The sequence below is a fragment of the Xiphias gladius genome, chromosome 11 (genome assembly GCF_016859285.1).
Source record: "Xiphias gladius isolate SHS-SW01 ecotype Sanya breed wild chromosome 11, ASM1685928v1, whole genome shotgun sequence".
Classification (NCBI taxonomy): Eukaryota; Metazoa; Chordata; class Actinopteri; order Istiophoriformes; family Xiphiidae; genus Xiphias; species Xiphias gladius.
The window spans coordinates 18,704,524-18,776,612 of NC_053410.1; the positions used below are offsets into that span (position 1 = coordinate 18,704,524).

Sequence of the window (72,089 nt, forward strand, 5' to 3'; positions counted from 1 at the left end):
TGTCTACCTCTTCCCATGCCTATTTCTTACAAGACAGCAATATTCTGCAAAGAGCTTTTTTCCTCCTGCTTTTTTCCTGCACAATGCGGCAGTGCTGATGCGTGGTTTCCTCACCCTCCCTCTGGGAGGTGTGAACCAAGGGAAGGGAAGGGTAGAGACAGGAAAGAGGAAAGAGGAGGCGGAGAACACAGAACCTGGTAAACTTCAATAAGCACAATGTCCTGATCTTCTTGTTCTTGGGATCAGAGTTTCCAGTTTTTGTAGAGGAAATGAAGCATTAAGAATCCAATACCCATGAAGTTCTGAATAGTATTTCTGATAAGTTGATTCGATGATGGAGTTATCATGCAGAGCTGCGCGCTGTGGTTATAGCAGGACCTCCACATAGACTCATTAAACCTGCTGATTTTGTTTGAGGAATCAAAGCAAACTGTGTCTCCAGGGCTATTTTATGCGAAAAGATAAACATCGGTAGACTGAGTCTGTTGGACATTGTGGAGAGTAGGAAAAAGAAGACTGGTGCATCCTAGAATAATTAAATACGTGAATATATTTACAATACATTATCTTTACTCAGTCCTCGTCAGAATGGCAGCGCTGCTGAGAATCCTACTGGCACACAGTCCTACCCTGGGGCTTGGGGATTACATGTGCTGCGAACACGTTAAAGCCTCTAAACCCTCGCCTCCGCAGAGCTGATCTGACTGCAAAATCATCCCCCTCATTCGCAGCTCCACTCCACCGGCCATGGGCCTCCTTTCTCCCAGGATGCCGGCTGTTTACTTCCAGATCAGCAGAGCTCTGCAGTGCCCGCAAAGGTTGGACCATTACTAAATTTGTCAGCTTGCCTCTGTGTACACAGGATCACCTGGGAGTTGACCCTCTAGCTCCCCATCAGTTCATGGAGTCAGGCATTCTGACTGGAGTGAGGATTTTTCAAAATAAATGTATCTGTCAGTTTATTTTTAGATGAAAAACAGGTCAGAAGAACAGTTGGAGTTAGTGTTTTGCTCATTGAACTTCCACATACTTAGATTGGCACACAATGCAAACATACTGTACATTTATTTGTACTACAATCACACGTCTGCACAAAAGCACACACACACACACACACACACACACACACACACACACACACACACACACACACACACACACACACACACACACACACACACACACACACACACACACACACACATAACACATCTGCAATTTCAAGGAGTGAATTGAGGTCCTAGAGCCAAGGAATACCATGCAGGGCAGAGTGTATTCAATTAGCCAGTAGCAGTTCTTCACCCTCACCTATCGTCATTGCATCACATTTCAATATTGCACAGAAATGTGCTGCCAACGCACTGCTGACACATCAAAGGGCTGCGGCAAATTCACACTCCTCCTCTGAGCCTTACAGCCATGTCAGTGCCGTTCTAGGGGTAGGCCAGCAAGGTGCAGGGAGAGGCCAGGCATGACTAAAGACCTTAGCAAACATATTAAAAAATGGATTCTCTATTTCCCACTTCGATGAGTTAAAGTTCTCAGGCCAGCCTGTGGGAAGAACTTGATGGTTTCTTGGTTCGGCATGGCATGGTAAACACGGAGGGTTAAGGAGAGAGATGATCTGGATCATAAGATGTGCATGACAGGATAGATGTAATGAATGAATTTTAAGTGCAACACTTAAAATCCCCCCCCACCCTTTTTTTTTTTGCCTAAGAAAAAGCTAACTTAATCATGAAAAAGTCTACTTAAATGTGTTCTCTGCCTATGAAGTCTGTATCCAAGTTCACCAGAACAGGCCTGGTACACAGCAAGTAGTCCATCCATGCAGCACTGTAATGACACTTAAGACCAAGAGCAAGATCAGGAAATTAATAATGATATCCCCTCAGTCTGTCTTTCATCGGGCTGGTGTAGATGGAGGTGATATCTGCAACAAAGGTTTACTGAGATCTTCATCAGGATATAGTAGATACAAATTTATTTGGAGGAGGAGCAGTAACACGCCAAGTTAAAGTAAAAAAGGTCAAGTCAATTTAAGTCAGTTTTAGTTATATATTAACAAATCATAACAGAAATTATCTCAGGGCACTTCTCATATAGAGCAGGTCTAGACTATTCTTTACAACAAACAGTGTGCTCATTCGTTGCCTCTGGGTTTGCCTCCTTACCTCTACACTGTCACTTCCCCTCTCTCTTCCCCTTTGCTGTTGGCCAAATGAGTTAGGGCTCTAAATTGAATTCCATCTTCATGTATTTCTTCCAGAGGGTTCGCTAATTAAGAATTTAATTATGGCTGAGAGCAAAACACAGGCAACAAAACCCGCTCATGTTTAAAACATCTTTGGACTTCCCATCTCTCTCTCTCACTTTCTCTCCCCCTCTTTGTCTTTCTCTCTCTGCCTGCTTCCATTAGTGTGTTTTCTGAAAGTTTTGAGGTGAACTGAGGGTGAAACATACACTAAGATGGTAATCAGAAAGGACTATACCGCAAATTCTCAAGAGTGAGTATGCAATGCATGCATGATCAAGGAGAGTCAGGTGGTTGGACCATAGAAAAGATATTCAACGCTTGTTGATGCTTATAACAATTGAACAAAAAGTACAACTTTATTAGCACCCTGCATTTTACTTTTTACTTTGACTCTCTCTGAGATCTGATCAGTGCGATATTCCACAATTATGACATTGTCTCCTTTCAGGTAATGCTTTGCACAGGGGCTGCCTGAAGGATCGTTCCCCTGCCGGGGGATTTCCACTCAGTAGGCTTGTACTTGTCACATACTGTACCTTTTCTCCCAGTCTCCATTACACAGACGCTCTAGTGTTGTCTCCATGAGCCAACCTTCCAGTAGCTATTTGTCAACAGCAGATGTTTCAGAGAACCATGACCTCCAAGTGCGGTTGCTGGGTAATGGGAGTTTGGCACCGGTTCTGATTGGAAACCTGCTGAGCACAGGGGGCATGGACAAGGTGTGTAATACTAGCTCCTCACAGGTCCTGAGGTCAGCCAATCTCCCATGGCAATCAGGAAGGCAATAGAACGAGTGCGACGTCCCTGAGTGGGGCTGTCGAGGCCCTGACATAGCAGTGATGGGGCCAGACTGTGACCGACTTTCAGGGACAGTATTTGATGTCTACTCTCAAACTATCCCACACACACTTTTTATGGGATAAGTTGTTATGTCTACAGGGTAGCATCAAATGTGGATCCAGAAGTCTCCTAATTTGGTAAAAATATAAAGATGCATGTCATTGTGGCCATAGCACATATGGTTAAATTTGAGCCTACACTAGTTACACCTATTATGTATTACCGATGGCTTCGTTAATTGAAATACAGACGTCTGTAGGCAAACAACAATATTCTTGCATCAAAAGCATGCTGGTTTCTGTTTGGGGATCAGGTAGCACTAATGAGCAACAACTTAGCAGGAATGGGAGTTAAAATATGCAGGCAAACTGTCCTTGTCGAGAGGGACGTGAACAAAGGAACAACCTGATGAAATATCTTTTGAACCCTAAAACAACTTCTAGGTGTTCAAATGGGAAAGGATGGAGTTTTGGTTGGATACAAAAGATGTAGATGGGTGACAAATTAAAACAGATAAAACATAAAATGTTTTTGTAAGGTGTTGGGCCACCATGAGAAACCAAAGCAGCTTAAAAGAAGTTTTTTCAAAAGATATCCCCTCATTTGGTGTTTTGACGATGATGGGGGGGGCTCCAAGATCAAATGTTCAATTGGGTTGAGATCTCTTGGACATAACACATGATTCGCATCATTTTCATTCTCATCAAACCATTCAATGACTGCTAGTGCTGTGTATGGAAGAATATACATTCATCATGTTACTCCACTTTTTTATTCCTAAATTTTCCTGTAATTTGTATACGTATACATCAGATGCTATTAGTTATCCCCCTAGAAGCTAATCTAACTTTAGCTAATTTAATTTTGAGGCTGTAGAGCAGTGTATTATAACCATTTATTGTTTGTATTATGTCCTCTACCAGTGTGTTTACATGAAGGCATGTGCACACTATAATCATGGGATGATATGATGCACATTTCTGCCAGCTGCAAAGGGTGTTAACAGTTGGTGGCAGTAATTTGGGCTAAAAGTAGCAATACGCAGATAAAAGTGAAGAGGACCTCAAGCAAGTGTAAACGGTGCAGAGTTTAGAGCATTCAAAAACAAAGGCTTTGCTTTATGAGGTAGGAAATGCCTTCAATGTGTTTGTTGCACGCATGCATTTTTGTGAGAAATGTTAAATCAGAACAAAACCATGGCTGTTTATAATTAAATCTCCACATGGTGCCATCAAAATGACAATCTCTCTTTCTTTTTTTTCTGCCCTGCATTCCCTCTCTCTCACACACAAACACACACAGCAAACACATGCTGATTTGGCTACAGATGGCCGTCCTTGGAGAGGGTTTGTGCTGTCACCTCACACCTTGCAGGTCATGTGTTATTACAGCCCATTGTTGTGTTCCCATAGCCACAAGTGAAATGATTTCCCACTGGCCTGTTGCATATAATTTTGCTGAAATTGGAGAGAGGTAGAAAAAGACAGGAAAGATATGGTGAAGTGTTATGAACCACGTGACCGTTGTACAGTACATAATGAGACACATTCAAGCCAGTGTTGCCTGTGCGCGGTAGGCGTCTTATTCCACGGATTTAATATGTACACCGGCAGAGTACTTGTAATAAATCTTCTTTGTACATAGTGAAACTGTGTTTGTTTCCAATTAAACCTACATAGTGTACCTGGAAAATTACTGAGTGGTCATATTGTAATTTAATAGAGCAAAAACACAAGGCTAAAAGTGTAACTGCATTGAAGATACATTAAGAATCAGATCACACATACAAAACATCCAGGGATCCCACCAGGTAGCAGATACTAATGAACTGCCATAGATACTTATGTAGGGGAAGCAAATGAGACAAAGTAGTGCAAAGGATTACGTATTATAGAAGAAAGAGTGCAAGACTAAATGTGTTCTGGTGTTAGAAGGGGAATTTTCAGCATGTGTTAAACAGATACTCTGTTTTTTGGGTCTAAATATGACTCAGTGGCAGAATGTAATGTTAATTTTAATTGCAGAGTTAAAGGGCTGAGTTAAATATATGACTCCATTCACCATTTTAGCCAAAAAAAAAAATACATTTAAAGAATTTCACTTATGCAGAGAAACTTTATTAAGTTTAATTATCCATGCTTTATTAGTTGCTATGTGTTATGTAGTAACAACATTATAGTTACTGGACAGATCTATTTTGCATCTCAAATCATTTTTATTTCCGTCATGTCTTCTTTTAACCATATATGAGCCATAATATATTTAATAGTACTTGTCTCCATTACACACCTTTTACATCAACTTTGTGGTAATAATAATCACAGCGAGCAGCCTGAGAATAGGATGCTCAGATAAACTGCAGTAAGCATAAGAGACATATGACAAGAAATCCTTTGATATCTTATTAGAAATAGAGGTAATAGCGATATGATCATGACGACAGACAGTGAAGTTGCTTAGTGTACAAGCTTCATATGACTAAAACATAACTGCCTGTCTCCTCATTAGTAAACTACTGCCGCGTCTGTGGCTAAAGCAATGTCATTTGCAATCTCAAAGAGGCAAGAGGGAGCGTGGTATGACAAATTCCCCAAATGATATGATATACATTCTGTAATTCATTAAAGGATGCGTTTGCAGAATAATATTCTAACTTCCATAATGAAAATAATAAAGAGCACTCATCCCTTTCTCCTCGAATTACTGCACACACATAGACTGTAGTTGTATAATGAATATGTTCTGAAATCAGTAATTAATAGAGAGGTTGGTATGCACATAATTGTGTGATTTAATCTATTAAGCCTTGGATTTCAGACTCAAATCACTCTGCTGTGAAACCACTTTGAATTTTAATTTGTCCTTTCATGAGCTGTTGTTAGCGTTTACATTTACCCTTCTCCCTCACTTCGTCTATCTCACTTTGGCTAGGGTTTTAATGAAGATTTCGAGGCTGGAGCTGATGACGAGTCTATTTCCCTGGACTTGATTCAGCTGTTTCTCCATCTGGCATTAGAGCACCTGGGGTAAGCCTTCCACTGTAAACTCGCCTTTCCAACGTCTCCCTCTTTTGTATGCTTTGGTTTTCTTCCATTTTTCTCCTGCTTATCCACTATCTTCTAGTCCCCAACCCTTCTGAGTCGATGTCAACCAAACTATTAACACATTTAAAAAAAATAAAAACTACCAACCAACAAACTAACAAACAAACAAGAAAACATGAGCACTCTGGTGTACTTTAGCATCAGCACTTACCTATTTCTGAATAGGTTCAACAGAAATCTTGCATTCAGGAAAGTCTGAATAGCACAATATCTTACATCTAAAAGCATTTACATGTACATTATATTTGCTTTTCTAAAACTACTCTAAAGGTCTATTTAACCTAAATGTTTGATTTTCTCAACATGAATGTGAGTGCTGATATGACGACCGGAATTGGAACTTGCAGAATGAGCAGCCTGAGAGGCCAGATTTGATAACACAGTGTAGCACAGAGCTCCTCAGTTCTAATGAACACTAAAGATGTGTCAAGCAGGGGAGGAGGGGTACGCCAATGGCAATGTAAGCAGCAGTCAGTTAACTGCCTGGATGACGATTCTTTACTCCTGCATAGGGCATACACGTGAAGAGGCCAGTGCATCTGCTGTGAGTCCTAGAACCAGTGTAATACACACACCAGTATCAACCACTGAACTGCCGTTAGATATGCTGCATCTCAGGCATGTGGTCCTTCATTGTTACTCTTATCAGCATGTATAATTCAGCAGGTTCTGGAAAAAATATAAATATGATCCATATGTGCCGTATTGGTTTAACATTGTATGTTGTACTGTATATATATTTAAAAATACTTAATAAGGGTAAATGTAAGATTGTATAAGTAATGCGTGACATTGAGAACAGCATACTCCATAAGTGCAATGGTAATCTGAGAAGCAGACATTTAGTGGGTAGTTAGATTATTTGGCATCATTATTAAGCAAGAAAGACAAAGCAGGATATGAACAGCAGTCAAGAGTCAAACAGGGAGAAGTAGAGAGCGAGAGAAAGACTTGCCATCTGGATGTTTGCTTATCTCAGCCTCAGGCAAGATTGGGTGATGTGAAGGGCTGCCCTGCTGTAATCTAGATGCTGTACATTTTGGTTTTGTTCTTTATGTAAGAGTTATACAACAGATGCGCACAAGATATTTTTTGCTTCCACATATCGGAAACTTCTGTTTTAATGTATTCACACCATTTAGGAGAAGTTCCTTTTCCTAAACATACAGTCTAGACTCTAAATATTTGGACAGTTACACATTTTTTGTCCTTCTAAATCTCAGCTTTGGTTTGACTAGGTTTACTTTAAATCAAAACTCAGTGGGAGATAAAGCCATTTTTACCCCCAGTGCCTAAATTATGGGGGGTTCAGACGTAGGATAGATACACAAGTCAAACAAAATCATCATATTTAATATTTTGTGGAGAATCTGCAGTCAATGACTGTCTGAAGTCTTTAACTCACAGACATCAGCAGACACTTTGTATCTTCCCTGGTGATGCTCTCCCAGAGCTTCACTGCAGCCTCATTCGGCTCTTGCTTGTTGTGGGGTCTCTCTGCCTTTAGTTTGGTCATCTGCAAGTGGACTGCTGCTCAGTCTGAGTGAGATCAGGTGATTGACTCGGCCAGTTGAAGATATTCCACCTCTTCACTCTGAAAAGCTCTTTGGTCGTTTTGCCCATATCTTTAGGATCGTTGTCCTGCTGAATGATGCAGTGTCAATGAGTTTTGAAGCATTTGACTGAATCTGAGCTCACAGAATGCTCCTGTATACTTCTGCATTCATCCTGTTGCTAGCATCAGCAGTGAAATCACCAATAAATGCCAGTGTGCCAGTTCCATTGGAGCCATACAAGCCTGTGCCTTAAGAGAACCACCCCCATGTTTGACAGATGAGGTGATGGCTTTGGTCATGAGCTGTTCCTTTTTTCCCCCCCAAACTTTCCTCTTTCCATCCTTTTGATAGAGGTTGATTTTTGTGTCATTGGTCCAAAGAACTTTGTTCCAGAACTCCATGGGTTTCTTTTTTTGTGTTTTTGTGAACTGCAGCCTGGCCTTTATATTTTTGAGGTTTAAAAGGGATTTGCATCTTGATGAATCCTCAGAGGTTATGGTGATGACGTCTTCCCTTGATCAAGGGAACATGTATGCCTACAGTCCTGGTTGAAATTATTGGCACCCCTGAATTTTAAGTATATAATTTAGAATATCTTCTGAAATCAATGCAAATTAAGCAATTTTGTTTAGTCAAAACATTTGAATAAAATGTCCAAGTTTTCTAAAAAAGTAAAATAAAAATAAAAAACAAACAAAAATTTACCCCAGACACAATTATTGGCACTCTTTCCTAATATTTGGTTCCAGAACCTTTGGCAACGATAGCAGCTTCTAAACATTTCTTCTAGGCATCTGGAAGCTTATTGCATCTGTCTGCTGGTAGTTTCTGACACTTTTCCAATGCTATTTGTTCAAACTCTTAAATTTGCGGGAGTCCAATTTGCAATGGCATATTTAAGCTGTCCCCAACGGTTTCATTGTGATTTAGGTCAGAACTCATTGCTGGCCAGTTTAACATAAGTCGATCTTTGCCTTTTCAACCATTCTTTTGTGCTGCTGGATGTGTGCTTTGGGTCATTGTCCTGCTGAAAGACCAAAGAACTTCGCCTCAGACCTAGTTTTCTGACACAGGGTAACACATTTCTCTTTAAAATGCCTTGCCAATCTACTGATTTCATCATTCCTTTGATACATTCAGTGCCTCCAGTACCAGAGGCAGCAAAGCAGCCCCACACCATGATAGAACCTCCACCATGTTTTACTGTACGTAGGGTGATCTTTTCCTTATGGGCTTCTTTTGCTGCCTATAAATGAAGTGATGCACTCCATTCCCAAAAAGCTCTACTTTGGTTTCCTCTGTCCGTAGAAGATTAATCCCAGATGGCGTATGGTATTATTCTGAAACCACCACTCCAGGTCAGCCTGAGCCACTTGCGTGGTGTTTTTTCCACAATCGGCATCAACCTTCACAGACTTCACAGACTTCTCACCACGTCCTTGAAGCGTCTTAACAGTTTTATGACTGAAATTTATTGATAACATTATGAACTGTTGAAACAGGGATTTCAAGATCTTTGGTGATTGCCTTGTAGTCTTTTGAATTGTTTTTTTTTTTTTTGATGACAGCTCAGACAGCTCTCTTGTCTTCACCATTTTGAAAAAGAAACTGAAAACAATCAGCTCCTTTTTATGCAGTAAAACCACCATTCATTGGTTGATTTAGGTCATGTGAACACGGAATATCTAGTAAGGGTGAGCTTTATTTGTTTTTTCCTTCGTTTGAGGAAGTAATTTAAATTCAGAAAAGGGTTTCAATAATTTTCTCAAGCATACATTGTATGTCTGTATTTTTTATTTCACTATATGAAATCATATTTTTTGTTTTTGTTATTCGTTAACTTTGCACATTTTATCAATATTCTGACTCGATAAAATTGGTTAATTTGCATTGATTTCTGGAGATATTCTGAATTCTGTACTTAAAATTCAGAGGTCCCAATAATTTCAACCACGACTCTACATCCTGGAAAGTGTTCTTGACTTGCTCTGTAGTCTTAAAAGGGTTTTTCTTCGCCATGCAAAAGATGTTCCTTTCTTCCACAAAACTTCTCCTCCTTGGTCTATGTTGTTTGCTATTTTCAAGTTTTCCTGCACTCTTTTCCTTTTTTAGAATTGTACCCAACCATGGATTTGGCAAACCCACTAGCTTTGATATCTCTCTGATAGATTTTTTGCTCTTTTTTGGTTTCATTATCATCTTCTTCAGTCTTAATCTGAATTGCAACTCTCATCTCTCAATAGACTTTGAGCCACGTGTCAGCTCTTTTGTGCAAGAAATAATGCTCTTCAGAGTCTGAAGATCAAGAAATGTGTAACTGTCCAAATATTTAAGGTATGGACTTTACCTCCGAAAAGTAAGCTCTTCTGCACCAAATCATGTTCTTAGTAAGTCAGATTTGGCAAGCTCATGTTGCTTGCTTTGATGACATGGTAATGCATGCACCTTTTTCTAGGCCACGTTTATTTGGTCCCTTGGCTCTTGCAACGATTGCATTTTAATCACTCAAGTCTTTGATGAAGTAATTTCCTGAAAAAGGAAACGAAAATAATGCGCACTCACTGAAGAGAAAGAAGCTAACATTTAAAAATGAATGATGGAACCAAATGATAACTTGTTGATAAATAATCAAGAGTTAATATATTCAGGTCTCAACATTTTGATGCTACTGCAGGGCAATACTATGTGTTCAGAGGAAAGATGTTCCAACAAGACTGAAGTCAGGCTCAGTTCCATTGTTACAGTTATGATATAATGTAATGTATATAATGATATAATGTTATAAACAGTACATTCATATACATCTTACCCCCAGGTGCTAGCCTTTATCTCTGTTATCCTCTCAAAATAGCTCCATATACATGTACATATGAAAAGAATCAAACTGAACAAACCTTGATCACATGAGATGAAGAAGCAGAGATGAATGAATTCAAGTGGCAGGCACACTGTGCCTGTTTTCCAGCATGTAGTCATGTAGGGGTAGCAATAGATGGGCATTTAAAAGTGCCTGAAAGGCAGCATAGCTTTCATTTGGTGTGGTCAGACAGTAATGCATGATGACAGGTCTTGACTGAGGGTAGCTCATTATACTGCACTATAAAATAAAAGAAATCAATGTTAGTTACGCCTGGCTTCCCACCAAAAGGGATACAGTGCTGCAGCAGTCTGCTCACTTTCACGTCCACAATTCAATATATTTAAAAATAAAGAATGTGGCTGTTTTTATTAAGAGATATTGCTGATACATGCTCCTGAATTGAGTAAATATGAACATCCTTATCAGAGTGGGCAGGGTGTTTGCAGAGACTCATCTCTTTGAATTCAGTGAGCTGTAAAAGTGGTATTCCTTCCCGCAAGTGGAAGTGGAGCTAGTCAGCATGCTGTTGAGAGATATACTGTGGGACAGCTACAATATCACTGACAGAAGGAACATGCCACTCTGGAGCTCATAATCATGTTGCACTGTGGAATATGGCGATTCTGATATGATGTAAGTCTGTTTTGTGGTCCTAGGGAGAACACAGGCACCATTGTCTCAGGGGCTTCTGAAGGCAGTCATACTTTATGATGCAGAAAGCCTAAATCTCATTACCTTTAAGTGCTATAATGCTGACATGCAAGCCGGCAGTGCCTCTGCTGTGTGTGAAGCACAACGCACCCAGATCTAAAGTGGCTTGACTTTATTCTGCCAGGACAAAAGCCAGAGCCCATCTAGGCCTCCCAGGGGTTTAAATTAGTCACACCTCTGTCTCTCTGTGGCCTCTGACGCCCCCTCACTTCTACTGCGTAGGGTTACACCATGTCTCTAGTGGCAGGGCTTACTTAAAGCCCCACCCATATGCTGTACCAAGACATGGGCTGTCTTTGAAAATAACCTTGAGAAACTAGGGCTGTATGGGGAGGGTTTTGGTACACTTGATTTGTCTCCTCTATAATAAGACTACATGCTTTTGCCTCTCCAGAGAGCCTTTCACAGCGCAGTCAATGCTGCCCTCTAAAACTATTGAAAGCCCAACAATGCATTTAATGGTTTTGCTTAATGCGGTGCAGTTATGTAAGCTCTGTCTTAAAAGAAAATGAAAATGTGTGGGTGACAAAGAAACAGTACATAACCAGGCACCTTATTAACCAGATAAATAAGGCATATATTTGTGTTATACAATGTTTAAAATTTATTCTCTGCTTCAAGAGGAGGAATGTTTTCAAGAGAAGCTCTTTAATAGGCATAAGGGGGAAATTTTTGTATTTCAGTAAGCCAGGAAAGAAACTAAGTTGTCTGAGATTTTGTGCACTACTGTATATTAGATAGTTTAATGTGTCTATCTATACTTTATATGGTGAGCACATTTGTGCCCACTGTATATGCTACAGATTCATCCCTATGAATGCTAATGCCCCCCCAACACCCTGCTGTAAACACTTTCTTCTGTCTATCAGAGCTGCCCTGTGGCTGGCAATACTGTCAGCTCTGTGACACCTGGCATGAAATATTCACCATACCATGAGTCATATTTAGACTAGGTCCAACTTCAGAAGGAGAGCTGTGCTTGACCATCCTGTTCCCAGATCAGACCTGGCTAAGAAGAGTTGCTGTTCGCTTTGATCCCCTGCCTGGGCCTCCTGACTAAAAGCTGTCTCTCCCCATGCCAAGCCAGTTCCATGTACACTGCTCTTTTTCTGTCATACTGTGCTGGCCTTTGGTATTTCTATCTTACATCAACACTGATTAGTTCTTACCTTGTGTCAGATAAGTCAAAAATGGGTGAAGGAAATGATAGTGTAGATAGATAGATAAAGAGATATCAGGAGGACAGAATAACAGCTTCAAGCACCTGTACTTTCATGCAGGGAATAGTGTATTAGCCCTGATATCTTGTTTATGTACAACTCATCTTGTTGTCGCTATGAATATTTGCTAAAGAGGTGCCTAAGGAGCTGTTGATGATTAGTGGCGGAGTACGTACAGTATGTGAGAGGCATGGTGTTGGTTCAGGGTCTTGGTTGTAATGAGACCATAAATTAATAGAAACAAAGAATATTTTCCCCCTCAGCAGCAGTGATTAATCTCACTTTAGGCTTTTAACTCTGGAGCCAGATAGTAGCATGTTCCTATGACAGGCTGCATTTGCCTTGCCATTTATTCAATATATATATATGTATATATATATACATATATATATATAAACATCCATGGAAACCTCAATTGCTGCTGAAAAAAAATGTCTGTTATGTTTTCCTGCTCATTAAATCCAGTAGCAAATGGCAATTCAGTTGTATCATGTATTTCGCTTAGACAAACAAAAGCTGTTTTTGATGGACAGTGTGGTTTGATTTTCTTTTCAGTGGTAGGTCATAAATCTCAAAGATTCTAAGTCCCTTATACTCACTGCACACCCTTGAGCCTCTACAGCAACAGTTCATTTGCTTCAATTGTCCTAAAAGGCATTTATCTGCTTACCTGCAGAGGGTATGAAGCGCTCTCTCTTTCTATTCAGTCACTACAACTGTGTAGTTGGGCTTTACACATCTGCTCTTTTACCCATTATGTCCAAGCTATGTCCTGCTTTCTCAGAGAAAAAAGTGTTCTTAAATGGTTTAGATCTATGAGGCTTATCTCAAAACTGGGAGCCAACTGTCAAAAAAGCCATGCTTTGATTTTGTCCCACGTCAAGCCAGTGTGGTCATTAGTCCGTATGGCCTGCTTTGTGTATTAATGGGCCACAGTCCCTCCCTCCTAACTAATAGTTTTCAATGTGTCGTACTTTAAAAACATTGTGAAGAGAAAGTCCTCCAAGGACAGACAGGGCCCCCCAGAGGCATCACAGACAGTACATTTGTTGTCCAAAATAGTGGCCTATGAAGGCCAGTAGATGTAAGTGTCCTTCAGTGTCTGATACGAAAACATGTCCACTGCCTTGTCAGTCCCCATTGGTGAACTGGTTGAGGTCTCCAAACTGATCAATAGAATTACAGAGTCTGTCAAAGGACAAGCAGCTGTGTGAGTAGGTATACTTTCTCACTTGGAAACACTAATCTGTCAGTCTCTGCTTGTTATTTCTGTAGTTGCCGAGCGCCATGAAACTGACATTTCTTTTGAAAGTACTGGTATTTTCTGTTTTTCAGAGAAAAGCTTTTGTAGAAATTACAAGAACTGTTCAGCTGCCTCAAAAAGCAAAACATTTTGTCCTTGTTTTTTTTTTTTTTTTTTTTACCCACTAGACCTGTTCTGTACTTGTGACTGAGAGAATAAGTGGCTGATATTGACTTTGGAACAAAAATGTCAATGAAGACTGAAAGACAATGCTTTGCATACTTGTGACAAGCAAAAAGACACTCTGGCTATGAGAGCAGGGGGTGGTTATTGAACCTGGCACTCATCTCACCAGAGAATTGAGTTGTTAGTGCATGTCATTAACAGACCTCCTAATCAATGATGGACAAACACCACGGATTCTCAGCAGGGACTTTGCTGTGCCTCAGAAAAGGACCGAGCAAGAAAATCCTGTGGTCTCTCTCTGAGCAGAAACAAAAGATACAAATGACATTTTAAAGCACATTGATGATTAAAAAGCAAAACTGCTCCTTTGTCATTTAAAGGACAAGTTAAATCTTCTCCCAGCATGTGAGTACAATTAAAACTCTATAATGGCAGTAAGTTTCATTTGGTCTTTTTAAACTAATCTCGAATTTGGTTGAGTTCCTTAATAGAACATTATTATATAGGTGTCCTTGTATTTGAATTGCCGTAATTGTAGAATTGAGAATTGAGTGTAATTTGGAGCAGCCCTCCTAGCATTAAGAGGCTGAAGTGTTTTTCTTTCGACACCTGGTGCCCTTGGGAGAAACAGGAAGCCCTTTCAACAAAAAGTGTACTAATAGAACCAATTAACCAGTCTGACAAATTCCCATAGTAATCACCAGTAGATTGGGTAACACTTAAGGCCAATCAAAGAGACGGGCAATCAGAAATTAAAAGACTATTAAGTTTTAGCTTTTACTTGGACTCATGGCAATTACAGAGGGGATATGAGAGAGATTTAATGTCTGCCATTGAGGCAGAGTTTTTATGTTATAAAGAATGTTTTAGTCAGGTTTCCAGCTCAACAGTAAGAGTACTTTTTAATCTCTGTGACAGAGTAATTGGTGATTGGAAATATATGTACCATATTAACATGTTTTATATATGTGGCAAACAAATTGATGTGTGCATACCACCATATACATGGTAGAGGCCCTCTAGTACCAAAAATAAGGCAGCCAAAGAGTTAAAATGAGGACAGATTACTTTTTTTTTTTTACAAAACATGAAAAAAAGCACAGAACAAGAAATGTTAGGAATGCTCTAATTGAAGGAGAAATAGATAATGAGGCAGAAAATTGTCCTGATTTGGAGGCAATTGGAAGTAAAATCTAATCAAAAAGTTCCGGTCTGACTCACCAGATGTGGACAACTGTAAAAAGCTTTCCTTCTCTGTCTATTGCATTCTGTTACCTTACACCCTCCCTTCTGATCTTCTTGTGTTGCCACTTGTGAAATTTCACTATCTATGGGTTGTTTTAAAGATATTCAGGCAATACCTATATGACTTTTCCTTGAATAGTTGACGCCAATATTTGATTCATATTTTATATGATGTATAAAACAACACAATTGATATTTCCCTCATGGATACAAATGTTGCATGGCGATAGGTCAGACAGGAAGCAGGAGGAGAGACATAAAGTAGTAGAACAGTCAACAATTCCTCATGATTTTAGTGGCATGAAAAAACATTTATAGCATATCTGCTGACATAGTAGAAATGTAATTTGTATTGATTTTTATGAAATAAGGTACAAATAAAGCAGGAGTGGTCACACAATGAAAGGACTATGGCAGAGAGATCAGTATAGAAGAAAGACAGTTACAGGGAGAAAAATGCTCCTTAAAAACATTTTCATGATATAAAGTACTGAAGGAAAACTCCAGGAAAATTCATGGTGTTCATGCTTCTTTTGACTAGCATGCAGTCTCAGCAGAGTATCACAGTTACTGTGATCAAGGTCAGCTCTCATCCTCCAGACCTGATTTTCCTTGTCGGTATTCCAAGCACCCCAGAAGACGCTGGCAACAGTTTTTACTTGGCATATACCTCCCCGACCCGATAGGGCACATGGAAGAGACGCTCTCTGAATAGTCGATTCTTCCAACCTGTGGTCAGCATTCCACATGCGTCCCTTGGAGCTAAATGCTCTTCCTCTGCTCTCCTTTTAAGCCCTCTGACAGGAAGGATGCGATATTGCACCTGGCCTCTTTCAGGGCTCCCTCCCCCCTTCGCCTCTTCCTCGTCGTGGAACTGTTCCACCACTCCAGACTAATTGTTCATTCCTTCTCTCCCTCTTATTCCGCTCTGACACCTCCTCCCTGTAGAGCTCCAGTGCTCACGGCTTGAGAAAAGAGGGCAAGTCGTTATTCAAACTGTTAAACAGATGAGTTCATAAGCAAGAACAGCTCTACACTGCAGGATACAGAAACAGTGACACCCACTATAAATCCGTTTTGATCTGGGCAGAGTTTCAGCACAGCAGAGCCTTCTGATGCCAGAATATCAACATAACATCCTCCTGCTGAGCCTCAATAAGTCTGTGTTGTTTAAAGAAGCCCAATCAGCATGAACAATCTGGCAAAAGATTTCAATCAAACTTGATCTTATCTAATGACTCCCTTTGGGACCTCCAGGTTCTGGCCTGATGCACCTCAAAGTCCAACTCCAAGATTGGTTCATCCTGTCCCCGAAAACGAATTGGCAATCTGTTCTAATAAAAGTGCACTGAATCGGAAAAACACACACACATGATAAAGTGCACAAAATATACTTTATTTGGTTATATGCCTTATACGTCAAAGATGATTTAAAAGTTGTCTGTTAAGCTGCAGGCTTTCTGCTGAAATAGTTCAGGTCATGCTGGTATTTACATTTTGATTATAGTACAGCGGCAAGTAATGTATTTTGTGCATTGTAGTGTATGGATATTGAATTTCCCATTTCAGGATTAGCAATTTATTACTGATTATCAAAAGAAGATTGAGATAATATGGTACAAGGATAACAAACAAGAAATGTTTGAATTTTTACACGTTGATTGTGGCTGCTTGTATCAAGTGTACTTGTACACTCACATGAATATTTCTAACTAGATATTTTGATTAATGACATGAAACAATTACTTGTCTCGGAAAGAGTGCCATCCTAACCATCAGAGCCATCTTAAAAGACCTATACTGCAACACAGTATCATCATCTTAGTTAGTTGATTGAATAGATATAACAGTACAAACATAAAATACATGATCCAAAATAAAAATATTAGGTCTAAGCAAGCTGTATACAATACTTCTAGGTCAGTACTTGACTAAATAATATGTACATGTCTCGGCATTTACAGACAAGTATACAACACAACTTATTCATTCAAGAGGATTAGAGTTATACTCAAATTTTACACAGACAATGTTTTTCATTATGTATGCAAGTGCCACAAGCACTGCATATACAAAAGCATTGTTCAACTGGTGTGCTATTCCAGTTTCCTAGCACAATGCACATCAACCTTTGCGATGATTGACAGAACACTGTTAATGTGATTTTCAAATGATCCTTAATTTGTTGGTCTTTTGCTTGCATACAGCCGATCCACAATTAATTCAGGGTTCAATTCGCATTATGAGTTGTACCGGATTCCTTCCTTTGCTTGTACTCTTTTTCTTATCTCTTGTTGGTCATCAGTTCCACCATTACTTGAACCAGGTGCATACATAGAATTTGCAGATAATTAATAAATTAACAGGCAAGAAAAATTCGAGTTGCAGTCATCTGATTATTTTTAAGCATTTCTGTTCATTGTCCGTAATCCTTCTGTCAGATATGAGAGTAATTAAGGATTCATTATAACATGGCCTGTCAGTGCTCGGCCTGTGTACATGTGTGCAGTGGATCAGTGGTGATTCTCCAGCACGGAGCCTGGCCTTGTCGCGTGGCGAGGGGCTGTGCAGGAAAGGAGCGGGCAGATTAAAGCAGCTTTGTCTGTGCGTAAGTGGATTAACAGCAGGTAGAGTGCTCCCTGTGTTTCTGCAGCGATTGTGTTAGTGCACTTCCTGCCTGGCCACAGAGAGGACCATCTGCCATTTAGCTCTGATGGATGGTCCCAAGCAGACGTGAGTCTCCTCTACACAGAACACCTGCTGCATCCTGATCAGACTGTTGGCTCATATTAGTAAGGCCCATCACTTTGACACGATAGCGTCCGCATCTTGCCACTGAGGCCCAAACACCCATGCACATACATACATGCACGTACACACTCAAAACTGTAAACAAGGTAAACAGATCTGTGTGCTTAACCAATATGGCATTGTTCCAATACATGCTGCACCAGGTATACATACAAACAAACCTCATTATGGACTGCATTATGACCGTAGCTCATTATATTGGCGGACAGACTGTAATACTTTGACTGGCATCAAATGGACATAGTTGTGCCAATTTTTAACAGGATTGTGTGTCTTGAAGCATAAGCTCACCCAGTGAGCAAGTACGGTATGTCTACTTTGTGCACATAAGAGAGAAAAGAGAAACAGACAGGAAAGAAAACCAGAAGGAGGAAGAGGAAAACGAATAGAAGGTGTAGTATATTGAGAGAAACCTCACTAGAAAGAGCAAGTATCCAGATGTACAAAGGATATCTCATACTGTAACCCTGTGGATCAGACCAGTGGATCATTGAGACATTAGACAGTAGACGCTTTAGAAGAGGAAGAGATAACATCCTTTCATGTGACAAGCTGGGAGACATACAGTAAATGAAAAGAGAAAATTTATCCATACATAATAATAGAGGAGAGAAAATCTTTGCGCAAAGAAAGCGAAGTCTTTTGATGACAGAAAGTTACCTCCTGTTGTCAAGTGACCATCGACAACAGTGAGATGTGCAAAATAGAAACAGGGAATTTACAAATGGAAATTTCATACAGTAAAACTTGTATACTTGGGTACATTTGAATATTTAAATGCAGTATCTGACAGTTACCAAATGACTGCTTATCATTTAAACATCCAGAATATACCGTCTATATAAACACACGCTGACACATTTTGCTTTTGTGGGCATATTTGTAATCGCATGAATCAATAAATTCCACCAGTAGCAGTGGAGATTTTTGATATGATACATCATATACATAAGGCTTGTCTTTCTGCTGGCACTGTGTTGGAGGTCCTGTCATACAGCTACATGTGTGTTAGTAGATAAAAGTGAAGGCTGCATCTGAATCAGTGTCACCATGACACACTGGTGCATCTTTTAATATTGCCTATTCTACCATTGTCACATTGATTGCCATCTCCCAGTGTACCCTATACTGTATATAATGCATTTCAAGCCCAGCCTGCTCTTTAAAAGTATCAGTTCTTTTTTCTATTATCCACAGTAGGTGAAATGCCTTTTATACACTTTACAGCAAATATTTGAGTGGTGAATCAGTGTCAGTCACAGAACAAAAACCTGTTTTGTTGCGGGGTGAGGGCTGTTGACCCTCTCATTGTGGCAGACATGCTCTCAGCCAGATCAGAAGCCCCGATAGCCACCAAAAGGCAGCCAGAAGAAAGACCCTTTCTCCTCCTGACAACCATCTCCTATCGTTCATCACTTTATCTCATCAAGCCTGTCAAGAAATAGAGTGGAATATAGCAAACACAGGGAAAACAGAAGCCGTTTCTTTTGTGGCACACATGACATTGGCCGAAAGTCTCGTTGTGCCATAAATGCCTCCAGAATTTCATGCGTGTGCATTGTGAGATGAATTACAGTTTGATGCACAGCTCCGGTTTGATAATATAATGCTGTTGCCTTTCAAATTATGAAAAATAAAATTCCATCATTTCGAGGTGATACACATCACAAATGTAATTGCCACTGAAATTTTAATTTGCAGAGCTGAAGAACTGAAAGGAAAAGCAGATTAGGGAAGATGGAAATTTCAAATTTTACAGTAATGATAGTAGTGAATATAGTTGTTGACTAAGTATTTTAAAGAAACTTTTATTCCTTTATTTCTTAAAGTATTGATTTTTAATCATTAGTTTTATGAAAATATTTCAGATTTAGTGAACATGAAGATTAAACCAAACATTCCTACCAGTTTAAAATTGTCTCCATAAAATATCGGATCACAGATGTGGTACCCAAAGTCAGACTTACATCAGAGAAGGTGTGGTTAAAACAGTCCATAATAGGCCGAATAGCAAGAGGCATCATTGAGAAAGCTCTCAGACCAGAGGGTTATGGTACGTAAGCAGTTGTGAACAGGTAATGGATCATTAGTGTCCTTAGATGTAGGAATAAAAGACACCTACAAGTCCTGTTGATCCCTAAACTCTGTTACTTGGGATTTTGGATTTAGTCACTCGTAACATGTTTGACAACTGAACAGTGAGCTTATAGTGTTCCGGCATCAAACATTTCTGAAGGTACTGAAAATGCTGGTGAATATCTGCTCACACAAGTAGGTTTATTCCTGAGAAAACTGAATTACTCCAGTACAGATGACCAGTGGTGAAAGTGCAGATTCCATTATCTTACACTGCTGCGGCTTCCAGCTGTCTCTGCAGCTCTGCAAACCTGGTCACCCACACTGTTGAACTCTTTAGTGTTCTCCCTCTCTGCATTTACAAATCCCGTTTATTCAGCTGCTTTGTGAGGGAGATGTGTTTTGTACAGTCCTTCAAAAAAACAAAAGAGACCTTAATCCATGAGGACAGGAATATGCAGACATTGACTTTACTGTAGCTTTCTTAGCATCAGCTAGTGACTTGCAATCAACCAGCATGTGTGATATGAATGAAACTGTTCCGATGGGAGTGTGAGCAGTAAACAGTACCATCAATCAAACTAAATAAGACAGGCAATGCAACAGTTTGCGGCATTATACGGCATGTAGATGAGAAGGCACTTCAACATAATCAAAAACTCACTTGGTTGTGTGCCCATGAATACGCTACTGCATGCCAGTATGCATGCCAGTCATTTCAAATCATTCCAGTCTCATCATGCTTATCTGGTACAGCAAAGCAAAAGTGAAAAAATATCATTTCTTTGCAGTAATTGTATAAAAAATGTTATGTGTGAAACCTTTAATCTAGGTGTAGGCTGGATTTATTACCATACTCTGCACTGTCTTTACCTGTCGTATGCTTTATGGTCCTCCAGATAAAGTAATCAGTCCTACCGGGGAGGACTCCTATCTCACCAGTCTGATAGAGATATCAAGCCCATGTTTGTGGGCATCTTGGAGTGTTACACCATGCCTGCCTCTCAATAATAACCCTAAATCTTTACTATAACCCTCCATCCAGTGCTCACTGCCTCAGGCCACTTATATTCAATCAAAACAACCGACATGGCCATCTCAGTCTTCCACCGCCTGCAGTGCCTTTTACTGCCCTTCACGCGAGGGTTGGGGTGCTGATGTAACTACAACACGCGCCCACTCACCTAACTGCCGACAGGTGGAATGGTTTTCCCTGCAGCAGTAAAAAGCCCTGCTGAGGGGGGCAAACAGAAAAGCACCGTTTCACTTTGGTGCCCCAGGTTTCTGATTTCAGATCATCACAGAAAATGAGTGCAACTTATAAAGTCAGTATTTAATTTTTGAATGCTTGCTTAACCCGCAGAGTTCTCACTGAATGGTAACAGTCACACCCAACCAAAATGATACGGCTGTCTGTCTGCCTTTCCTCCCCCTCCCCTTCCATCCCCATTTGACCCAGTGCTGCTTTCATCTTCCTCCTCCGAGTACAAAGTGAATGCTGTGCTGCTGCTGGGACCCAGCCAGCTAAGGAAGGAGTCTACCACTCAGACACTGACTACAAACTACAAAATCACCCCAACCCTGCCCCAACTCTCTCTCACTCTCTCTTCTTTCTTTCTCTGTCTCTCTCTCTCCAAGCTCATAAACATCCAGGCTTCCATTTTTGCAGAAAAGACATTTTGCCGTAACTGCTGTGCTGTTGGTTTTCTGGGCGGGAGGATTACCGGTTATATCCAGGCCTTCAGATATACACTGGCAGACCAGTGTCCCACTGACCCTCGAAAGCCTGCAATTTAGCAGGGTTATTTATGGAGCGAGGAGAGCACATCCTCCCTGCTTGCTACTCTCTGCTTTCATGATGCTGGACAGCCGCAGAGCCCCTTCACACTTGTGCCTCAGCCCTCCCCTGCTTGGTGAGCATGGCACTTTCTCCATGAGCCACAATCCTATTACTTCTCCCCAGCCTCGTGGTGGGGTGCTAAGAGCAGCTCAGTGCCCTGCAAGAGGTGTAGTGCTGAGCCTCCTTTAGCTGCGGTAGCTGGTTTAATCATGGGAAGAATGCTCCACAGAGCTTTTGCTCTCATCATTTTCAAAGAGGTGTGTATGTTTATTAAAGTTGAAATTGCCTGGAGAAAAATAAGCCAGAATTTGGTTCAAATCATTTGTAGTGTAAGAAACATTGGAATAGACATTAAAATAAAAACAGGGCAAGAAATAGACTTGTGACATCTGTAGAGAAAAAAGAAATGCATTTTAATTTGTAGAACAAAACAATTTGAAGAACAAGAGTTGGATTGGAGCCTATTTGACACCATCTCACAGTCAGGGATCATCTGCTTTACATTTTCACTTACAGGAACACTGCACGCCTAATTGAAATACAATTACAAAATCTTATTTGGGTTATTTATGCCCACAATTCATTTTGGCATTCGGACCTTTATGTACGATCAAAAGTAAATTTGCCTCTCCTCCCGACTCACTGAATTGCAGCAACAGCTGGTACATTCTACATAAGTCTCATAAGGCAAAAGAAAATTTACATCCTGAATTTAACATTCACTCAGACATGCATGAGTAGACTTTGTACACACTGAGACATGCATGCAAACAGCAACACACTCACGGAGACACAATCACCTGACCCAAAATGTGATATTTATCCACATTGTACTTTATGTTTATGCAAATAGCAGCAATTTCTGTGCTGTACTTTGAGGAAAATACAGTCGACTACAGTATGTCTCCCTATGTACTTGCCCCTGCTGTGTGCTACCAGGGGATCTGACGCTGTTAGATATATTAAAAACAGACAGCCTATCTCATCCTCCTCTCACCACCTGAAAGGAAATGAATGCCACCTCATTGAAATTGGCTCTCTTTCATTGCAGCGGAGTAATATTATTTCATATGTCTATTTGTTATTTGGGGCTGCCTTTTTTTTTGGATTGCCCTTAGGTCTCTTTATGCAAAAATGCATTTGATGTTTCAGACCGTATTCTGTGCATGCTGCACGTTTAGTATACGCATTTCAATTGCGACTGTGTCCAAGTTTCGTGTAAGGCAGCTTGTGTGTCAGCTGACAGGGTGTTTCATTGTAACATGTGTAAGAGTGAGTGTGCTGACAGTGCTCGTAACCCTCTCATCAAAGCCCCAGCTTTCCTCTGAACCCCATCCTCACTCAGGCCTTTATGTGAGCATCAGTCCCTGTTCAGCCGTGTACACTACGTCTAATTATGTCAAGGCCAGCATGAGAAGTAGAAGGAGCCTCTACTGTACTGCCCTAACCCTGTCAGAAAAAGAAAGAAGGAATAGGAGAAAAGGGGCAGATAATTAAGAATCTGGTCCGTTTTCCTCTTCCACTTCTCGCTCCTCTCTTTCTCACCCTTCTCCATCTGCATGTTTCAGAAGGTTTCTCCAATTACGGAGGCAGTACCCCCAGCTGCTTCTCCATCCGCCACCAGCGGGCAAAGAAGGAGGGGTTGTGAGGAGATGAGAAAATGGAGGGATTCTGAGAACAGTGTGAGTCTGAATTAATGGTTTAAATTAGCAGTTCTACAGGATCAAGTAAAATTGAAGTTAAGGGATATCTGCATTGTAGTTCCTAATATATACACCCTACAGTGACAGTAAGAGAGCTTACTTTAACATACCCTTGTTCTTACTGCTGGCCTGATTCACCTGGACAAACGTATGGTACAGTAGATAATTCCCTGAAAGGACCTCTCACATGCACTGTGCTCCTTAAAAATGGTGGTGTGATGTCAGCTAAAGCAGGATATGGTGTGAGTCCGTGTCCTTGAGGGAACATATACTGTAGATGTCTTACATTCACGCAGAATTTACACTTCACTGTATGAGTCATTGACTTCTTCATGGATTATCAGTCATCAGTGAGGAAAGCAGCCTTTAAATGGCAAAGCAGTATTGAAATATTGACTGATTACAGACATTTGACTTTGTAACACAGCAATGTACACACATTGCAGGAAAACCACCCTTAGACCCTAGCTCATTTCTCAGCTTTGCAGAATCAGCTGTAGCAGAGGTGACAATATGATGGTGCTGAGGGGAGGATGTTACAGGTGAAAATGACTGAAACATGGCAGGGAGAGGGGTCTAGTGATTTGTATTTACTGTCGCCTTTTCAAACTGATTGGAGTGAAGGTTAATTTTTGGTCTGGTGGGAAAACATCATGAATACTAGCTGTACCAGTAAGCAGCACTGTAACTTCTGTATGAGGTAAGCAGTTCAAAATGGTTGACCACGGGGTATTTTTGAACAGAATGAGAGAGAATGAATAGTTGTACCACAGTAACTGTAAAACCGAGGCTTTAAAGAAAAAAAAAATTATAGCTAATATAGATTTTCCATCAGGCCTGAATTCTTCATTATTTCTCAGCTTTCACAGCGGGCATGGAAACTCTAGATGACTGTGGCCCCTGCATGGCTGCCGTGTGTAACCCTTTTACTATGCTCGAACAGACGAAAGCTGTTTTAAAAAAAGACAATTATTACACTCTCTTAGTCCCAACTGCTGAATATATCAGCTTTGATGGAAAAGCGTTCTTTGATGGAAAAGTTAGGCGCGCTTGGCTTAATGGTAATAATGCACCCAGAGCAAGAATTATAGAGAAGCGCATTTGTGAAAATAATCACAAGCATTATCTTACATTTTCACCTGGAAATGTATCGAACAAAGGACTTTTTTCCCCATGTCCGCTTCAGCTACTTTTACTCCAGATCTGGAATCATTGTTACTCTTTTCATTTGCCATTAGTTTACCCATAAAATGGTAGACGGCAGCAAAATCCTCGATAGCTAATCTCCTTCCTAGTTGGTCAGTATCACCCCCTTCCTTGCTCTGCTGCTTGCTTACAGCAGAGATTAGGATGTATGAATTCACTGGGCGTGCTGTGGCTTTAGTTGTATAAAATGAATACATGTGAGCCTTGTATCAAGCCATGTGTGCTACACATCCACGGATACACTATCACTTTATGTTTCAGTTGACCTCGTAATTCTCAGTTGTCCAAGATTTATAACTGAGGATTGCTTCAAAATCCACCATTCTGCATCCATCCACAGAAACCAGTGAGAGGCATGTCGTAGCTTCTTATGAATAAAAATGGATAACATTATGTGGGCTTCATTTCAACCATGTAATGTTGCTGTCATTTCTACATCTCGGAGCCCAATGTATGCCACACCAGAGAAATATCCTCCCAGATCCCATGAGAGGAAATCTCATTCTCAGACGGCCGTAAGTCCGGCACCATCCTCAGAATATGAAATCGGCCAGCGGAAATGGATGGGAACAAAATTGCCACCGGGTATTAAAGGCAGCCCTGTTAAAAACATACTGTGGTCGTGGGAGGAGCTCGTGTGGTTACAAGGTCATAGTGGGGACCAACCTAATTTACTCGGGCCAGTAATGTACTTACCTAGCGGTATTGTGAGAGACAGCCTCTCCTCTAATGCATTAGTATCATGGCATTACTAATTACTGTAATGACCTCTGTGAAACCAGTATGGATAGTGCCCTGCCAGAGATTTGAGCCTTTCAGCCAAACAGATTGGCACAGTGGCGCCAGCATATGCAGAAAAAACAAACAGGGAAAGACAGAGAGAGAGAGAGTTAGTTTTAGACGCTAACACAACAGATTAACAAAGCACCATATTAACCTTCAGGTGCATCTAATTGTTGGGAAATTGAATGCAGCTCTCAGTGAGGGGGGGGATCAATATATTGAACCGGCCTGGCTTACAACCTCTAATCCTGCAAATCTTCTTGAGGTCCTGAAGTGCTGTATTGAATATCTGAATGACTCGGATAGCACTGCTTAAGCATAATTTATGTAATGCACCTACCTGTGTCCACATTCATTCCCGGTAGTACAGTGACTTTCATGATCAGTCGACCTTTCTCCCACCGAGATATATTTAGCTGCAGTGCCCACTGAAGCCTTGGCATAAAAACTTTGAGCCGGTGTGGCTTTATCTGCTACTTGCCAAGACTACTTTTTCCAGGGCGTCTCTAATCTGTTCAGACCTATCAGGGTTTAGTTTGATCTAAATAGTAATGATAAACAGCTACGGATAGAGAAAGGTCTGAAGCTATTGATTACACTCGGTTCAGCCATAGACAAATCCAATATGACACAAGTGAAATATCTCCTTATCAAGAGCTGAGTGAAGCCTGCACATATGCTTTACCTCACACAGCCCTAATGTGTATCTTGAAAATAAACTGCCTCTTCTCTTCGTTTAGAGGCTGTGACACTGCATGTGCTGATTTCAGATGGAATAACAAATCTACATCGTCTTACTTGATACATCTTTCAAGTGCAAATCTGTTACTCTGAAAATTTTATTTCTAATTTTTAGTTATTCAGGAAAAAACACAGTTTGTGTCCTTGAGCTCCATAATCCACCCAGTCTAATCATTTGTTCAGGGTGAGGCTGCCCTAAAGCCTGCTGTCTGTCACTTCAATCACAGGTTACTGTGCCACTTGTCATCTGCAGTCAGGCCTGTTATTGAGAGGCTTTCCCTCAGGCCGCCTCTTTGTCTTTAGTGGCTCCATTAAATTAGAGTGACACCTGGCATGGATCTTCAGCTGTAATGGCCCCTCTTTTCATCCAATCGCTTTTATCACCCTAATAGACCTCTGATTAAATATTACAAACCTACATCTCCTTCTCTCTACATCGCTGAGCTGTGTGTGGGTTCGAAAGAAACAAGTCATTGGTTCATGAGACTTTAATGATATAGCAATTTAAAAGGACGTTTTCAAATAGGAATGAATAACATCAGGAAATAGCAGACTGTCTGCAATCCTGTCATATAGTAGTCATTGGATAAATTACTTTTGAAATTACATGAGCACTCTTATCACATTAAATGTATGGTTAGTGACTCCTGCACACTTGCCGTGTTGAGGTGGTGGTGGGAGGTGATATTTTTAACCTATCAGGAAATGGCAGTTACTGTGCAGAGAATTTGCTTCTATTCCTGGAAATAGAGGACTGCGTTGGAAAGGCCTTTTTGTGGCGGTTTACACGTACACATTGCCATATATAATGCATTTTATGCACCTTTGTTATGCAAAAGAGGCATGATGAAAAGAATTTCATCATTGAGTAATGGAATTCCAGCTGCCCCTCCTCCTCCCCGTGGTCACGGGTTTTGCTGGAGGTGCAGCTCTGCACACTGGCAGAAAATCCCCTCCACCCCAATCTCGTTGAGCTCTGACGTACTTGGCCTTTTGATATTTCATGTGCCTCTTCTATGCAACAGATGGATGGACAGGGAGATGCTAAGGGGGGATGTTCAGAGCTGGCAACCCCGTATTCAAACCAATTCATTTTCCTAGTAAACTGAGAAAGCTGTGGATGTGGAGGCGAGAGAAGAAACTACAGGATGTGCCTTTTGAATGAACCTGCTGTTTGGTACTCTGATGAAAGATATTAATTATTTACTTAGTATTTTGCTCACTGTACCAGAGCACATTTCCTGACCTTGCACATTTTAGCATATTTAACTACTTTTTTTGGTTCCACTTTTATTCATGAATGCTAATTCTGCAAGAATTGCAAACAGTTGTATTTTAACAGTGGACGCTTGCAAATGTTCTGCCCTTGCTCTGTTTGCTTAAGTGCTGCCTTGGGTGACAACATAACAATTAATAGCTGAAGAAATTATGTTGGAATTAGATGCATTACTGTTTTGTTAATATTACGTCTCTCTGTTGACTCTTTGTTGCCTTGGGTTGGTCAAGATCTTCCACGACAAGTTATCTGTAAGAAAATCCAAAGGATTCATCATGTTTTGTTCTCTGTATATTGCTGTCAAGTGGCCATAAACTCATAAATTGTTTAACAGAAACAAATGAATTGCATTAAAATTAAAAGCTAAATATGTCTGTAACAAATATATCAAGCCCAGATTTTTATTATAAGACAGGTTTGAAATATATCACAGCAAAAATGTGAAACCTTTTTTTTGTTCTGGTTTACAAACGTGGTTATAAACTTTGTTGTTATTTTACCTTGCATCCCACTACTATTATCTACTAGATAAACGTGACAGCTTCACGGGTACAGCTGAATTGCCACTGAAATGACATCCACCCACACATTGTCATTCATGTAATCATGTAGTGTTCTCCCTCCTTTCTAAAAAACCCCCCCCAAAAAAACATATAAAGCATATATTTCACCTCCCCTGGATGAATCCATAATGTTCATCCCACGCGCGTGTACATATATGACTGCCTGCCAGTAAAAAACACACATTACTCACAGACATACAGATAGCAGGTTTGTTTGGGATGAGCGCTTCAAATAAAGGTCTGATGCTCTCTTAATCTATCATTCACACAAAATTTCATTATTTTCATAGGACTGCAGGCGGCTGCATTTATCAGAGCTGTCACCTGGCTTTCTTCTGTACAAAGCATGTTTAATATGTTAAGCTAGAGCTAGAGTGCATGCATAAGAATACAAAACACACAAAGTCAAACCAAGAAAACTTCCACGAAACACAACACTTTTATTCATCTCATGTTCTGTGATTATTTCCAGCAGCTCAGAGCAAGAAAAGCTTTGGTATCTCAAAGGGAAGTGAAAATAAGGGGGAGGTAAGGCACAGTAAAGCTTAAATTGAGGCCATTACTGAGGGCAGTGAGGGAATAGTGTGTGGCTCAACTCAAAAAAAGCATAGGCAGAAAGAGTTTTAGATAGGTCAGATGAACACTGATGTCAGCTCCTATAAATCTCCGAGATGATCTAAAGCTACAGAACATTGAATTCCCACCCTCACCTGCCAATTAGTCAGGATGTCTCTCTTATATTTTATTGTTGAAGTGCTATCATTTGATGTTACTGTGCGTTTAAACCCTGTCTGGTATTTTTCTTTATCTGATTCAATATGAAAAAATAACTTCTGACATTTTAGAACAACTTTGAAACTGGTTTTCTTCCTGGCAGTTGAGGCAGCTGTGGCTAATTATCTGAGTTAATGGTAAGATGAGAAAAGATTCTTTGCTTCGCTGACATCAGATCCATCATCAGCTTGACAATAAGGCTTGGGTCGTGCAGCTGTGGGGATGTTTATGTATACAGATTATAGAAATGTGGAGCTGGTGTGAATGCCAGTGTATTACCCCCCCCCCCTTTGATTGAACTTTGAACCTCAGCTTCAAAGTTTTAATGAATTGTGTGACATTAGCTCTTACAGTATGCTTTGGGGCAGAATTGCCTTGGTAATGCCTTTTTGTCTAATGCTAATTGAATGGACTTTTAGACACAGTAGCTTGTTTTCCCTGTGGTAAGCAGGACATAAAAAATGGCATAGGAACAGGAGACAGCGCTCCACTTCTTAAATTAGGCCAGAAAAGCAGGCTTGTAGAGCTCAGTTGGATTTCGAAGAACTCAGGCACAGTATCGCTCTTCTATAGATGTTATTATACTCCTTGCAGTAATTCAGACAGAAATTGCCAATGTGGGAAAATGTTCGGTCACTTTAAGGTTAAATAGAGAGAAAAGGGGCATTCAGCAAATAAAATTCCCTCTTGTAAATGTGCATTTAGGGACAGGAAATGCACTCCTGTTGCATTGTTAAATTGTGCTGACTCTCAGTCTAGTTGATATTTCTGATTTGTCTGACAAAAGAAATACCTTGTTGCCAGTATAATGTCTCTGTTGATTACCCCGCAGCTATGTGATAAGACCCTAAAGCAGATAAAGACTGAATATGAGAAATGGCACAGCTAAACCATTATTCTCGCAATAACCATATCGTGCAATTCTATTCATATTTGTACAAATGCAAACCATGAATGCAATCATTTAAAATCTGTCACTTCACATTTTCTTTGTGCCTACAGGAAATAATTGAACTGGGAAGCCAGATTTCCTGTGTTGGAGGTCTGAATGAATGGACATAAATCTAGACTCCTGTGCCTCTCTGTTCTCTTTCTCCATCTCTGTATCACTCTCTATCACACATTTAAACACATTAGCCCCCCCCTCATATAACTCACAGAGAGAGGGAGAGGGAGAGAGAGAGCGAGAACATGTGTACAAATGAATCAGTGCTGTTTGTTGTACTGTTTCAGGCCCAAGCTGTTTCAAGTAGCGTATTTGAGAGAGCCGCAGATCATGCTTAGTAAGCTCACTCTCATTATATCAGACCCCGGGGAGAGAAAGGACCTCTCACTCCATACTATCAAAGCCATGGAGCTGCCTAAGAGGACATGCTTCACTGTGTAGAGAGGCTCTAGAGTACATACAAAAAGTAGCATGCTCAGCCCTCATCACCTCTCTCAGTGGGAAGCTGCCAACATTCAAGGTTTTGATCAAGCCTAGCCGTAATGGCTGTGGGTGACAGGCATACGAAACCATAGTTGTGGGAATAAATAGCTTGATTAGCATAATGCATCACCAACAAATTCAGTTTTCAGATTGCGTGAAAGAACTACTTTTTGCAGCATTCATATACCTCCTGGTATCATATTTCATAGGATAAACGTGCAATTATGTAAACAGGTTATTTACCTCTGCACCATTGGAAGGTAATATCATTTACAACCAGTGTGTGCCAGATACTCTGTCACTTTGTTGTCTGTATTTTTGGATGCTTTGAATAGGCTCTGCAGCACCCATTGTCCACCAAAAGCATATTTACGCTCTTTTCAGCAATCATAATTCATCTGACACTCAGAGCGCTTACCTCCAGAAATCCCAGCCATATTGATCCATCTGGAGCCGAGCGACATCGCTATAAACAGGCTAATCTAACATAAAAGCTGGCCTTTCAATGCCCCAGCCTGTTGAAACGATTTAGTTCTGCCTGGTAGCAATGAATAAATAAATAGATAAATGAGACACACAATCGCTTGCCCGATCCTGCAGTGCACCCCAACCGCATGTGACTGGAGGCAACAGCTCTGAGATAGGAGATTATTTGGAATAATACCCCTTTATATTTTGCAGGTCTTCAGCACTGCAGGGCTGGGATTGGGGATGACAGAGAATTGAGGATAGCTATTATCAGTCAAACTCCTGTCTTCTCCCTGCCTCCACCTGCACCTGGCATCTGAACTTTTGTGATCTTTTGCTATACTCACGTGTCATTAATTGCTCCTCTGGCTTACCACTAAAATACTGTGTGATGATTATAAAGGGAAGGACTGTTTCACCTGAATACTAGCCGCGCCAGACTTGCCACTTACCTCTGCTTTCCCCTTTCCATTCTCCTTTCACACCCTGCCTTGTTCCTGCTTGACCGGCTGCCAGTAGGCTGAGGTTAGTGCCATAGGAGTAGTGGGGGGGCTCAGACACCCTTACATCTGTCTGCATTACAGCAATTCATTTTAACCTTCAGCAGCCCTTGCCAGATGCTCTCACAGCACCTACTGGGCAGTTTTTGCACTTAGAATGCACCAGTGCAGTATGTAAAATTACATCAACAGTGTTATACAGATACATGTAATCCTTTACAGAACACATATGGTTTAAGGGGAGGCAGGGGAAAGAGCTTTGAGATTTCCTTTGAGATTTGTTGAATTAAAAAACATATTTTTAAATTATTTTTGAATTATTTTATTTGATGAATTCTTTAAACCCACAGCTGAGTTTCCCTCCTCTCTTTGGCCATTATTAATTCATTGACATTTTGCCAGGATGGAAACTATCAGGGTGTTGAGGTGTGGATATGTGATTGCCTGCAGTGAACAGACTGATGTTTAATTTGGGAAAAACAGAGTGTGGTTCCTCTCACCATTTTCTATCCCCTTGTAGTAATGAACTGTGGTGTTTTTCGGTTGAGTGGATTTAGGAAACGTTTCTATCCCATTTAACCCCGCACCACATTAATGTGAAACGTAGTCAGTGATGTGGTTTTCGGTGCAGGAAGTTAACCATAGAGTGAGAAAACAACACCATCCCTCTTAGATACCATGGTTCTGTTGACAGACTTATCTGCACTTGGTACAATCAATCTTAGAGAGCATTAAGAATGTTGATCAGTGGTAATCCACAGTCCTCCCTCAAATCAGACTGAATCTTTTCATCCTTAATTCTTATTGAACAGTAATTAAACCCTCAGTGAGACTTTCCTGTGCAATATGTGCCCAGTCTGAGTCCGTATCCACCAACTCTGTTTTTCCCTTTTCTCTTCCAACACTATACCATATCGTAATTCCAAAGGCTGTTATATAAAGAATTCACAGTCGCATTTTGATTATGAATATTATGTCATCTCCCTCTATACTCTGATAAACAGATGTAAGAATGTAAACATTTTGAATTATACATTAAAATGTCAGGATGCCCGCACTGTGTATGTGAGCGAGCAAGGCTACAAATTGCAGGAGATATTTATCATTTGCTTTAAGTATTTGGATGACTTCCTCATCCGTAATACATAGTTTCTCATTACGTTTTCCTTCTCTGACAAACTAATCATAATTAGATACCTAATCATGCATTTTATTCTTAGCCCTGTAGGATTTAGTTGCATTTCATTTATACAACTAAAATGGTTTCCCACAATAATTGTCACCCCTCATAAAACAAGAAATACCACTACAAATGACTAAGTATAGCCTCATCACATAATGGGTCAATGATAGATTTCTATCTTAGAGGGTTTTGGAAGTCTAATGCTACTTTGCAGTAGCAAGTAATTGGGAACTTCCAAGACACCTGTTGATTGAAGTCTTGGTATTGATTCAACAGAATATTTTGGGTAATGTGTTCCATAAAGAGCAGAGCTGTTCCTGCCACAGTTCTAGCAGCGAGCTGGTAGCCTCTAGCAGGACTCCTGCTTCCTGGACTGACTGCGACCAACACCAAAAAAATCTCTGGTCACTAGACTTGAGAAGGAATTGTTCCGGCAGAACACAAAGAGGCATAGTGTGTCCTTCTTGTATCTGAACTGTACCTGAATTGTAGTTTGACTGGCATAGATCAGTTACATTAGCAAAATGAAAACGTGTGAGTCTGTGTCTTTGGAAAACAGGCCAACTTCTGACTCCTGGCACATTCTAGTCCCCTGTTACTTCCAGCGCAATTAATGATCTTGCTTACAACATTAGCGCTACAATCATGAAAAATTGTGCAGAAGCACCAAGTCCCCCAACATATTGAGTTCAATTCATCAAGGGCTTCATGCTCACTGGCGATGTCAAACTTGGTCGCAGCATTATTGAGTGCTTTGGTAATCAAGTACCTGCCATGAGCTCCCAGGAGTAATTATCTTTTTGAACATACAGTTCACAAAGAGATATGATTTGTCTTGAGATTTAGCAAATGACTCATCTTGTTTGGATTTTTACAGCATATCAGCCTCTCAGAGAAAGTAAAACTCAAAAATCTGTAAAATGTCTTTGTTAATTCATTGTTTTGTCAGCGTATGGGCAATTGTATCTGTGACTAGAATTTTAACTTTCTCTACGACACAAGTGCACAACTTCTAAAGGATGTCTGTAAGACGAACATATGAACAGGAGCAGTAATCCTCTTTTGAGACTCGCTGTCTTTTTCTCATCGGCAGACAGACACATCAAGGTAAACCATGGGTCAGACAACCAGTGTGGTATCCTGGGAATTCAACACTTGAGGGTTTTTACACATTTGAGATCCTAATATCATTCTTTCTCTATCTATTGAAACTTGAAAACATGTGACGGTCATGTCAAGGAGCCATTCTTTATGACTGCAGACTGTAAAAATTCAAGGTTGCAGAGATTGTATGCCATGCTGTCTATCACTTCATACCATTTCAGAAGTGATTACACATCAAAAAGCCATACGTTAGAGTTGTAGCCTATCGAAATTAATATTAGGGAGGGGGAAGTATAGTGTTGCAAAGTTCAGTGGGATTCAGATTGAGTTAGACTTTGACAGACAAAAAGCAGGGTGTATGAGTGTCTTCAAGACAGGGATCATCAATCAACAGACAGCTCTCCTTGGCATTGTAAATCACTGCAGTGCCGAGGGCATCATCTGTCCCCACCTCGAAATTTCCGACAAAGTATTTAGCGTTTGATAGCACTGCTTTTTACAGATGGTGTACACAACCAATATGTACCAATTGTTTTGTTTATTTGCATCATTAACAATCATACACATTCGTTGGTCTCCCAGCACTGTAGCACGTAAACACAGGACATGAACACCAGTTTGCCCATCTATTGTCATCAGCAGACAAGCCTGTGGATGTTTATCCTACACCAGAAAGAATATTCAGTAGCACATTAAAAAAAAAAAACTGACTCATTAAAAATAACAAGAAAAACAAAATAACAAATTCAATTACAAACCAACATCAGTGCAAATGTGTAGCATATACAGTATGCTTCTGCAAATACTGATACTGTATGATCACATTGGGAGGGAGTGCTTAGCAGTTCAGAGTGCACAGGGTTTTTAACAGAGAGAAGTAAATGTCCATAAGATAAACAGCTTCTAACACTGAATCAATCGTTGATTTTTTTTTGTGCTGTAAACTAAACCAAAGCGCAAGAACAATTAGTAGTACACGTCAGATGAATTGGAACCGTAGGTACTGCAATGAAGGCAGATTCCAAGAGAAAACCAAATGAAATCTTTCACTCTATCTTGTACTCGTGAATGGTGATCACTCTAAGTTAATTTTCACTGTAAACATAAGGACACTGATCTAAATGATACCTCAGTGGAGTGACTGATATGAGTGTAGGTGCAGAGCAACATGCTACTGAGAGATTCTGTAGGGGTTATGTGTCGCATTATATCTAGTGCTTCCTAATCTAAGACCCCCTCAAGCCCTCTCTAAGTGTCCTGTTACTAGATTCAAGGTATCAAAAAGCTGCAGATTCAATTGAAACCACTCAAATACGAATGCGTACTGGGTATCACACAATACAACAGGACAAACAGTGTTTTTGACCAAAACCATGGCTTGAAATGTTGCTTTGAGTATCATACAGCCTTTTTGTCTTCCATTACAATGCTGATGGTCCTGACAGAGTCGTGACAGGAAAGGCTTATCGCAGAATATAGAATGTGAAGTATTGCTGCCCTATATGTGCATTCTATGCAAGCATAGACATAATAAACATACTGTAGCATATTCATCATATAAGATATCTTTGTGGCCAGCGTCGGCCACAATTGTGGCGTCATATACATTTCAGAATTTACATATATTCATATATACATGCACATTTAGTGCAAGATATTTTTAATCTTTTAGGACTTTTGTTCATCCACATATTTCGACAATCCAACATCTTGAAATAGATTTGGTCCTACTGAAGTGGACCATTTACTACATCAAAACCACATAATACCCTTTCACAGGTCTGAGATCAGATTTTTTTTTTTTTTTGCACATTAGTGACAAAAATAAATAACAGAAGGTGACACTATGCACAAAGTGACAATTTTCTAATTTCCATAAGTGCATTGAAAATTAGTTAAATATGTGCACAGAGCTTGTCAAGCGTAGAAGATGAGCTCAGGAATCTGTCCCCCCTGCACCCCTGTGCCGTTAGTGCTGTCTGAGGAGCACTGGAACTGAAATGTCACTTTCCCACACTGCACCTCTGTCATCCCTTCCTGTCCAAAGTAGCTCAGCTCATTTCCATCCAGAACCACACTGGCAGTGTAGAATGTATCAGGCTCAATCTGGACTGGATACTCAAACCACACCGGGAAGGTGTTGCTGGAACCATCAGAGAAGTATTTGCTGAGGTTTTGTCCCAGCAGTACCCCTTGACGTTTCAACTCAATCTTGGCACTGTACTCTGCTGAGCCACAGCTAGATCCGTACAGTCCAAACCCAGCGATGAAAACTCTTTTATCCACTGCAAACTGTATACTGTCACAGCGGCCCCGATAGCGCCACTGATTGCTTCTGTAGGCACAGGACTGGAATCTGTGGCAGCGCTGGGGTGTCAGGCCCTTCCTGGGCTGACTGACAAACTGCAGCTCAGGTTTCTTGGCTGCTGTGTACCACAGGAAGATGTCATTGGTCTCATTAAGCGTCAACACGCCCGACTGGGCTGCTCCATTGGCAAAATCATCCAGAGCCATTGTAGGGATACGTATCAGGTACATGGCCTTGCCCAAAACCTTACGTTTGTTGTCAGTCGAAGAGGTGAGCTCCTGTCTCTGGCACTCAGCCTCAGCCCAGCTGAGGGCCGCCTCAAATACCACTATCTCTTTAGCGTTGAGTGTCTCTCGCTGTAGGATACTCTCCAGGGTCTGGGCGTCGATGTCACAGAAGCCCTCCGAGCGTAACGCCAGCTCAGCCTGGGCATCAATCACCTCCCAGCAGCGCTGTGTCAGCTCTGGCTCCTCGAACAGGCAGCTCTGGGAAAGCAACACGCAGGCATTCTTTGCACTCAGGCTGGTCTCCAGGAAGTTGACGCAGGCACGTGCCAGGTGAGGGACAATGTACTTCTTGGCAGCATAAAGAGTGGCCAACACTGTGTCAGCACTCAGGTCAATCTCATCACAGTAAATGTACCTGTTGACGTAAAAATGTGACTTTTCAGTTTTATAGACAACAGATCAAACAGCAAAAAAATTACATGCAAAGCGACATGGTGTAAACATGTTTGATATACACCAATCAGTCACAACTATAAAAACGGTAACTGATTTTAAGGTTGTGGCTGATCGGTGTATAAATATAATATAAATATACTAAAAATTACTTCATTTGAAGGTTTTTGATGATTATGGTCAAAACTGACATTACATTGATATTAAAGTATTTAAGGGTCACTGTATCTGTTCAAAACCATGTTGGAAGACAATGAAACGGGATCTTAAACAGAGTGAAATCACTGTGCAATCTAATCAAACCGGCCAACGAAATAGTGTTCCTCCTACACCCTCATCTACCACCTACTGTAGCTTGCCTGCAAGGACACAGAAGACAAAACTCATGTATAAAAGTTATGGAGGAACTGCAAGGGGGAGGTAGAGAACATTATGAACTGATTCAGCATGAGAAGTGGAATGTATAATGAAATGAAAATAGACAGATACAGATTCAATCTCTGAGATACAGGAAGAAACTCTTTATTTCATTTGTATGGCAGGATAAGTGCTAAACACTTTTGTCCAAGCTGTGTCAGAGATTTTTTCACCAACATCAAATTGAAATAGCAGCTATGTATAGAGATGTCGTTATATGTTTAAAGGAGGCTTTAGATCACAAGAACGGGGCCAGTCACAGGAAGTACACAGTGTTGAAGAGTTTAGACAGAAGAGAATCCTTACTTCAACATTGCCAGAAACGCTGCTGGTTCCACATCTGGAATATGGATTTCATCCTTGTTTTCAGCCAGTTCACCATAAAACATGGCGTGGAACACTGAGCTGCCCACAGCCAAAACATACTGATGGAAGAAAAAGAGAAAAAAAAACAGAATGACAGAGGGAAAAGAGAAAAGAAAATGTGCCATAGTTTGCCTGTGATTTCACTGGAAACCCCAGGACATGTAGTAACATCTGGAAAAACAGAAATATTATTTGAAATGGGAGTTGCACTTAATCCAGTTATTTCACATGTAGCTCTTTCTTTTTACATAAAAACACAAATCTCTTTGTGGATATTGAACAATGCTTCAATTCTAATCACTGAAGAGATTGACCCTGTTGAGTCTCTCACGTAATGAGCAGTACTCAGCCAGTTACTATTTCCCTCGAGGACAGGGAGGCAGATTTATAATGAACAAGATTGCCTCTGATAAAAAAAAAAAAAATAAATAAAAAAAAAACAGGAAATCCTAGTAACACAACTGAATGGAGTGCAACAAAAGTTCAGTTTACTGAAATTAATCACTTATCTGAGCTTCTGATGAAATCGGATGCAACACAAGGCTTCTAATAATTTCTGTAATAATCACTGTATACAAGACTGTGAATCCTGTAATTATACTCATGCACATTTCATGTTTTAGGTCGTTGTGCGCATTTCTGTGTTGTGTGTGTGTGTGTGTGTGTGTGTGTGTGTGTGTGTGTGTGTGCGCACCATAAGTATGTGTAGGAGAGTATGTGGGTGGTATAAATTTTCTCAAAAAAGGCACACAGACCATCTCTAAAGTGATCAAATTGCAGTGAACCCATTCTAAAATAAAGCTTGAAAATATGAGTTTCTGAAAACCATGCTGTTATTGTTGTTACACACTGGAATTCATGTCTCAGTTGAAAAACAGTAGCTCTTTCATGTGGATTTAGAGACTAATATTTAAATAATGCTCATTAGAATAAGATTAGCCCCACCTCTTGACCCAGTGTATTTTATAAATGTACACATAAATTTACCTACTGGCTGCATCTTCCATCTTGGACAGAGGGATGCAACTTTGTTATCTGACTTCCTGCCAAATGGACACAAGAAAGATTGGGGCGCTGTATGTCAATATACCCCATTGGCATAATGTCATGGCATAAATGCTATCAAGTCATCCACAATGTCCTTCCATAACTGCTTTCTATAAATGCACAAAGGGCACTCTAGCTCCCAATCATGGATAATACATGTGCTTAATGTGATGTGCTTTTAGATGAGGCACATGGTCTAGGCAACTATAAAGCTTAATCAGTCATTTATGTGAACATCTTGAAATAGCAAAGAAGTCAGAGGATGTCGATCTTCTGGTTACTATTGGGATAAACAGGTTGAATATGGGCCCAATAATGATAATCAGTGCCATTTATTGTAGATTCATTATACTGCCATTCCAAAATTCAAAAGCTAATCAAGTAAATGAGTGCAAAAGTATTTCTAGGGGGTGAGATGCAGAGTTGAATGAACCCTTCTGAGTGCCCTGTCATTGTAACTGTGTTCTGTTCGATGTGTTTGATTAAAAGTTGAGTAATTGCAGAACAGTTTTTGAAAGCTGAGCTAAAGCAGAGACAAAGGCGATCCATCCTGTGTGAGATGACTGCTGAAGAGGATATCCCTTCGTCCTTCGCTCACTCCATCGCTTCTATCTTTCAGCCTCATTTACATAAATAATTGAAGACTGTCTCGAAAAGACACATGGTGCAGAAGTGAGAGTGGCGCACAAAGGATTTCAGTTCCATTACAGCTGGCAATGAGGAAGATTATTTTTATGCTGATATGATATGAACAACACTGGCCCGAGCGTTTGTTAATTTCCTCCTTGCTACTGTGATTTTACTGGTTGATGAAATTCTTACTCTGTGTCCTGGCAGCCGCTGCGTTCTTCCAGGCTGACCCACCATAAAGTGAACATCTGCCATCAGCTCATTGTTGAACATTACTGAATTTCTAAAAAGGGAAAGAAGCACACACACACAAAAAAACATTAGAAAAGGAATTTTACATATATTACTTTGTACATTTGTTTTAGAAGAGAAGAAGGTAAGACACAAAAAGCATATCTTGAAATTATTAGGGTGAGATTAAGGAGGATCAATGCACATAAAATCATTTTTATGTATTTTATGTAAATAATAAAACTCATACTAAATCGAGGCCAGAGTCTTTAGCTGAAATTCAAGCAAAAATAGTAACTTACACGTGTACTGTATTTATCTTTTCTGCTACTCTAAAAAGAAGAGTTTTATGATTGTATAAAGTGTCCCAATTTCTTCAGGCAAGATTGAAGACATTTTGTTGGTTGAAAAGTCTTACATAGCAAACACACAAAAATGTTTTCATAGCTAAATCCTTTTTCAACTTAAACTCTTTATATCTCCATAAAGACAGACAAATGAGACAATGAAGTGGATGGAAAACCCCCACTGTGAAAGAATGGGACAACAATAAAGCTGCGTTCATATATTATTGAGTAGTGGAACATGTCACAGGGGTGGGTAAACAGCCCCATGATGTTCTGGAGAGACAACAAAGCCAGGTCGGAAAGCACACATTTTGCTCTGGACAGCTGGGGTCTTTTACTGATAGGCCAAGGTAAATATTTTGCTTTTAATACAGAGCAGCCTCTGCCTGTTGTGCATATCAAACGCACCCGGTGCCTGTCCACCCTCTGTTATGTCAGAGCGGCAGAGTCTGCAGGAGCAGGACAGAGTGTAAAAAGAGATACCCCCATCAGATTAAGGGCAGGGCAGAGGGAACACCCACCCACACACACACACACACACACACACACACACACACACACACACACACACACACACACACACACACACACACACACAAACTCACTCAGACCTCCATATGCATGAGTAATTACCTTAACTGAGTGTTTAGAGATACATTTTTAAATTTAATGGAGGTTCTGTTCAGAAAATTGGCAGTTAAAATACAGTTGAACTCTGTTGAACTTTTGGAGAAATTTTCAGATTAAAAGTTCAAGTTCATCTTCCCTGAATGTAATGTTGATGAAAAATGTTGGGATCAACGGTAATGATTTCTAGTGCTTGCAGAGGTTTGCTGGTTGTACCTACCTTTCTCTTATAGTGGAGTAGAGTCCCTGCCAGTTACAGTTCTGTATGGTGTTGTTGTTGTTGAGGTTCTGCTGCTGGTACAGTTGCACTGTGGTGGTGGATGCTGGCTTTTTGGTGGGAAAAATGTCCGCTGCCATCTTCTTCTTCTTCTTGCTCCTCAGAGTGATTATCTCATAACAGACTGGGGGCAGCTTGGAGCTGCCACTAGCATTCCCTTTCTTGGAGCTTTTACTTGACTTGCTTTTCACTGACTCGGGAAGCATTAAGAAGAAAGTCAGACATTTCATGTTCCTTCCCTTGGCATCGACCATGAGTGTGTTCAACTGCCGAGCAGTAGGAGTGCATGCAGAGAAGACATTCACCAGGAGCAGGCAGGTGCAAGGGAGGACCGAAGGGAGACTTGCGGAGGAGGACAGTAGAGACCTGAGCTGCACTCAGCAGTGCAGTAGTCAGAAATCCTGTATGAGGTTTCACCTTTTGGGAACTAACAGGATAACTCTCTTGTTTTACTTGGTTTCTTCACTCCTCTGAAAAGGCAGGTTCAGACTGGTGATCCGAATGTACTTTCCCTGTGTGAAGTTTGATCAGCTGACAGAGTTCTCAGGGTTTCCATCCCTTCTTGTCCAGAGTGATGTGGTCAGCTCTTCAGATCACTTCTTTTTGTCCTCTGCTCCCTTGCCTCTCTCACTGACTGCTCTGCTGAGGGTTGGCCTGACAGCCCCAGATTTAGTACAGCTGCAGTGGTCCTCATGCGGGCAGCGGCGTTTACTCAGTTCCTTTCATTTCCCACTCTTACTCCTTCTTTGCTTCTCTCAGTCTCTCTTCATCTGAGGCTTAACCTTTTTCTCTCCAGCACTTGGTCTTTTTTTCTCCCCTCCCTCTCCTCCATGGAGCAGTCATCTGCAGGATGCTGTAGCCGTGGATGCTGTGTTTCTCTGCTCCGCTACTCGTTCTGCTGACTACAGAGGTTGAATGGGAGAGTGCGGAGGAGATTGAGAACCCCCCCCGCCCCTCACAGCACAGTAAACGGCTCTCTCCGGAGCTCAGCCAATGGCAGCGCACAGCATTTATGATTGGCTAATGCAGCCTAGTGCAACACATACTTGAATATGCAATAGTCAATGTCTCAATTAAAGTGACAGCCATGCTCCGTAAGAATGATATACTTATCTACAGTTTTACTTTCTCTGAAACGACAGAATTCAGTTTGCACTACAACAAACTTAGACCCCATGCTGTAATTCAAAAGGGCAATGCAAATTCACATGTTCTTTTTAAGGGCAGAATTTGCTTAATTCATGCATCCTCTGACAGTCATGTTTCTTTTTTAACGAGTTTTTCATAAATGTATACAAACAGTTGAATTTGCAATTCATCATTCTTTGCTGCTGTGATTGGATTTCTGAACTCTAAACCTTTTTAGATGCAAGTCCAGATAAGATTTACAGCAAAAACATTAATGTCCAAATGAACATCACACACACAATACACAAGCTATTCTTATACTATTAAATTAACGTAGCATATTGCAATGTGCTAATATTACCGTACCTTTAAATACAGTGTTTCCAATTTGAATTAACATCCAGGTTTTCCATTTCAAATTCATGAAACTGCTGTGTAATACCATAGACTTTTCTCAGTGACTTCCTTTTGAAAAACCAGCTGCTTCCAGTCCAAATGCAGAATATGTGCTTGTACCTAAGCTTTCTTGTTAAGTCATCTCTTCAGGAGAGTACATGGGGCTATAAATGTAATGCACTCTTAGCACAATGTATAATACATACAGTTCCTTTGCTCTTCTTGTCTAGTTGGGCCTGTGCACAGTGGGTATTCTATTTAAAGTGCTGGGATGATTTAGGTTTTTGGTGGTGGTGCTTTAAAATGTTATGAAATGCTGTCATATTTGACCAACGAGTATTTTAGTGTTTTATGTCTCTTATGTCATGGAGTTTTGTTAATATTACTACTGCTATAGTGTACCTTGCATTGGTAATAACATTGTTTTAAGTAGGACTATCACTACTGTTAATAGTAACAGTAATTATTTATTTGTGCATTATATCATATTATATTTGTAATACTGAAAATCAAACTGACAAAAAGAGCAGAATGATGTGAATAGATTTAATTGAGAAAGTCTTCCTTGAGCCATCGTCAAAATATTGATTTTTTTCCATAAACCCTAATTAACTGTCTTAGTGTTTGCTACACTGAGGAGCGTTAGCCCACTAAGCCCCCCCATACAGTGTATGCTGTAGAACAGAGACATTTGCTATGGTAACATGGAGCCAACATTACAGGACACCATACTCTCAAATTGTAGGCCACTAGAGATGTTACCTTGGTAACCACATCCGCAAGCAACAGCGGGATAGAGATGTAGATTACAGACATAAAGACAATGGTGATAGTAAAAGAGAAGTCCTAATATTACCCTGCAGCTTTGAACAATGATTTATTTCCCTGTGAACCAAAAGCAGTCTTAATTTAGTTATATATTTGTGCTGTGAAATTTCTGTTATTTTACAGTGACCCGCCACCCTTACTAGCCACTGAACTGAAACTGTAATGTTTAAAAAGCAACACTGATAACCGGTGACAGAGTAAACATGTTAAACCAACAGTTCTGTGATTTATCTGGCATTGTGGTCTAGCAGCCCATATGATAAATAGGATGTCATTCTACGTTACCCTAAGTGGCTTCCTGCTTTCTTTAAATGCATTTTCTCTCCATTCATCAGCAGAAAATGTAATCTTGTTATTCGCACATCCAGGGGTAGGAGTGAGAAGAGGAAGTAATGATGGTGTTGTCACCGTGTCAACATCACCTTTGTCTCACACTGTGTCATCACGCAGTCACACATTTTCACAGAAAAGGAAAACATTAGCACAACTGTAGTAGTACAGCATTCAGCATTATGGTCAACAAAGGCGGCCGGTCATCATTTAATCATCGATGATAAAACAATGTAGAAATTAACACAAATACAAACTGAGTGTGTGTGTGTGTGCGAAAATTAAAGAAGTATTTATTAACCATTTTGATACAGACAAAGCTCGGCATATCTCAACTGCCATTCTTTTATGATTTTGAGATAATTGCACTAAAACTGTGAACACTAAGATATTAGATCATTTTATTTTCTGACCAAATTATACAGTTTAAACATCTCCCTCATATTTCGCTGCCCGGCCGTACTTCAACCTCTATTAATTTCAAATGGTGAAGTTAAGAAGCCGCAGAAATCCTGCTTCTTGACGACAGTACTCAGTGCAGCACCTTTATCTTGAAAGTAGTTATACCAGGACAGCTTCATATTTTTAAGAAGTAACTGCCGTCGGAGCAAAATACTTACAAGCCAGAAAAGGTGGAAAAAGTGAAAATAGTCACGTACCTCAAATAAATAAAGTTACCCTGTATCTCATACTCTATAGCATATACTGTTTCTATTTTTTGTCAACAAGTTCAAGGAGTTTCCATTAAGTAAGTATTGTGTACAAAAAGATTACACAATGTATTTCAAGATTAATGCATAATGGCTAATACATAAATAATTCTATAATTATACGTGATAATGATATTTACTGCATGTTCTCTTTGGAATAAAAAAATGTGCATTAGTGGCTTTTAGGCAGTGCATTGTAATGACTGGCCTGTGCTCAATTTGAAATTCAAAAAAAATTGAAGCGCTGGTAGTACTTTTTCAGAGTAAAAAAGCCTTTTAGTGATCAAAAGAGGTGCCATCTTATTTGAGTTTGGTAGTAAGATCTTCCTATTTACCCTGAAACCCACTGATTACTGAAGTCAGTAGTTTCGTTGTGGAGGTGACTGCTTGCCATTCTTAGTTTGAGCATAGACATGCGGCCCTGTGTAGTGGCAGAACTCTTCTGCAGAGGAACACCTGCTGAGAGGCTTGGCTGAGAACAGTGGAAGAGAGAGGAGGCTGGGAAGTGAACTGTGATGGAGGCCTGGCACACAGAGACAGACACAGGATCCAGCAGCTCGTCCAGTGTTCACCCCCAACCCCCCGCAGCCGCCTGCCCCCTCATCCACCACAATTAAAGCAGGCAAGGACACCTGACAGGTGGAAGAGGGCGGAAGTGATGGCGTCTGCCCAGAGACGTGTCTTAGAACTCCGGAAAAAGAGAAGTGTGAGTCGGATGCCGGCAGTCATGTCCAGGAACACTGTTTTGTTTGTGTGTGTATGCATGTGTGTGTGTGTGTGTGTGTGTGTGTGTGTGTGTGAAAGTGAATGTCCATATGCAAGTTAATGTGTTTATAAAACTGAAACTTGTGCTTTAGCCAGACTCTCTTCCTGACACTGGTCTGTGTCTCCATTTTTCTTTTCTTCACATTTATATGGACCATCACAGCAGTAGTTTTGCGAGTCATCTCAGATTTAGCCATAATCAACTTGTCAAAACTTGAATTGAATAACAAGTTTTATCAATGACGAAATGAGCATTTAATTAGAAAAACCAATCATATTTTGTTCAACATGAATTACTAAAAATGTCTTGTCCAACAAATGGCCTAACACCATAGATGAAACGATAGCCTCTCCTTCGGCTTACAATCAATATGTCACAGTCAGAAGATGTATGGGGGTAATTCTACTTGCCTAGAGAGCACAGAAAAGCCAGACAATGTAGGATGGCTGCAAGAGCCATGAGCTTCTCTGGATTACACGCACAAGAGCAGCCATTTTAACATACGGTAGACACATTTAGCCAACACATACACTATCTTATTTTTCTTTGCTTCTGTCCATGTATGTATGTGTCTGTCTGTCTATCTTGCAGCTGTGTATAAGCACGTGCGTATCTGTGTATGAGTGTTTGTGCTTACATGTGCTGCTTAGTACGTGGACACGGTAATGACAGTGTAGAGAAAACCTTATAACCCTGGCCCACATGTTCACACGCTGACTCCCACACACTTTCTACCATTGCTCACTTATCTCCCTCTCTCTGCATACAGAACTTGATAGCCATCATTTTCAGTGTGGCTAAATGGTTTGCGCGTGGTATGAGGTGGTCTTTGCAAATGTATTACATATTCTGCCCTGTGGTTAATTCAGTTTATTTGTTTGAGCATAGTTTGGTGCCGTCCCGAAGGAATCACAGTTTTTTGTGGTAGAGGAGCTAGTGTAGACAATTGACTTTGGGAGTTATTGTCTGAGCCTGGTCTTGGTTTGTATGTGCATAACAGCTAATTGGTACTTCACCTTTTAACTCCATATTTACAGCATGCAACTAAACTGAGTACACCCCTGTGCAATGTTGCTAAAATGTTAAAAGATTCAAAACTGTATCATCTTACAATGATTCTATTAACTTTAAGTGTAAGTGTAGTGTGTTGATCTTATCTATAATGAGAAACAAACCGGTTAGATAGACTACAGTGAAAATATAGGCCGCAAGGTACAACCTCAATGTAACTAAAGTCAGTTTATTTGTGATCACTGCAACAAATTTGATTACAGCTGTGATTTCCAGTTAAGGCTAATTGCATGAACAAAGTTATAAATTAAGCTGTGAGACATCATAAAGATGGGGGAGGGTACAAGAGCATTAGTAGGCTACTGAAGATAAGCCAACCACTAACCAACCAAAGTTGCAGCAGTATTTAGAAAGTATAGGTGTAGCCATACTACCAATAACAGAAGGCGCAGTGGCCTTCTGTTATCCTCATTTTAACATAGTGATGTTATCCTCATTTTTAACAGTATCTTGTCTCCCCCTCTCTATGAAGGAAAGGTTTTCACTCCACCTTTGAGTGTGACCATTCAGATCAGGTATAAACACTTTTGATTTCTGATATGCTCAGACAACTTGTCGTACGAATCACTTCTTTTCTAGTATAACTCAGCATTAATCATCCTAACAGGGTCATGTCAGAATGTCATAACTGTCAGAATTTTCCCTTATCATACTGCACTCTATGTACTACTAGAGCTTACAGTTATTGATACAGTATAAGAAAATAGTGCTTCTTAATTAAGTAGGTGGTCAGCAGTCCACTGATGAAAACCAAGTGATGAATTGCATCAGATGGTAGTGGTAGGGAGTAAACTAGTTTTTTTAAGTTGTGGTACATGAGGGTGTGGTAGAGGTCATGAATCTGAATCAAGTTTCCTTGTATTATGCATGTAGTATCGGAGAAGCCGTACTACCACTAACAGAGGGCGCAGTGGGCTTCCTTGAAAAACGATGCCACGCACAATTCCCTATTTACGCACCCTTGCATTGAAAAACAGACGAGTAAGTGCTTTTGACTTGGCACAAAGATTATCTTTGGAAATTGATGTTTCAATTACTGATGAGACAATGTGAAGGACATAGCATGAATTGAAGCTCCACAGTCAGAATCCAAGAAGAAAACCATCACCCACAAAACTGCACAAAACCAGATTAATCTTTGCCAAAGAACATGAAAAGAAGCCTGATTAATCTTGGCAGTACGTTCTTTGGTCAGATGAAAGCAAAATAAAGTCTGAATCAGATGGGGTCTAACATGTTTGGTTTGGACCTGGCCAGGACTACCACAGTGACTGCATAGTGCCGACCGTGGATTCATTTTTTTGAGCTTTGCTAAAAACAAATAAAAACTATATGTACTGGAAAGGAATTACAATTACTTCAGAATTTAGCATTATTGACCATGGTTGTATTCAGTTTTGTTGTATACTGTGTACTGAGAGACATACCTTTGAGTGTGACCATTCAGATAAGGTATAGACACTTTTGATTTCTGATATGCTCAGACAACATGTCGTACGTATCATACTGCACTCTATGTACTACTAGAGATTACAACTACTGATGCCTTACAGGAAAAGGATGCTCCTTTAATTTAGCTGGTGATTATGTTGGCTTTTAGTCTGGGACATGTAGCTTTACATCAAGTGGCAAATTTACCATTGTTGTCTCTTATAACTTGCATGTGTGAGAACAGAAGGCTTGAGAGGCATAGCAATAGTAATTAAGTGGGTGGTCAGCATCCAGCTGATGAAGACCCAGTGGTGAATTGCATCAGATGGTAGTGTTAGGTAGTAAACAAGTTTTTTTAAGTTGTGGTACATGAGGGTGTGGTAGAGGTCATGAATCTGAATCAGATTTTCTTGTATTATGCAGAAGGATGGGGACATCAGGTCAAAATGACACCTGTCCACAATATCTGACCTAGAAGCCTTCAATTGAGACAAAATCCACTCATCACTGGCAGAATCTAGTGATGCCGAGCAAAGGATGGAGGCTTTCTTGTTCTCTTTTGCAATGGTTCAGCACACAGGAACAAGCAGGCCACAGAGACCGGAGCACCTGCTGTTACAGAAGTGACAGCTCAAAGAGGTAACGGAAAATGACTTTTAGTTTCTGATTTTTGAACCTCAGAAAGGTTCTGGTAAACCATTGAAGGAGGGAGGATATTGCTCAGTGGAGATGAGGAAAATGCTGAAATTTGTCTGGGGCCATTTTTAAAGGGTGAAAAGGACACTTTCAACAAATCCTGACAAACAATGCCTTCTACTCAGTAGGCGGTGCTGTAGTCTGGAGTGACTGAAAAGCCCTCTGTGAATAGCATTCAGTGTTACCAGGAATATCTACCAGTGTGGACTATCATTGGGGATTTTTCAGTGAATTCGGTCTTGATCAAGATCAAGATTATATGTGATTATTACATATTAGAGTCCCACATAGGTAATACTAGGATCTGTCTTATCCTCTTTCTAATTCAAATACCATCAAGATCAATATGTGAGTCATAAATTATAAACACTTTTGGAGGCAAGATATGCTTCTTCGCTAATTTATAAGTGTAATAAAACACTACTTTATGAGCCCATAATGTTCAATAAAATCACTGACGTGGAATGTACTAAATTATATAACCAACATTCATTGTCCTGCAATACTACTCTGTTCTGGACACAGCTTATCGCCTTTACATTGATCACTTAGGCAGCACTGAGGCACTGAGGTTGCAAAGCTCGGCAGTGGAAATATTGAATGTTCTGCTGACATGAGTTTTGATGTCAGGCTAGGTGTTCCCTGAGATTTCCACAAAGAGAAGCTACTGAAGTATAGGTGCTGGGGCAACTAGAGGGAGCTACCCAGCACTTATTACACTCTGGTTTAGAATATTCAGCTTTCAGTAAAGCTTATTCAAAGTTGGTGCCAGTTCAATTTCAGCTCCAGTCAAATACTGTATTTATATGCCTTAAGCTTACATGCTTATAATCATATCATTGGGGTTGGGGAGGTGGTGGGCTCTACGTCCCCACCCCCATGAGCTTCCAAGACCTCTGCTCGCTCAGCACCAGATTTCACAGACTTTCTAGACTTGTAGTCATCTCACCTACATAAACTGCACCATCACTAGGTTGCGAAATATAAAATATTTGAGTCAGTGACAGGGTTTAAATCTGGCAGGTTTTCATTCTAACCAAACGTCACACCAGGTGATTTCACTGATTAGCACAACGTCAACCAGACAGGAGGTGCTTTTCATATAAAATCAGCAGTTTAGTGATCTTTAGGAGCTAAAACCGCCATGCTCTGAGACCCACATGCCGCATGGTTGCATATCCCTGCAGTACGGCACCGTGCTCCACTGTACCTGAAATATGGAAAGCAAGGTGTTGACGAAGCCGTTTCAGTGTTGGCAGGAGTCCCACCGATGCTGGAAAGGCTGGCCATATGGTTCGTCCTGTGATGTGATTTAACATGTCTGCATCCCATGCAGATGCAGGAACCAGTGTATTAACCAATGAAGCCAGTGATATAATGTACACTTTTGTTTATTTCAGCTTATACATTTTTGAAGCACAGTACTACCACAGGACTTATGCTGTCTTGGATTGTGATAAATATGTACATGAGCATTTAAACAGACCCCTTATGTGTTCAAGCTGCGCGAAAGGAGCCCCAGAGAAGCAGAGTGCTGACCAGGCACATGCAGGCACGGCGAAAACAAAGAGAGGGAGGAAAGGAGAGAGAGAGGGAGTAGACAGATGGAGAAGAGATATAGAGATAGTTTGTAATGAGGGTCCTTTTGTCGAGAGAGGAGGGGACTTCTCCTTACTGTCATAACAAAGCAGGAGAAGAACGGCAGTGGGATAACAGTAATGATGTGCTCAGCTGTCTAGATCATATCCATGGCATTTATGCAAAGAGTGAGGGAGAGAGAAAGGGAGCCAGAGTGGTGGAGAACAATAACTTGTAAACATACAATAAACATGTTAAAATGTAGACCTCTACATGTTATTTAGCTTCACACCGTTATGCTGCCATTGAGATGCTGTAGCATTGTGGTCAGATGCTATAGGTTACTGCAATGTGGATGCTGTGACCTCAATATTCCATATGGCAGCATGAAATTGTACGTGGGTTTGTGTGTGTGGGTATGTGTGAGTGTTAATCAACAGAAACTGCGGGGCAAGAGAAGGTCAGTGAGGAGATTGGGTTTTCTGAACTGAGTGAAAACAGTCCCTATAGAAAGCCGTGGAAAAGCAAAAAGTGAGATATGGTTCTGTGGAGCACATGGGAAAAGCCCTTCAAAGCTGATTCTTAATCCTTTTTCTACCCCAGACCTCCTCCCTTCTCCTTCCCTCAGTTTAATCTCTGACACTGCATTAACATTTAAATTTTTCACAGCAATTTGAATTTAGTGTACACCACGACCACCTCGATTTATCCATTTATACTAATTACCTACTGCTGGGATGGGAGTGGATGGTTTAACCTTCTCACAGCTAATTTTACATGATTTCTCCAAAGCCACACTGCAGCCCCACAGGGGCAAATCTGACCTTTTCCAATTTTATTATCAGCAGCATAAACAAAATGACACTAATCAGGATAATTTGCTGGCACCTTAAAATTTGTAGCGAAATAAGGAAATAATTAAAATTGACCATATATTTGACTTTATTTTCAATAAATGTTCCTGTTTGCTTTGTGGTGGGGTTATTTTTTTTTTCTCAAACATATTCTCTGGCAGCCGGCTAACATGTTATATTCACTGGGTTTGAACAACTGAAGCATTAAACCTGTTGCAGAGATTGCTGTGGAAGATTGTGAAGTTTTGTTTATTTGTCTGTCCATCCAGCCACACAGTGGTATCTTTACAACAGCTTTTGCTTAGTTGCTTCTGGCAAAGACAAAATAATAGCTTTTTGAGACAAAATGACTTTGCTGCCCTTGAGAGCAATGCTACATGTGACAATTTCACAAAAAGACCCCAAAGTGACAAAAAGAGAAGCCACACAGGTTCAAATGATGGGTTTAATGAATTTTATTATGGACGTATTTACTAAAATAAGAATTGTTAACTGGGGTTGTCAGTCAGTTTATAATAGCAGTGTATGGGTGAGTAAAAAATTGAATTACTGTAATCAAAATAGTTGATGGAGAACTTGAGGGAGGAGTAGAAACAGAGGTTATTAAAGCCACTTAAACAGTCCTGAGGGCCAACTGCCCAGATGGAGAACGACTCCCAATAAATCCTCCAGACTAAGTGCTAATATAGGTAATTTGTCATTGCCTCCAAGTCTGGTCTCCATATTGGCAGGAAAACATCTTTGGTCAGTTTCTTCCAAAATGCATGCGATTGCTACCATGTCATCTCATGTGACATATGAGATCATGTTTTTTTTTTATTAACTGCCACTTCTATGGTCAAAGTTGGTGTGGGTTTAGGCACAAAAACTATTTGGGCAGGTTAGGGAAATATTGAGGTAATGGTTAAAAGAATGGTTCTTCTATCTTAGCTTCCGGTAGATTTACCTTGTCAGGTAAACATAAACATAGGCTGTTTTCAGGCATTTGGACCTCAGGTGAGGTAAGTCGTCTATTTCCTGACACCTTGCTCCACCTGTATATTGTTTTCTTAGCCAAGTAGCCCAACCACCCGCAACAACAGAAGTAGTAATGTCACTGTGAATACTCAGAGTCTAACCTTCACATGCATGCAAATCAAAATATGCACAGTGCCAATTAGACTGCCAACTGAAAGATTCTCTGTTTTTTTTCTTCTCTGTTGTGTGTGCTGAGCCCCTGGGCATCTCTTAATTTCTCAGCACAATTAATTTGAGTAAATTTTGTTAAAAGGTCAGCAGTGAATGATGGATTATGGCTGGTTTTAATTAAGATATTTTTTTCTGTGATGAAAGTGAGATAGTGAGTTAACACAAATGCAAAGCATTTTTCACCCTCTTTTTGGACCGGCAGGAAATTTTAAATAGTTTGGATCTATTTGGGTGGCGTGGTGGTGCAGTGGTTAGCACTGTCGCCTCACAGCAAGAACGTTCTGGGTTAGAACCTGCTGGCTGACCGGGGCCTTTCTGGTTGGAGCTTGCATGTTCTCCCCATGCCTGTGGGTGCTCCGGTTTCCTCGCAGAAGAACCTGTGAAGTCTAAAAACATGCATGTTAGGTTAATAGACGACTCTTAATTGACTCTAAATTGCCCGTAGGTGTGAATGTGAGTGTGAATGGTTGTTTGTCTATAAGTTTCAGCCCTGTGGTAGACTGGGGACCTGTCCAGGGTGAATCCCGCCTCCTGCCACGTGTCAGCTGGGATCGACTCCAGCCCCCCTACAACCCTCTAGGATAAACAGCATAGGTAATGGATGGATGGATGGTTCTATTTGCTCATGCTGTATGCATCTCATTGAGGTATGATTGACTGCACTGATGCACATTAAAAGACTCTTTTATGCTCCCGACTGCAAAGCAATTTAGGTACATAGGATAACAAGTGATGTTACCCTGAAGCAGTGTCATATTTGTGGTTTCTAAAACCTTCATATTCTCAAAAGTGCTAATGTCTATGAAATCTAATGCCACTCTTGGTCCAAAACAATCTATTCAGACCTTTCACATCTCAATATATTTTGAAATAGGAGCCAAAGGTGGCTAATTAGAATGATACTGCTTTTGTAGCTGCATGCTACAGTTTTCTTTCTAATTTCAGATTTGTCTGACAGTGGTGCAGCCCATGTGGGTGGTGTAAATGCCTGGCAGCGCACATTCACCATGCCAAGAGAAAAGAGTGCACATACTTATTATAAGAGAAGAACATCGTCACAGTATAAGAAAGCACAAAATATTTATTATTTATTTAATAACAGGAGATATAGGGCCTATATCCACTTTTAAAAAGCATACTGTGAGTGGGATTTAATCTCCGATACACATATACAGTACATGATGTATTTCAAAGGAATTAGCATGTAATTTTGTCATTTGTAGAATATATTATAAATGTTTGGGGTTTTAACAAAAGGCAATTTATTAAGTTCCAAAAACATCTAACATGAGTGTAATTTAGGGTATTTTTTACTGCCGACACCACTAAAACTGCCTTGATGCAGTAAGTCCTATCCATCTGCCAGGAGAGTAAAACAAACATTTGCACATACTGTTTACTTCAGGGTTTCCTGTACTGTACAGTAGGTGTGGTGCAGTCTGTCACTGCTGTATGCCACCCCTGAGTGCTGTGAAGCTGATTTATAAGAGGGAGGGGCCCGGGAGCTGCAATCAGCCCATTTCCATCAGCGTTATGGCTGCCTGACAACACCCAGCTGTCCCTGATGTGCCACCGAGGGCCGATGGTGTGCTTGTCATGCTGGCATGCATGCTCCCACACATGCAGAATCACCAAATGAAATATATCAGTGTCTTTCCCAGTTTTGTCATGGACACGAGACCTGTAAACAATGAGCATCAGTGTACAATTGCAGGTAATAAATACTGAAATTCTGACTGCCCATGAATTAACATGGTTATAACACAGCCAGAAAATAGTCACATCCAGCGTTTGACAAAAAACAGTCCAGTTCATGATGACTTTGAACGTTCAACAAATTATGATCATATCAGTATGATATCATACTGACAGTTATAGCTTTAATAAGAACAGGATCGATATGAAAATACTTACAATTTGTACACTTTCTTCTTTGCATTCCACTGTGCCTTTTAATTCCCACACTTAGTAATGATTCTGCTGTCTGCATGTTCCATAATATGAATCCCAAATTTTGCATACCAAGTGCTTGGTTTCATTTTTATCATTTCAAATGTGGTATATTCCTCACTAGTTTTATAATGCACACCGAACACTACCCTTTCTCCAATTTGCTTTTGATGCTTTGTAAGTTGCACATGAAAGTTACAAGCAGTTTGAGGTGAGGGAGAATACGCTTCTCCAGTGAATGAGTGTTACAAGATGGTGCTCTGTTCTTCTTTCCGACTGAGAGCACACATCATCAGAACACTGACTCACCAAAGCCTCGGTGTTGTTCTTCATCAGTTCAATCTCTCAATCCTTTTCCTGATGTCTCCTCTCCAGCTGCTCCTGCTAACATATGATACAATGACATTATTCTGTAACCTGAATATTTGCGAACCCAGCTGGCTAAACCTGATTTTGCTTTTGCAACAACTGGGATGCTATGAGGCAAGGCATGAAAACAAACAAAAACATTAGGCCTATCACTCATAATTAAGTATATCAGTCTTTTTAAGTGAGTAATTGATGATAACAACATGATTAAATTATTAAATAACACTGTTTGTCCAGAAGAGAGAAAAACATGTTCTTGAGTAAATAACACAGTGCTTAGTTTTCTGACTGCTCGTACTCTGATACACGCTTCCCTCTGTCAGAGAGTACAAACTGTACCCTAATAATACTACTACAGTCTTGATGTTATACAATGTATATTTGAATACTATTTCATTAAGAGAGCATAGTTCAGACGCATTACACAGATGCCCCTGTAGTTTGGTTGCCAGTTGGCTCTTCTATGTTACAGCATGGTCAAATTCGCTCAAACCACTGAAATGAGCTGTAGATGTGCGTGCCAACCATTTAGGAAAGACGAAATGTGGAAATGATAGGAGTCCTGTGACACTGTAATTAAGTCTCAATATACAAAACAAAATTGCTGGGTGGGTGAAAAATAGACAGAGCTTGGCTATTGTTAGACTTTTACGACTAGTAAAAAACATGAAAAAAAAATGAAAAGATTGGTCTACCAGTACAAGAAAAGTCATGTTGTTTCCTAAATCAAAAAGATTTATTGTCTATACAGGTTTAGCTGTACATTTTCAGCATCCTCATCATCTGCTAGTTTAATGCCATTAAGCATGCTGTTATGCTAAAGTAGGCTAATATGCTAACAATAGCACATTAATGTTGGAATGGGGCGCATCATGTTACTATGGTATGCCAGAATTAAGCTTTGAAGTACAGCTGTGGCTAATAGGAATATAGGAATTAGTTTTATAGATATCTTTAGCTGAAAGTTCGACCCGCATTTGGTGCTGAGATGAGATGGAGCCACTGGCCAATACCATCCTCTTAGTGTTTGTGGGGCTAAATGTACAAATGTTGTCACATACCAATATTGTGCAATGGATGATTTTATTAATTTGTCATGTCACATAAATGACTTTTCCTGTAGTTTAGTTCTACTGAAGATGTACTGCAGTATCTTTATCACTTCATCGACAGTTAATGCGTCCTGACTTTGTACACTAGAAAAAACTGTGTTACTGTTCCAAATATTTAGGAAACATACCAAAATAATGCTCACCCATACAGTATGATAAAACCATAACATACGGAATTTATTATGGTTGGAATTTGCAATACTAAAGTAAACAATTGCAATTTCGTTTTGTTTTGTGATCATATTTCTCCTCTTATGTGCTTCTTAAACCTGAGCTGGAGGCTGTAATCAGATGATTGGTGGGCAGAGAGCAAGGCCACACAGTCATAGTCTTAACTTAACCATGGTTAAGTTCTGATTTCTTGGCAATTTCATTTTTAGACAGAGCGTGAAATAAAAAATGTTTTTTCCGGTCTGGCAGGCTGACAGTGCAGACATTTATTGATTTTGCCCATTTATTGCATTCAAGATATAATTCTATGGTTCCACTCAGCTGAGGAACCTGTCTATGTTTCTCTTATCAAGCATAAAATAACAGCTTACATTTCATTTTGAGCACTGCAGTTGGACGATGATTGTCTTAAAGAAGTGGCTATACCTTCAATGCATAAAGATGCCAGAGAGCCTGGTGAATTGTTAATGTGCACACTACAACTATATGTTATATGTGACTTTCAAGGTTGCATGCATTGCCCCGTTGTCATTTATTTGCAGTTAAATAAATTCAGTAATGATTAGAGTAGACAGTGATGTAAACAGGTTTTAAAGAGATGCAATTCCAGTCTACTGTGATCAAAAGCAACAAACTTGGCAGGCAGTTGTTATTTGGCAGACATTTAAAGCAGTAGGCTTTAACTATAGGGGAAAAATAGTGGTAATTGAAATGCAGTGTCATTTGGCAAACTGCTGACGTGAGAAAAGTAATAAATGAAGAACCAAATAGTTCTTAACGTCTTCCTCTCACTGTCATTTTATCTCCTGTTATTATCCAACAGACAGTTATCGCTTAGTTGCCTCCCAGAAGAAACCTTGTTTAAAAGTGAAGATACTATTCCCTTATTCTGAAACAGAGGGACACAATCAGATGTAAATAGATGTAAAATGAACCAGTGGAACCACCATATCAATCCTGTTCCTTGCTTTCCACTAAAATACCACAGAAATGTTCCTTTGGTAGCAGCACTCCAGTGTTAGTACAACATCCAAACCACTCATATTCTACACAATTAAGCTGTTATCTTGTCTGATCTACCACATGGAATTGGTTTGTGCAATTTGCTTCTTGCGCTTGCCCGTATTTATATGGTTGACACAGACAATGTAAGCAGATATTGAATCACATTCAAAGATAACTTTGTCCTCTACACTGTCTTCAGAAATGTTTTAACTGCTTATTTGACTGAGCATCCATGTTGGAATCATATAATTGGTGATGATTGGTACTGAAGGCGCAGGCAGAGTGCCCTTTCTCCATTTCTCTTCAGTGATAGATAGATGAGTGGAAATGATAGAATATGCTGTGGGAGGGAAAAAGCCAGTTTCAGCCTCTGGGCTCCCTTATGCCTCCTACAAATGGAGCTAGACTGATCAACACAAACACGGATCAGATATTAATATTATGGTTGTGTTCCAAAATTTTGCTTGCTAATAATGTACATATGTCTTTTGGTCCAGGTGATCACTGGGTTGTTGCCAGGTCTGTAGGATATAGCTGCACAGGCATTTTACATTTCTATTTAACTTATTTGGGTTTTGCCTGATGTTGACATCCAAAGTGACTCATATAAAGTGCAACATTTCCACCATGGAGTAAGAATCCTGGTTTGTTCATCAGCCGCAGAAATAAGCAGAGGTTTCTGTCCTCTCTTCACCTTTAATATCATAGCACGCATTCTGAAAAGAAAATGAAAATGTTTTTAATCACGCCACAGACATATTAGCAGGGGTATTTCTAAATACCTCAGGCTTTTGAAAAGACACCCTGCACTTCTGTGCATTTTGTGTGTTGTTTGTGCTTAATTCATAGCGTCTGCAGCAGATTGCCTCACAGGGGCAGATTGCAGACATTTGAATTAAAGCTGCAAAACTATTAAAAATGTATGGTCTGTATGAATGCATGACCTATATTTTCCATGAAAATAAATAAATAAACAGGGGTTTAGGGAGGATGATGCAAATCTTCAGAAGTGGGACACAGAATGCGCTAATGACATTTATAACAATAAAGACTTTGGATTTCACACTGCAATCGTAATGGAGACCAATCCTGTCTTACTCATTCCCCCACCCACTCCTTTCCTCTTCCCCCATAATCAGTCTATCCCACAATGTCGCCTGCAATATCTGTTCCAGCATGGCTGTGTTTGATGGCCTCTCCTAGTTCAAGTGTATATTGTGACCCCCCTCTCTGCACACTTCAGGCTAGCACAGAGAATGCTTTGGCTTTCATGTAGTGGTGTTTTTTTCAAGCACCAGGACACTGACACAAGGTGGCTTTTAGAGTCTTTGTCTCATTGATGGTGATGTGGCCTTTCTCCTCCATTTTGTCCCTAACCCATATCTATCTTCTTTTTTCTACCTCTGTCTGTGCCCTACTGGTGTGTGCCTCACTGTCTCCCTTGTCTCAGTTGATTTCTTCCTCACGTTGCCATTCGGACAATGTCAGGGACCATGGCAGTGAGAATAAAGGCCACCGGTTTCCCTCGCTACATAATGAACTCTCATTGTCTGACTGAAACGGCCTCTAAAATTCACTGAGAGGAAAAAAATGGAAAACAAACCCATCAACTATAAAGAGCAACTGATGTGTGTGAAACTTTCACAGGCTGAGTTGTTCAGCCTGGGCTGCAGCAGAGAAATGAAGCCTAAAACCTTGCTGTTTGGAAGAAGACTAAAGAGGTTTTGGGTCAAGACGTTAACATCAATTTGTCATTTAGATCCTGTGCATGAAAAGGTCACCTTGTTATCTCTCACAAGGTCTCCTGTGGCATTAGTTTTCAGTCTGTAATCTGTCTATAGACGACTGAACCAGGGACGTAACACTGACCCTCACTCTGTGATGGGAGAGTAACCTTTTGCCTCATGTTTTCTGCAAAGGCCATTCTGTTTCTAAAGCAACTCATATACCAGTGTTTCTTACCCCCTGAGTGTATGTGCCGGTTCATCCATTTATGCCTGTATCTCTGCCTGTGTGTGTCTAAGTTCAGGCAAGGCTGTTGGCTGTTTATATGAAGCAGAAGAGTGTATCCATGCTGAAATGACTAATTGGGAAATATAGTGTACAACCTCATTTGATGCACCAAGCAACTTATTCCCTTTGCATGAATAACTGCAGGTTTATGCCCTAAATACCTTACTTATGTGCAGTTTCTTACACCTATGTAGCCAGTATATTGTTCATTTTAAACCCAGTACTAGATTATTTTGAATCTCTACACAGCATTATGCTTTTTTGCATTTTTGTGTGTATGGTGTTTTCTACCCCAAGGAACTTCTTTCCCCTCCTTCTCCACCTCTGCACTGGCTACTGCCACGGGCTTGGCATCAAAGGGCCATTAAAGGGGCTTCTTCTAAATGAACTTGACAGCAAAGCCAAGGCATGGTGATACGGGTGGACATGCAAATCAATATTTCACATCATCAGCCATTGGTTGGTGGAGCATGGGGGACAGGATGACGAGGTCTGGCCTATACTGTCAGTGATTTAGACCACAAGAGAACTCAAGGAAGTCCAGCTAGGGCTAAGTGGCTGCATCTTACATTTGTACGACAGGTATTGTTGAGATAATCAAAAGCTGGGTATCATCGGGGGGCATTTCTTTCTGTTTCAGTGCTGCAACCGCATTCAGTCATACTACTCTGCAGCAGTTCAGCTCAGTTTACAGGAGGATGAGTTGGAGGTTGTTGATCACACTGAAATGACATCTGTGCTTTGTTTATCCACCCATACATGCCATAACTGTTTGCAGTCTCGTTGTAGAAAGAAAGGATCAGTGTAAGCAAAGCAGATGGAAGGCATATGGAAACAAAGATAATTCCCTCCTCATTGAATTATACCATTTAGTGCTACAGAGTGGCTAAGCTATGTGTCACAACACAAGCACTGTTGATGCAGCTTGGGAGCCGTAAGAACAGCAAACATGTCATTCACTTGTAAATTACGTTACATGCAAGGTCACCTTGTGTAAAGGTTGGGAAGCAGGAGGAAATGAGCTGAGGGTGTAATTCATCTCTTCATGTCAGAGATATATATCACACGGTCGAAATCGAAGCACATGCAGTTAAACTAAGAGATAAAAAAGGCACAAACATAGCACAGATGTCTGTATTAATGAGCCTATTAAACCATGTGTCTAAAAGCTGTCAATTCTGTGTATATTGCTGTAAATCATATATTGGTTTAAATTTCACTTTTCACTGCATCAATATAAAAAGTATAATCTTGTATTGATTTGTTAACAAGCTGAAACGATATCCATATAAAGATAATTATTCAAACAAATTTATGCAGATGCAGCGCCGTATGTCATTTAGGACATGTAGCTGGTATCTTCTTATTGGCCCTGCTAAATCTCCGTCCTTGTGTGACTTTGAACTCCAAGCCATGCTCCCTCAAGGATACATGTCTTAGCATAATACAGACAGCTTAGGAGTTACTGAGATGTGGTCCCTCTACTCCTATAGACAGACGCTGCCAGGCAAGGAAACCCCCACCCCCCATGCCAGCTCTTTGCCAGTACAATGCCAACTCTGTGCTTCTCCAGCTTTGCCGCTCTTGACCGTTGACTCTATCTCATTCACACCTCCCCTCCCCCAGACACAGAGGATACAGTGAGGCAGTGTATGGTTCACATCGACTTCAACCGTCCTGTCTGGTAACATTACATGTAATGATGATAGAAGGGCTGTGCAAGGGGAAATGGTGGATTCTCAAACTGAGTTACTCACATTTTTTTTGAAGAAATAAACCGCATTTTCTATCATCATCAAATATCACCCTTTTGCTGAGTACGGTGCCAGATCTGAGGAGACAGGCAAGGTCAAATCCATCCCCACAGTCCCCAGCTGGCACTAACCCCAGTGACAAGGGTGTTTGGGAGAGGGAGACGTTTTCAAGATGGATGCACAATTTGTCCAGTGTTTACTCTCCTGTCCATGTGCATCACCGACAGTAGACCTGAATGACATCAACATGAAGCCACTGTCACAGAGTGCTATGGGTTTTTTTTTTCTTGGTAAGCCTTGAAATCCTCTTCCAAATTCTGCACATAATGCATAATGCACGATTTCGCAAGATATGTGTACAGCGCTAGCAGTAACACACGTACAGTAGTGGCTTTGTATTATGAGGACCTTTCATTGATGACATTCAATCTCTACCTTTAACAGTCACCACTCCAACTTAAACCCTACGGCAACTTTTTTTTTTTTTTTTTTTTTTATGTTAAAGGAATAGTTCAGCACTTTTAGAAATATGCTCTTTGAAAGGTAGATGAGAAGATCGCTTAGCTAAGCATGAAGACTGGAAGCAGGAGGAAACAGCTAGCTTGGTTGTGTACAAAATAAAAAGTCTGCATCGAACCATGCGATGACAAGTTATAGTTTTACAGGGGTTTATGTTCTGGCCAATTTTTTTTAATCAAGTGCGGTGACTCCCTGGAGCCTAAAATAAACAAAAAATAGTCTAGTACATAATCACACATAAAACCCGAGCTTGATGTTTTTAGAGCTGAAAGACAAGACATAATGTTTTAATTAGGGAGCTTTAGAGAGGCTGGAAGGTGAAATTTTTTAACCTTTGGACAGAGCCAGGTTAGCTGTTTCCCACTGTTTCCAGTCTTCATCCTAAGCGAAACTAACCAGCTATGAGAGTGGTATCGATCTTCTCATCTAATTCTTGGCAGGAAAGCAAACACATTAAGTGTATATCCCAAAATGTTGAACTATTCCTTTTACTCTAAAACCAGGTCATTACCCCCAGAAAAGCCAGAATACCATCACTTTACAAGCGTTTTTTTGACTCTAAAGTTCTAAAACATAAATTGGGAATTGTCAGTGCATTTATACACGTTGATTTGCATCTTTTCAATTTGCTTCACTTTACTTCCAAATGCTTCAGGACATCACAGCATATTAATACAGGAGTATTAGAACTCTATGATCCTGCTTCACTCCACATTGTTCTGCTCCTCACAGGCTTCTTTGAAATAAATGTCAGTGTAAGACTTAGTACCGTATATGTAACCCGTCTGAGCAGATTATTGAGATATAAACTGTGAAATTAGCTCACTGAAAATGCAGTTTTTCACAGTAAATGTTTCCAAGAAACACACTAATCCCTTGATTTGAATCAGTTGGTTTACTGAGTTATAATGTTTCAACCTTTAAGGTCAGTCCAACGTCTTAATTTTTATTTTAACAAGATCAGCTCATTAGTAAAAAGATGGTAATGGAAACTGGAGGGTCTATATGATATATTACATAAGCACAACTGGGTTCCTCGACCCTGACCTGATTTCCTGTATCTCCTGAGACATCTGTGCAGATGAAGGAGCGCGATGCATCGGGCCTCCATTTCCCTTCTTCTACAACCTGTCATGAATTCAGTCCTGCCTTTAGATGTGGTCTCCGTAGGGAACAAATCAGAGAAGGTGCAGTGGTTTAACCTTCTCTATCTTTCTCTCTCTATTTCTATCTGTGAACGTATCTATCCATCCTTAAATTTTGTCATCCTTTCTCTTCTTCCTCCTTGGAGATTAGCTCTCTTTCCTCCCTCTCATGCCTACTTTCTTTCTGTCTCTCTCTCTCTCTCTCTCTCTTTATCTCCCCTTGCCCCCCCTCTCTCTCTCTCTCTCTCGCCTGCCTTGGTAGTGTGGCAGCTCTTGGAGCTGAGGGACTATGACTAGGACAGAAGAGAACTGGCTGTAAGACAAAGACAAACTCAGAACTGGGTCATCATTGTTTCTGTGTGAGGGCCTGCTCCGCAGATGAAAAGCTTGAAGACAAGAGGAGCAAACGATGCTCAATACAGCACCGGGAGCCTTAGACATTTCTGGGCTACAGAAATACTCATGCAAAGGAGGAATCGGAACAGCAACGCAGAATTTATGTAATAAGAGCTGAATAAAACATGCTGCTGGCCCGCTTTTCTACATCTGAACCCTTCAAGTTAGTAATCATCAATTGGTTTGCTATAGCTGTGTGGCAGAGATGCAGCACAGTCACAAAAAAGTGCAGTGGTCATGAAGCACAAGACAGGGACAACCTTAGTTGTCAACAGGTAATTTAATTTGACATTGATGATCATTTTTCTCCTGCTCTCTTATGCTCTACCTTCCTTTCTTCTCTTCTCTGCAGTCATGTCTCTCTCTGTCTTCCACCCCTACAGCAGCCAGTCTGACAGAGTCTGTCCCACTGGCCAACCATTCAGCACTCATCATGCGCATCATTTCCTCTCATCATTCCCCCCGGTGTGCTTCTTCCATCTCTTCACTCACCATCAGCCACTCTCCATAAACCCTTTTATTTGTGTCTGTTAGTGTGTGTTTGTGCCTCGGTGTGTAGAGTATAGAAAGTAGCATATACATAGGTATGCATATTATTACATGTAAAATGCTTAGATATTGTTTGTTTATGTGTGTCTGTGTGTCAGCTTGACTATGTATAATAATATCTCACAAAAATGATGAAACACAGTGTGTACTGTGGAGTAAAATGGGTTGTGATATCAGTTTAACATAACCAGAGCTGAGTAATATAATCTTCACTGCCCCATTTTCATGTAAAAGCAGCAAACTGTGGTTTTATTTATTGTTTCACCGTTTCATGTTTTGAAAGCAACAAGTATCTCACCATCGATTTCCTCCATGACAACTTTACGTCTGCTCCTGTTAGCAGCTACTTCCTTTTGCTGATCTGAGCGCTGCTGGATAGGTTCTAGAAACAGGGGGCTGTTACGGCTGGCTCGAACACAAAATGTCATAATAACACTAGGGTAGAGGTTTACTAAATGGAAGTTTATTGAAATAGATGAATAAATGAACGAAAAGCAGATACCAAGCACCACAAAGGTTCTGCTGCAGCAGGGTGGAGAGAGAGAGAGCTGAACAATGGACCCGTCTATATAGGCTCAGCCCACAAGCCAGAACAGGTGCTTGTCAATCAGCTGATCAAACTGGAGCTTGAAACAGGATACACCAAAACAAAACAGGATGTTACACCTGTGTTTTCTCTTCAACATGGTACATTTAATATCTGTTGCTTGTGTCAAACCCTTATTCCAAATCAGAATCAGCGGTGCCCTGGCCTACTTTCCAAACCATCGAAGAGCGAATAATCAGCCCGAGCTGAGGATTTGCCTGGCGTTCTCTCAAACGGGGAGGCTTGTGAAACATCCTTCCCTGCAAGTGTTGGGTCTCACTGAGAGACTTTCAAGAGTGTTTAGTGCAGCTGACAGAAAGAATACTGAGACTTATACTGCCATCTAGAGTATAATTGCAAGTGGTCCATGGGAGATAGCTGTGTGGTCAGAAGAGATTTGTAATATTTATGTCACCAAATGATTTGCATTGTGATGCATCGAATACAATAGATCAATAGTATATGTGCACGTCACAGGTCACAACTTAGACATGCATCATTTCCCCACGTGTTCATTTCTTTATCTGAAATATACTGATTACAGTATTTACTCCAGCAGACAATATGATTTTGGACTTTTCTCTTTTGTCTTTTGTAGACTTTTTCCTCCTCTGCTTTTGCTTCTCCACCTCCATCTTAGACAAGCCTGCTCCGCACAGCATAGAAGTAATGCCAGAACAGTTCCTGATGCCAGAAATCGCCCAGGGGTTTATAAACCTACTTGTTGTTCAGAGTGTGGGAAGATTTTTCTTTTTAATATACAAGTAAACCCAACAACCGCTACCAAAAAAAGAGAGAGAGAGAGAGAAAGCCAAGGATCATCAGAGGCTTTAATTCCTTTTGGTGTGTTATCCACCTCATTTTTCCATTTGATTTCTTCCTCTTGTTATTAATTTATGCTCCTTTGTAGTCTGCACTATGCTTCTACCACACAATTCAAAATATCCCAGCCACAATTTGCTGATTTTTGCACAATGATTTTTCTTATCACCAATTTCATCTTGCTTTAGTTAAACCCTTTATTGGACAGAGACAAGGGCCATTATTCTCTCTATATTTCACAGAGAATGGATTGGAAAATGACTAATACGTTATGCTGACCTTTCTCAATCGCTGCCTGCTGCCAGGGCTGTGCAGAGCAATTTCACCAACATATTTATCTCATCCAAAGCACACCTTAGACTTAATCCTAATAGCCTTTTCAGAAGACTCATAATTGAGCAGCATTGAGAGTGTTAAAATGTCTCTCAGCAGCTTTAGAAAAGCAGCCCCATGTCAGATCCTGCCTATACACATTAATTTGGGGTAGTTAAACCCACGGTAACCTCCAAGTGTAGTCATCAATCACGCATGTTCTCCCCATTGTATTCTTAATCTGACTCTGTGACATAATGAATAACCGGCTGAATGAAAAAGAGGCTGAGTGTCCATTTACATATGAGTCATGTGTGTATTACAGGGATGGAGGGAATAAATATAATTATATTAACAACAGGATTTTAGCAATCTCATTATAATGCCGACTGTCATTTAGTGCAGCTAATGTAAAACACATATCATTTACAATAAATACCAGCTGAGTGCTTGTTGGATTTTTTGGATATATGGTACATTGTTAACTAGAAAGATTTATCATTTTAAGATTTGAGATTATAAACACAGATTTATTGTAATTTTACTGTTACGATTCTTTGAATTACAATTAAAAATAATCTGATTCCTCTGTACTGTAGCTGATGAGGAGCCAATTTCAAAACATTGTACCTTTCCTGTATTAAGTAGAAAATTTAAATGCGTTTGAAGCATGCAATTTTTCCAACCTTGGGTATTCATCCAGACATGGAAGATAATTGCTATACATTGCCTGCTCTGTCTGAATAATAGGATCTAATCAGAATCACTTCCCAATCAACCCCCCCAAGAGGAGTTCTCATTTGTTCACAGGTATTCAAGACAACGGTGTGGAGTTTGTGAGACTGCCAGTAGATGGCAGTACTTCCTCAGCCTGTCTGACCTGGCAAGACTACAGTGAGAATATACCAGGGACAAAGGTCAAATAACACAGCAGTGTTGACCAGGAGAGGGTCAACACATAAATATCTCCAGGGACTTTCTCGAGTACCTAGTGCCGCTACTTAGTGTGAGATTTGCCAGAGGAAAAGGCAGAAGTCCCATTTCCACCTCAGCAAAATGAAATCAGAAGCCCCTGGGATTTGACTCTATCCCTCCTGGCCCTCACTGCAGCTGAGTGATTACTGAAATATAAGAGGCTGAAAGGTGTGGGGCTGTATTAACTACATAATTGTTCACAGAACAAAGCTACATTCAAATCCAAGTGTGAGACGATTTATATTTGTTAATAACTATTATTTTCTAATTGACATCGCCTCTACCTCAATAAATGTAATATAGAGTCTCATGGAACAGACAGACAGTCACAAACTAACAAAGGAATTATTATCAAAACAGGAAGATACAGTAGTTGCAAGCATTAAGCAATAATCTTTAAAACTGTACAATGTAATATGAGGCTAAATGCCAGTCTTGTTTGTTTAATGTTTAGTGGACAGGAATTCCTTTGGTTCGCTTCAGACCTGCATGCATTTTATTGGCTTGTGTGGGATTTGGGCAGGAAACCAAAGCTAATGCCCCCTCTCCCACTTCAAACGGATGCCAGGCACCCTTAAATGTCATGGGGTGGTTAGAGAGTTGAAGAAGGTGGGAGGGAGCAGGGTTGAGGAGTGGGAAGCTGAGGCTCACAGGGCGAAAGAGAGAAATCCAGCCACACCGGGCTGGCCTCCGAGTTTATCAGTGTGTGCTGGATGTAGCTTTACCGAGGCTGCTAAGGCGAACCAGATGCAGTGTAGGTTACTCTGTGCCACTATGTGTCAGGTACAACCTCAGTCAACCTGAGGCGCCTTGGAAGTATAGGAGGAGGACTCTGTACAGTTCAAACTCACTGCAGATGTCTCTTACTAGCATACAGTAGAGTGTTGGGTCCTCTGGTTCATCCTCTTGACTTGACAGCATCTTTGAAAAGTTTTGAAGGTTTCATGGTGTCACTTCAATTACTCACCCCCTTGAATTTCTTCTGCTTTATAGATTGACAACTTGCCGTGGTTTATAGCTGGAGTATCAAAGCCTATTGGTGTGTGTTCTCTGATGTGTTGGTCACTGGGAATCCCACAGTGGCTTTCTTCTCTTGCCAGCAGCAGTGTTTATAGGATTTTGTCTCATTTTCTCCAGTGTTAATTTATTTCCATAAAGGCAGCCATGACACATTCTCTCCTCTGCCTTCTGTCTCTGTGTGGCTCGACTTTCCTGGGCTATGACTTTCTCTCCCTGTCTCTCTGTACTGAATGGAAGAATAGACCCGATTGACCTCAGTTGCTGCTGCATGGTTATTTTGACAATGAGCGTATCATCATAGTAAATTTCTCTCCATCTCTTCCTCTCCATGTCTCTTCTCTCTATTTCCCTCATCTTCTCTCTGAAGCTGTCCATTTGTACACCCTGCTATTGCATTATTTTGTGGTATTGGATGACTTCTCACTCCATTGTTATGCTTCCTAAGATATGTCATTATGGTTCATCTGTGTCAGTGGGCAAATGAACATGTTGTGGCAAGGTTAACTTCAATTTCCCATGTATGCGACTAAACCTCTCAAATCTCCAGCTTGCCAGTATCATACTCCTCCTTCCTTGTGGGTCTGTTTGGCAACCAGAAAGTACCATCTCTCTCATCATCTGGATTATATGGAGCTCATTTGCCTTTGATTGCAAAACCATTAACACACAAATGTATTGGTGACTAACCTGTGACCTTTCTCATCAGCTGACAAGTGCAACTGATCTCGTCACTTCTCCTCTCAGGCTCTTTGGACCTCAGGGGTATGGGTGAGGGTTTGGTAGCGTTTGTGCTGTTTTTCTGACAGACTTCCATGATCCAATGCCACTGGCACGAGGGAGAACAAGGCTGAGAAATTGGGCATTTCCTGGCCCTATGCTTTATTCCTACAGCACAGTGGATTACATTACAATATACAAGGGGGAGACGTGACTCATTTTTTAAGAAATATTCTGCTCTGAACACTCTTCCAGACCATCTTAGTGTCTAATCTGCAAAGAGAAATCTTGCAGACGTGTCTTTAAACTACGTCACGTATTTTCTGACTCTATCCAGTTCTATCTGTACTTTAAAAAGATGAAGCATGCAGAGTCCTCGTTAGGCTTACATTGTTGTTGAATGCTGGATGCTAAAAAAGAAATGCTTATCATACATCCAGTGGAGCAAAGCTTTATCCGCCTCTGTGTTTCTTCTTTTTCTTTTTCAATGTCCCTCATGCAACAAGTATGAATACAAGGTGGGGGCCAAACAGAAAAAAATAGGTGATCCTTTGTTTAGATCCCTCCTTTTTTCCAAAAACATGTTTTTATAGGCATTGTTCTGCAGATAAACTGAAACAACAGTTAGGATACATTACTATCTACCAAAAACAGAGTTATGTACATACAGTATGGTGAAGCTTTAAAATAGAAAAAAGTCAAGTAAAAAAAGAAAACACATTCATATTACTACTGACATTACTAACTAAAATGCATTTGGCAACAATCTATGAAGAACATTTTATCAATACAATAAACATGTTCACATATAGAGGTAAATAACTCACTAACTAGCATTTCACATTGTAGGTCCTTCTACAGACAGACATCAATTATAAAAAGTGAGAAACATTTTGCTCCGTCCTCATCACCACTGTTTTTGCCAGTCTCAGTAGCTGTCACTTTACTTCTTTCCATTGTATCATCAGATGGCCATCACTTTCCGTCGTGGAGGGGTTTCCATGGTGACCACATCCCTTTCTGGGCTTTTTGTTTGCATGGGATCAGGGTTGACCATGTGCTGCAGAGGGTGCTGCTGGGAGTCGAGTTGGGGTGGGGGCTGGCGAAGGACAAGAATTTGAGCGCTGGGTCCCTGCAGCAGGAGGTCAGTCAGCTCTTCCTGTGTAGAGTTGACCACCGGTACACCATTCACCTCCACCAGTCTACGGGGGCAGTTACGCACACATGCAAAAAATATATCCACATGTCAAAAAGACAGTGTAGAAACAGTGAGTGTAAAATCTTCACCACTAAAGTCCAGCATCATCTCATTCTGTGTTATAAATTTAGAAAAAGGAAATTCAGGAGTTTCTCTGAGTTTTCCTTTGATAACATAAAGTATTGTATATACAGATCTGCCACAATGTTAATACCATTGACGGGTGAAGCAAATTACTTTAATTATCTCATTACAATGGCACCTGTCAAGGGATGGGATATATTAGGCAACAGGTGAACAGTCTGTTGTTGAAGCTGATGTGTGCGAAGCAGGAAAAATGGGAAAGTGTAAGGATCTCAGTGACTTTGTGATGGCTAGACAACTGGGTCAGTGCACCCTCCGGCAGGTCTTGTGGGGTGTTCACGGTATACAGTGGTTAGTACCTACCAAAAGTTGTCCAAGGAAGGACTACCGGTGAACCGGTGACAGGGTCATGGGTGCCCAAGGCTCACCAATGCACACGGGGAGCGGAGGCTAGCCCAAGTGGTCTGATCCCTCAGAAGAGCTACTGTACCACAAATTGCTGAAAACCTTAATGCTGGCTATGCTAAAAACCTGTCAGAACACACAGTGCATCACAGCGTGCTACATATAGGGCTGCATAGCTGCAGACCAGTTAGAGTGCCCATGCTGACCCCTGTCCTCCAGCGAAAGCGCCTTCAGTGGACACGTGAGCATCAGAACTGGACCATGAAGCGATGGAAGGTCACCTGGTCTGATGAATCATTTTTTCTTTTACATCATGTGGATGGTCGGTTGCATGTGCATTGTTTACCTGGGGAAGAAGGCAAGCTGGCGGAGGCAACATGATGCTCTGGGCAATATTCTGCTGGCAAAACTTGGTTCCTGGCATTCATGTGGATGTTAATTTAACACGTACCCCCTACCAAAAAATTGTTGCAAACCAAGTGTACTCCTGGGGTGTACTGGCAAAATCACCTTTACACCGAGCTTATTAAAAAATTTCTGTCATTAGTTTTTGTTAGAAGTCACCCAGATAAAACTGACAGGGAAATGGCAAACCTTTGTAGTTTTTCATGAGCTGTCTAAAGAGCATTGGCACAGATGCAATAAGCGAACACACACAGTGAGGCTTAAAGAGTCTTTTCAGCTTCTGCGGTTCTGTCTCTGCACTGTCATGCAGACTTTTCTTTTTTTGGCAGGACTGTCTCATAGAAGGATGTCAACTGCACTGTGTGTCTGCGTGTGCCTATGCATATATGTGTGTGAATACGTGAGTTTGAGAGTGCTAGTTATCTAAGTATGTACTTGTCGTAATGCAGTAATTGCTTATATTAAGTTCTTTTATCTGCTCCTTTTCACTGTCTTCTGCGTCCAAGTATTACATTACAGTGTTTGCTTGTTTTGGGGCCAATATCTAATGGGTTTCCATAGCTACCAAGCATAGAAAAATAGAGTGATGAAAGAAATGGGTGGGATGAGTGAGACATTGTATACTGCTCTCACTAACTAAGTGGCGTCTGTGAACACTAACAAAGATTTTGTCATTAAGCCTGGATAAATTACTTGGTCTGAAATGCTTTTGTATGTGTTCGTGTGTTACCTGTCATCTACACACAGGTGAGTGTTGTCCACCTTGACCACCACTAGTCCCTTGCCCTCTCTGTAGCGACATGCAAAGCCATAATGGCCGTCAGGACCCTGGTTCTCCTGCACAACCAGCAGCATGGCCGGAGACTGCGGTGACACCAGCTGGCTCAGGCTACCGATAGCCAGACTCTTTTTCCGAGCTTTTTCCTGAATGCAGAAACAGCAACAACACATGCACACATTCACAAATGTAAGGGGACAGACTGCTTAAATGCAAATGCCTCACATCTTAATAATCTGGATTGATGTAGTAGTATGAAGTAGTATTTTTATTGACTCATTTCATGCTTTCATTTAGTCTGAAATCAGATACTCCTATATAGTAAAATCGTACTTACAGTAAGCAATACCTATTTGCAGTAAGTAAAGTAAAGTTAAAGGAATAGTTTGACATTTTTGGAAATACCCTTTTTGTTTTCATGCTGAGAAATGGGGGAGTCTGGCTCTGTCCAAAGGTAAAAAAAAATCCACCTACCAGCACCTATAAAGCTCACTACTTAAAAGTTATATATTGTTTGTTTAATCTTTGAAAAATCTTTGAAGTGTACAAACGAAAAGTTGAGGTGCACTGACTTCTTGGATCCTTGTCATAACCATGAGTTTGATACATGACACGTATATTCTGTTTTTTGTACAGATTAAACAAACACCATACTGTATAATGTGCTAATTAGTGAGCTTTAGAGGTGCTGGTAGGCAGATATTTTGTCTTTGGACAGAGCCAAGCTCTCACTGTATTTAACAGACAGATATGAGAGTAGCCTCAATGTTCTCTTCCAACAATCGACAAGAAAACAAATGTCCAAAATGTCAAACCATTCTGTTGGGTAAATGACAGATAGTTAATGAGATTAAAAAGTAACCAAGTGCAACCTCTTCGTTATCGTTATCTTTATCACAACCCTGTTGAGTCAAAGGATCTTTAAAACTTTCAAAGTTGTGTTTCAGTACCTCTTAAACATGAAACTAACTTAGTTATCATTTCCTTGAGATAAAATTGTAACTATATTTCAAGGGATGAAACCTTAAAGTTTACAGATACCACTCGTCCTCAAGAGATAAGACTGAAACTGCATCAAAGCCAGGCGTCCACGAAGATGTAATGATTAGCTTTGGAAGAGATCACGCCACAGAAAAATTTGTAAGTCTAACCACTGAATTCCAGTGTTCCCTTATCCAGCCCCTTGGCAGCCCCCCCCCCCCCGGAATGGCGTGTGAATGCCTTGCAGCAATAGATGCCGCCTTGCCAGGGTCAGGGGTCAAAGTTAAGGCTGCTCTCTGCTCAGACAAATGGGCCAGACAGGATATATCTACGGAAACGCAGCTGAAGCCCCTTGAGAAACCCTCTCTAATACACATCATTTTCCCTTTTAGTTTGCCTCAATGTTGGACACACGCCAGGAGCCCAAGGAATTTTCTCTTCATATTCTTCTTGTTTATCCACCAGATCTGATCAAATCCTAACCTACCTGGGCCAGACATAGGGCACATATCCTAGTGCACTGATTGTAGGCAATTAAACCACTGCTACTGAAGATCACAAAGATGACACAAGCGAGAAATAATCACTCAGGAGGGTAAAAGTGAATATAAGTTCACTAAAAAAAGAGTTTGGTTACTACCCCCCTGACAAATTTCTTTAAAAGAACCATTTTCCTTCATCATTGGAAGCTACAACGTGATCTGTGAAAGGACATTGTTTTACCCAGTGTGAGAATGATTCTCTGACAGGCCAGACAACATACATGCTAAGTGAAAGGGATTGCATTTCCTTTACAATGATGGGTGTTAGTTGTTCTAAAGTCAGTGCTGTCATTCTGACTGTGGATGCCTTGGCTGCTATTACAGCAGAGATCTTTAACACAGTCAACCTTGGGGTAGAAAATGGAGGAAAGATTAATGGGAGACAATTTGACCACATTGATCAACCGCAACTCGTATCATGGTTGTTTCTATATAAAAACTGGGGACACCCTATCCTTTGCTTTAACTCAGGGGCATACCATGGCAAAGAGGCGGCAGATTTTTCTCAAACCTCAATCCATCCTCAAAGAGCATGTGAGACTAAAGAGTGGGTAAAACAATATTTCTCCTAATTTCCCCTTTTTAATAGCCTGTCTGAAGTTTTTGAGTTGTCCAAGCTAAACTGCTTATTTAAAATAATTTCCGCCATTTGTTGTCCTTCCCCTCCTCCCTTCATTCTCTGCCTCTGTTTCTCTT

The 72,089-nt window shown here is 40.5% G+C and overlaps 1 protein-coding gene across 1 annotated transcript; it reads right to left on the reverse strand.

Annotated features, from left to right (window-relative positions):
• Window positions 1-35,596: 35,596 nt before the first annotated feature.
• On the reverse strand, window positions 35,597-40,863 carry btbd3b (BTB (POZ) domain containing 3b). The gene is made up of 4 exons (XM_040140077.1): window positions 40,553-40,863; window positions 39,320-39,410; window positions 37,391-37,509; window positions 35,597-36,629 (listed from the first exon to the last, which is right to left on the reverse strand). Exons 1-4 carry the CDS (start codon window positions 40,861-40,863, stop codon window positions 35,597-35,599), a joined length of 1,554 nt encoding a protein of 517 aa, XP_039996011.1.
• Window positions 40,864-72,089: the final 31,226 nt, after the last annotated feature.

Bases quoted from the DNA above. Each gene is read 5' to 3' on its own strand.
- btbd3b (XM_040140077.1), bottom strand. From the start codon at position 40,863: ATGGTCGATGCCAAGGGAAGGAACATGAAATGTCTGACTTTCTTCTTA. The intron at 37,510-39,319 runs GTAAGAATTTCA...TTCTTCCATCAG, and splicing joins AGCGGCTGCCAGGACACAGA to TATGTTTTGGCTGTGGGCAG. The intron at 36,630-37,390 runs GTAAGGATTCTC...TTACGTCAACAG, and splicing joins GCGTTTCTGGCAATGTTGAA to GTACATTTACTGTGATGAGA.